Here is a 72,089-nt window from a genome sequence, read left to right on the forward strand (position 1 = left end):
GGTCCTGAACTGCATCGCATGCGCAAAAGAACAATACTATGTCACGCGCAGCACGCGGTAATACAGGAATTAACGTGCAGACTACAGAGCGGGTGTTGTGGACTTCATACGGAGCTGCGCAGACCGGCCAGTCGACGCGTTTTATCTCCGTAGTTCCGTGGGAGCGAACAATACAAGCCGAGACAGTCTGCTCCCGGGTCACATGCAGGTCCGTCATCTGGACAACGCTTCAGGAAAGTCAAACACACTTACAGTATTTGCGTGTTTGGGGCTTTCATGTATAAGGCGATGTGCAACAGAAGCTTAATATTTAATGTTTTGAATGTTTTTAATTAGTTTTGCAAACATGCCGTTGGTGCATATTTCCACAATTGTGACGCACATCAATCTAGAATGACGTAAAAGTCGCATGAATTCCGATACGACTGTTCAGACTGAGGTCGCATTGCAAAACATCCGACCTGTATCTGATTTAGAACCACATATGGAAGTGGCTCAAATCAGAATTGAAAAGATCAGATTCCATGTGGGTTGTGCTGTTCACACGGTCATACAAAGAGACAGACATGGGTCACATATGAGCAGAAAAGCAGTGTGAACTTAGAGTATTCAGTACGTCCACCTTAAGAGGGCGGTTTCCAAAAAAGTAGAAGTAATGTTGTGCCGTTTTTTGTTTACAAGAAGTTTCTCAATAAAGTCACAATGTGGTTATAAGTACAGCTCTGTCTTCGTGCTTATATGATTGCTGAAGAGCTACAATATGAACAATTGATGCGCACAAAGCCTGCACTTGTATGAGCTTCACATCACACTTCTTTCCGACATTCAAAGCGGCGTTACATCATGAAAGTGAAAACTTGTAGTAATGTTTAGGGTGTCATTTGGGACAGTATTTCTGAAATGTATACTGCACCCATACACACTATTTAGTATGCTATAGTAGGCTATACTATATAACATACTGTTACTGTAACAGTACACGATTTCGGATTTTTTTCGGGAAAAATATTAAAAAAATTCTAACACAAATATTTGGTTTCAGTATTTGGAAGTGAGAATAGAAAAATGATTCTGGTTGTAATTCCCAATTCAGTTTTTTTAATGCAAACTAAAGTGTATTGTGGGTATTTAGGTCAAACACTGTCGCCTGCTTTCTGCATCAATCTGTGTCATTATAGAGGAAATTAGTAGAGAGGGAAAGATACCGGCGAGAGAATGAATTGAACGTCATCAAAACAGGCTGGTGTTGTTGATGATGGATTCTCCCCTAATCGAAACAATTTGCTTAGTTTCCCAGCTGGCTTTCATGTGCTTTAGATTACTCTCTGCTATTTAGTTCCACAAAATTACATGCTGCTTAATGGGCTTTTAATGGTTATAGGTTTCTCTACTTTTTAATGAGGTTCACCAGTTGGTTGCTAATGCCCTATGGATATTTGGCGCATGTCCAGACCGAGAACTGATTTAGGCTTTATGTATAGTTTACAGCTCACTTTTCTTCGTGGTGTAAAACCTCAACAAGAACTGCAATATTTCTCGGGGCAGTAGATGCACTTTTCCAATCCGTTTTAATATAGCACCTAATCCAGGAATGTGAATTATTCCGTCATTAAATGTTTAATCACCGAGCTTCTGAATCTTTCCTCTCGTCTTACGCAAACAAGTGCACACACAAACTCGGTTATCGTCTGGGTTTTACGCCGGCCGTATCCTCTTTTTATGATGTGGCAAGTGTATTTTCACAGCCGTTCTGGATCTCTGGAGTCTTTTAACTTGAAGTTGAACATGAGAAGAGACACGGGCAGAAGAAACGAAACGGGACGAGGGGTGCACTGCCTTAGAAATAATAGGTCTTTTAATATAAACATAAATGGCATCTTTCTGTTACACTTAACTTTATGGGACATAATTAAGAGGAAAATGGCTTCTTTTCCCAGTCCCAGCAATGATCTTTGTAATACATGTACGTACTTGTAAGTTGCAACATATAAAGACCAGTTTGCAGCTCATTTTGGTCAGGAACCATCCACTTAGAAAAATATCTTTAAGCATGTGTCTCTAAGGGAGGCTATTGATTTTCTATAGCACGATTGGCTGTGATCATAAATATGAATGTTTAAAAATATAAAAGGGTCACAATCCAAGAAATTCACATAGGCAAATTCAATGTTGGATTCAAAGGCATTTGCATAATATAAAAAAGCTTTTATGTTTGCGTCTGCTTTTCTGTTATACTGCGGTTTTCATTTTTCCACTCATATTTTATGTGGCTCTTCAGAGCTCTGCGGCAGCTTTGAGATTTTGAACAAAGCTCTGCAGGCTTTGTTCGACTATAAAATTGGATGAAAGCTTAAAAGCTCTCAAAGGAAACAACAATGCCATTGCTTCTATACGGGAAACTAAAAAAGCCCGAGTTTGTGGCTGTTGGATAGATAGTGTAGTCAAACAGTTCTCCTTTCAAACCTGCACCCTATACTTCAATACCATCATAGTAACTAAGACTTTAAATAATTGATTGTACTTAATGTTTTCTTTCTTTGCAAATAAATTAAGGAAGATTAATCATTCTGTTTAATTTTATTCAAAGCAGGCAAATGAGCAGAAAAAAGCCCTCAAAGCAAAATTGTTTGCAGTTATGTCTCCGACCAGCACAATGCTTTCCTATATTTTTCCTATATTATGTCTTAAGTCATACGCTGGAAACGCACTTACTCGTAAAAGCGTGTCAGAATTTACTAGAAGCTAATTATTTTAATTTGTAAAGTTTTATATTTTTCCTACAAAATCCTATCGATTTCCCTTAGAATGCCTTCATTAACCTCCTGGAGCTGTGTAAATTACTTCTGTGAAGGATGGATGGACTTTTTGGGCTTTAAATCATATGCACTATTTACTACCATTATAAAGCTTGAAACAGCCAGAACATTTATTAATATAACTTTATCTGAAAAATATAATCATATACATCAAGGATGGCTTGAGGGTGAGCAAATCAATATGGTGAACTATCCTTTCAAGAACAAGTGTTTAAAGGTAATAAATCAGATAAAGGAAGAATAAGAAGATGCATTAAGAAAATCAAATCTTTCATGTTTAGTTTTAAACATACAGTGCGTTATCAATTATGGTTACTCTAATTAAAAATAAGTAAACTAAGTGATTGAAGAGCAGATATATAAATATTGAAAAAATGTTTAGCTGCACCCAAAGCTACTTATTACATCACAGGTTAAATGCGGTGTACCACAGGGACCAGTTCTAGGCCCCAAACACGTTATATATGCGACAATGTATACCAAGCTGTAAAATACAGATTAAACTTTTTTTTAAATAAAATTTCAACTAAGCCACCTTTGTGTCAAACCCTTTCACGTCTCCTTGATCTCACAAAGATGCAAAGCCAGAGAGATTTACACACAACCTCAAAAACATTTACACCAAAAGAAGCACATCTGAGTGTCTGTGTCATAGTCCAGATGAATTGGTGGTCAGGCTGTGGGTGCTGAAAGACTGAGTACCAAACTGCGCTTCAGAGGGAAGTTGCATGGTTGTGGTTTAGCAAAAGAGAGAAAGAGAGGCCTGAAGGCCAGACAAGCATGCCATAGTCTCTCTCTTTCTCTCTCTCTCTCTGTTTCCTGAACTGTTACTCACATGGGAGACTCTTCACTGCTGTAGGAAAAGAGGGTCAGATTATATTTCAGTCCCAGGCAGATGGAAAATTCTCTCTCTGCAGGTTTCTGTTGGAGGTTTCCTCTGGTGTCATTTATTTCTACACTGTGAGGTAGTTATGTCTTTTAGTAATACAGTTGCCCTAAGAAGTTGAAGTTAGAACTATCTGAAGTCATTACATTAGATACAAAATATCAAGGCACATGACATCTACAAACAAATAATGCTGGATTTTTAAATTGAAATTTACTTCACTTTTCAAGGTAATTATTATTGATTTTTAGTGGATTAAAAATCACGGCTCCTAAGGTGTTCTAGTAGTAGCCACAAGTGAAGTTCATCACATTAACCATATGGACATGTTACACAAAATAAGTATATTGTCAATATACATTTTTATTTTATTTTAAACCTAACTGTTTTATAAAGGTGTGCTTATGTATTTCTTTAAAATTATAATTTTTACAATATGAATAGAAACACAATTTTTAAGTGTGGCCAACGTGTCCTAAAACTTTGGTTGGGCGCACTGAGAGACCCACTCAGTAGGAAAATCGTGGCCAAGTTATTAATGTTGTGAGACCTCGCGGTTGAGAACATTCAGTGTGTATCTGTTTTTTCGTTGCCTTGGAGGAGCGTAAGGTAAACACACATTTCATCCCGCATGTTTGTCTTTGGGCATTTCTAGCCGCGCAGCATCTGAAGCTTTAATAAGTCTTTCATCCTCAGTGAAAATGAGTTACTGTGCAAATTTATGGTGCTTGTTAAAGATTTCTTTTTTGTTTTCCTGTGTGCTGAGCTAAAATTAGCTTGGTGATACCTGAGCTCTATTTGGCCTCAGTGTGCTTCGACTTATGACATATTTGGAATGTGGTTTATGTAGTTAAATATGAGAGAGTTGTTGTTGCTGCTGCTGTAGAGGGCAGTGTAAGACTTTGAGTTTCAGTGATAGGAAGGCTAAACACACACACACACACACACACACACACACACACACACACACATCCTTGTTTTTGTTACTTTGCGAGGCCCCATGACTGGGACATCACTTGTGGGATCCACCCTTTCTAGAAGAGGTACGCTTCTTAAAAAAATCATGCAAGGTCAGAACACATTCATCAACACATATCTCACATGATAATCTCAAATTTAAGAACTTTTGCACAAGACCTGACTGGGCCGTCACATGTGGGATCCCAAACTGGTTTTCCTTCCTTGTGGGTCCACCTACACACACTTCAGGTTTTACATACTTCGTGAGGCCATGCATTTACTATTCATTAGTTGTGGGGCCCTTTGCACATTGTCTTTCAGTTGAATAAAAATCTATATCCTTTACTTCACAGTATCACTTGAACAAAGTAAACAGCATTTGAGTTGATATTAAGATGCTTTTGGATATTTGCCTCTCATACATACATATTAATGTATATTTACAGGTTTATACACCCTATTTTGTGGGACATTTCTCTTTGATGTTTTATGCTTTGTTTCAAACCAGGCAAGACCAGAACACATTAAAACATATAAAAATTTAACAACACCACTTATCTTATTTTTAGTACTTTCCAGGACCCGATGACTGTGAAATCACAAGCAAGTATGTGTAGTTAATGTATAGAAGGTTTCATCGGACGCACGTGATAAACGTCTTGAAAACGTTCCGCTTTCGTTTTTTTAATGGTCTGACTAGTTGCTAAACTTATCTCTTGAACAAATGCCTCGTCGAAAATAACAAATGTTTTGGTTTCCTAGGTAATCCATGTGTTGTTTTTTTTGCTTGTTATATAAATAAACTACGTTTAAAGTACTTTGTGGTTATTTATTATTAGCGGAGTTTACCGGAAGTTACGTGCGGACCGCGAGAGCCGCTTGTTTTTGTTGTTACTGCTTAAACCGTCTATAACATTTCCATGTTAAAGCAAAAAGAGTTTTTGCTATTTGCTCCCCCTACAGGTTAGAAGCATAATTGTCCATTACCACTGTCGTAAATACTGCAGCAAAGCTGGCTCTTATTGGATTGTAGGTCTGCCCGTAAAGCAAGTTTTTGTAGTTTTCACTCGAACTACAGGACTGCGATCCCGATGGTTGGAAACTTCTTTAGGGCGGTTTTGGCCGATAGAGGGCTGCAAAGCGAATGTGAAAGTGCCGTTCACCCTGTTTCGAGTGGATGAATGACAAACTTTTTGTAAACATTATTTTAAGGTAAAAAAATCTTTGGTGTTGCTTTAAGACAATTAAACATTAAACCAGTTTTTCATGAGATAATACATTAGACAAAAAAACGTTGCTGTAACCTTTCGTTTTATTTAATCATATGTAACGATGTAACACTGTCGCTCATAACGACATAAATGGACAGAAAAAACACTTGTCTATAACTGTAGACGGCAAAAGAACAAGCTGGAACTGAAGAATTAGTTTACCTTTAGAACTAAAAAGGCTGATTTTAAAACCACATTTTGCCCAGATGTTGAAAACATTCAATTTGGAAAAACATTTAAAATTCCCTAAAATCTGACCATATAACATTTAGCCATTTACAAATGATACTTGCAGCTCAGGAGCATATGTTTCTTTTTAGAGCAGATATCCGGTTTTTGATGTAAAATTTAATAGCCAGCCAGTCCCTCTGTTTTAGGGCTTCCGGCTCAGATTTGAGGCACAAATCGCAGGCAGCCTTTCCTGGAACACGACAGGATTCAATGAAGTGCATCATGTGTTTTTCAACTGCATCAACCTCCACCTTCTGCCAATTCTTCTTCTTGACTGGTTTGCGACCTAAATGAGAATGAAATTACTAAACTTGAAAGCAGGACAAATTTTTAAAGTTTTAATAGTATTCTCACAACCCTATAACCAAACTTATAAACCCATAAACAAAACAAATCACTTGCTAAAAACACTTCCTTTAAATTAAACTGAGTTCTTCACTACAACAGTGGTGTCAAAAGTATTCATATTCATTACTCAAGTAGAAGTATAGATACTAGGTTTTAAAAAGACTTTTGTAGAAGTTGAAGTATCAACTCAAGCTTTTTACTCAAGTAAAAGTGAAAAAGTACTGGTTTCAAACCTACTTGAAGTATAAAAGTAAAAGTAATGTAAGGAAAAACAATTTCATTACGGAAAAAGCCTAGGCCACGCCACAGGGGCCTATTGTGCACTACCCTATCTCATCTAAAAAAACAAACATTTCTAAAGGCCATAATAACTATAGTGTTGTTAAAATGTTAATGTTAAAAAATGTGGGATGCACTAGGGCCAGGGGTAGGCAACGTCCTCCTGGAGTGCCGATGTTCTACAGATTTTAGCTCCAACCCTTATAAAACCTTGGCTACCTGTAGTTTCAGGTGACTTTTTAGACCTTGATTAGTTTGTTCAGGTCTGCTTGATTAAACCTGGAGCTAAATACTGCAGGACATCAGCACTCCAGGGCCAACGTTGCCTACCCCTGCACTAGGCTATCTGTTTCAACCACATACGGTATATGCCCATTAAAAATGAACGCATTTTAGTACAATGCAAACAAATACATTAAAGCAGTGGTTCTCAAACTGGGGGCCGCGAGATGGTGCCAGGGGCCCCAATTGTATAATATTTTATGAAAAACATTACTTTATTATAAATTCTGTGTAATTAAACCTCAGAAAAATAAGGTAACTAAACAAAAGCAATACATTGATTAATTTAATATGTTTTGTTTAATTCAAATTTAAAGTTTTATAATGTTTATGTCATACATTTTCTTTGGGGGGCCGCGAAGGAATCCACCGTGCACAAGGGAGGCCGAAAAAAAAAGGTTTGATAACCACTGCATTAAAAGAACCATGTGTGTACTACTGAGCATTAACATGTGTTCCATAGAGAGAAAGATATAATGACTAGTTGCCTATAAATATTTTAATAGTGTAAAAAGTCAAACTTCAGAGCAGGGCCGCTGCTGGCCAAACTTTTACAGTGGTGACCTCTTTAGTTAAAAAACAACAAAATCACACACAACTATAGTATGTGTGAGAATAGAAATATGCTATTGTTATCATTTATAATTGTATTTTGACAGCAACACAAACTACAATTATACAAATATGCAATTATATTATAGCCTATATTTCTGCATCTGTACTTGTGTTAGCTAATGGAGTTTAGCTTAATCTAATGTGACAAAACTGATCTTACATGTCAGTATAAATCCAAGCAATTTTGGAGAATTATGTCTTTCTTGTAAGTAAATTAAGTCAGGTTTAAGGAAACAGCTGATGTCTATTAACAAAAGCAAAAGTTGGAATGTATGGTTATGTGTTTCATTGATTTAACACTCAAGCATTTAGCTAAGTAGGTTTTGTTAATGCAAATAAAATTTAGGGCAGTTATGTAAGGAATAATTGACGACGGGCCATTGAATTATAAGAAAATAATGCACACCAAGGTGGCAATGCGGCACGACGCGAAGCGGAGTGCCGTTACACCGCAGGTGTGCATTATTTTCAAATAATTCAAAGGACCGGAGTCAATTATTCCGCTTATACCACGGTTACCACAAACATTGCTCTGGTGCCTATTTTTAAGACATTTGACAAGTTAGGTGTGCGGTTTACATTTTAGAACATTTCTCAGCCAATCAGAATGCAGCATTCAACAGACCCGTGGTATAATACAAAACAACAGATGTCTTTGGCATAGATATCTTTGCCATGCTTCAAAACGCAACGCAGCACAATGTCATTTAAGTTGAACAACTGAAGTTATAAATTGGTACATTGTTATGCTATTTAAATCACACAGATGGGTTGGTGTCAGCAGACAGCTATATATTTACACAGGCTTGTCAATGTGAACTGACCTGAAAGTGATGCGCGAGTTTTATTTCGTACTTTTCCATTTGAAGACAGAATGCCACGTTCTGTTACTGTACAAACTTATGGTGGATGATATCAAAGCATCGCGAGAGCAAACTGCTCCGCATGCTTTCTAATCGCTCTCGCGGTTCTTTTATGTTTTTCTGTGCAGCGCTATCGAACAAACTTTTGATCATCTGCAGTCAGCTGGGGGGGCGGGGATTGCGTACGGCGGGAATTGCGTACAAACCAATAGGGTTTCGGAATGGTGTATGTTTATACTTCTCATCCAACCACAATCGCATTCATCCGGATGATGCAATTTATCAAGATAGGTTTTTTTAACGATGACGAACCAGAATGTAAAAAAAAAACAAGCCGAAATTAATAGAAGTAACGAGGCAATTTTTAAAATGTAAGAAGTAGAAAGTACAGATAATTGCGTGAAAATGTAAGGAGTAGAAGTAAAAAGTCGTCTGAAAAATAATTACTAAAGTAGATATTTTGGGTATCTATACTTTACTTAAGTAAGGTAACGAAGTATTTGTTCTTCGTTACTTGACACCTCTGCACTACAAATACTGTTGGAGAACAGTAGCACTGTGTTTCAGTTAATCAGATCATTCACACAAGTCACTCACCCTTTTTTGGAGATGATAATTGCATAGCTTGAGAGTTTTTCTTTGTGTAATTTCGCATCCGACTGCCTGAAGCACATGGTGACTCAGTTGTGTCCTCAACACAATCCTTGTTCCTTGGATGCTGATTTTCATTTTGAGATGTCACATTGGACAATCGTGTGCTCACCACAGAATCTGTTTAATTAAAAAAAGAACAAATACTGCACATGAGCCTATTGTGATTAGTATAGTCTTCATAAGTATACAGTGCCTATAGAAAATCATCATACTCTGTGGAAATCCTCATCTTTTGTCACATTACACCCTGGAAATTAATATATATATATAAAAATGATTTGCCATGTCTATGTACATATAACCCATGACATCAAAGCAAAAACAACATTTAAGAAAAACTTAGAATAATTCTTAAATTTACTTAACAAAACCGGATATTTAATCAATTAATTAAGTCAGGGGTGTCCAAACCCTTCCATGGTGGGCCTAGAGTATGCAGGTTTTCACTTTTACCTAATGGAGTAACTCACTAAAAACATGTTTAATGGGTTTTGATTTAAGGCTGTAAGACCAAAACAACTATTTCAAAGGGGTATGATGATTTTTTTTATAGGCACTGTACATTCTTTTACTGCGTCACTTTAGATAATGATGACACTACTGACTCCACAAGTAGTATATTGTCGCTACAAGCTACTGTTTACATGTACATACTTTATATATATTTATATATTATGCTTAATTCTTTGGCCACCTTCTTACAATATGGTAATTGATAGAGATTGTGCCCATATTCTTTTGCACACCCCTACATTGTATTCTTTGTTATTACTGCATTGTTGGAGTTGGGAACAATATTTGAAGAGTTTGGTTTCAAAACGCGATAAACGCCATTTTTGAAAAAAAAATTACTGCCCAAATCAGTATTATATCAGGTCAGTATTTAAAAGTAAATTCTTAATTTAATGCAAAATCCAATATCCGCCGTGTTTTAGACCATTTACGCAAAAAACGGAAATACGTCAAAGTGTAAACGCAATTCCGGTATAAGCAGGGATAGTAGTAGGGGTTTAAGCTTTTGCTTCAGCCTACACCTTTTGGTCAATAAAAGTGTAATGGAAGGGAAGGTTTTTTTTTCTTTTGAATGATTTTGTATGTGTATATGCAAAACTGTATGTATGTACTTATAAGTTTTTATGTTTTCATGTGCAAAATGATGCAAATGGAATTTTTTGTTGACCAAAACATCTAATAAAAAAATAAGCTTCGTTGTTGGTGGAGAAATGGCAGCTAGAGTGTTTTCAACTTTCCTAACTTGTCTACCAAAGTTCACCAGCGCCGATGTGGTGAAGAGTGTGGGTATACATTCGTCCACTAAAGGGAACAAACTGGATAAGGGATACAAATTCTTCCACGCGGAGTTTATCCACATTTATCAAGGTAAGCTTTAGCTACAAAACCGGCTATAACTCCGTTTACGTTAATTGTAAATCTAGTTGTTGTGAATTTGTAATATAAGATTTAACACATTGCAGTGAATATGTCGTGTGTAAGTTATGTTTAGGTGAAATGGCATGACATTAACATAACCAGTAATTTGGTGTAGCTGCTGTACTAGGTAAACGTTACTTGCAGTCTGCTGTAAAGTAGTGTATTTCTATATGAGAGATAACACGCAATGTTTTCTTGTTACATGCAGTTAAAGTATCAAATATACTACAGGGACAGGTAGTAGTGAGAGGTAGATGCTTCAGATCAATGAGAGAGACAGGAGCCTCACAAACTGGAGGTTTTAATACAGACAGAATGCCGGTTGGCAAAAGTTTCCCGTTCTTGCACTCTTCACACTTCTTGCTGCGGCACTTTCTTCACTTACTATTACTATTATATACTATTATAAACTATTATAAAGGTAGGGCTGTTTCTGGTTGGAAGACGAACAGCCTTGAACACCACAGAAATGTGACTCTTTGACTTTGCTATTTTTCGTATCTGCCACTACGATAACAGGAAGTTGTAATACACTTTGTTGACGTATTCCAGTCGAAACATGCGGAAGTGCGTAAAAGGTCTATTCTGTCATCTTTTATCCCTTTTTCCCAAAACACAATAAACACCACTCCTACTTTACTGAATGCAATAAATCCACTCCACAAATACCAGCGCATCATTCAACACAACGTAAACAAACAATGTCCTCATCTACTTTGTACTTCATGATCAACAAACAAACAAAACAAAATACTTTGATGTGATTGATAAACCTGTGATGGCTTTCTGTGACGGGAAAGAAACGTAAGCCATCAACATCTAATAATTTACGTGAGAGGCACTCAGGAGACGGGTGCTTGTTTGCCCGGGCCAACAGCATTAAGTTTCTGTCATGATAACACATTGACTAGGGCCCTATAATTTCCGCGATCACGGAATCGCGGAATTGGCTAATTAACACGGAATGTAGCGTTAACGCGGAATTTCGATGAATTTTGCATATTTTGAATAAAATTCTTTCTTTGTGTGGGAGAACAACGTATGTCTGTGGGAAATGCAGACCGGGGGAAGCAAATCTGGGCGACACATCCCCTCCCGTCATTTCAGACCCCCTCCAAAACACTGAAACGATGGCGAAGCGGCTCTCCACGACTCTACGCTAAGCCCTCAGTTGCAAGCAGTTCTCACGTGACTTATGTGACCGGAGAACTTTTTTTTGTAAGCTTTGTCAACATTCCATTGTATTGACTGGGAGCGCGAAGATACATGCACTCTCTCATCCATGTCTCTCTCGCTGCACATCTCTCACGTGCACGTGCTATCATATCTGTCTGAAGTCCGAACACAAATCCTCACGTGTAGAGAGCTGCGCGTTCATGCTGTCTGAAGTCAGATCAGTAAGTAATAATCCTGTGTATGTTTGTAAAGTTACATGCATTTCAAGCAACTGTGTTTAAAATATGGATCGCGTTGCGCTGGACCAATGTGTTTAAGGCACTTCTTAAGGCACCACTGCTTTGACATGCGTAGCCTTGTGCAACACTAAACAATGCATTGAATTGAGTAAAATGTTTATGTGTGTGTGCGCGTTTCAAACAGGGGATGTAAAAAAATTTTACCTCAATAAATTTAAGGTCATTCCTATTGTATTTGTGTTCATTTTAATCATTAACATTAAAGGCACACTCTTTTTATGACTAAAATAACAGGAAAGGGTCAAAAAATAATTGCTAAATATTAAAACAGACAAAACGGAATTTGCAAAAATTAAAACGGACAAAACAGAATTTGGGGAAAAAATAAAACGGAATGATCGCTGTAAAAAATGTTAGATGATGACGTCAAGTATAACCGCAGCAATGACAGTGTTATTAATATGACAAAGTAAGTGTTTTGATTAATGCCATTAAAGAAAATTTTTTAATCAATGTGTACAACTGTTCAACTAAATTAATATAAAATGGCAAAGATGAATGCACATTTATACATTGATTGAATAGATGTATAGCATTTTGAAAAAAAACTGTCATGGATTTATTGCATTTTGTGGAAAAAATAACTCGTTTTTATGAAATCCATAACCTAAAGATGCTATGTGAAAGTTTGTAACAGAAAATAGTGGTTTTCATCTTGTCACTTTCTTGGTATAGACCAGTTCAAATGATGTAAACAACACTGGTCCAGAAACACTTCCTGTTACAGTTTGTGACAGTTATTTTTTTATTTTACATATATTATTATCTTTAAGATGTTTGTTTAACTTCAGTTAATTCAGGTTTATATGTTCTGTTGGTTTATTTTATCCCAACGTTTATCTAGTGTTAAAAAACGGAAACAGGAAGTGCTTCTGGACCAGTGTTGTTTACATCTCTTGAACTGGTCTATAGAAAACACATTTTTACTGAAATTTGTCAAAATGGATTTATTGCGTTTTGGAACCAAACTCTTCATTTTCAATTTTAATTTTGACTAGTCAGTTGGTTGAGAGGTTAGATTAATTTCTGTTTACAAAAACAAATTAGCTTTTTTGGATTTGGCTTCGTAAAGAAAGAGAACATTACAAATTGTGTTAAAGAGCCACGGACTTCCCTGGCATTCTCACAGATTGGTTACTCAACTGCTTTTTCCTATTTTCAAACCATTGTCGCTTCGGTTTAGGGTTAGATTTGGTGTTTGCGTTAGTTTGTCACTGTAAGTATTGGTTTATACAATTTCTTCTGATGTATTCTTTTATATTTTCTAAACTTTAATCAATTGTCGCCTGGAGTTGGGGTTAGAGTTGGGTTTGGGTAGGGATTAGGGGTGGCACGGTTCACAAAACCCTCGGTTCGGTTCGTATCACGGTTCTATGGTTGTTACGGTTCTTGTTATTTTTTTAACACTCCAGAAATGTATTATCTTATTAATGTATTAATTATGCATAATTTAGGATACAGTATTAAAAAAGTTATATCATGTAATCATGCACAAACTGAATTTGACTTTAAGCACATTATTGGGAACATCCCTGAGGAAAGCCAGGCGAGCTGTTGACACAGCGAGAGGGAAGACATTGATGATTTCAATAGGGCTGGGCGATATGGAGCAAAAATTATATCTCGATATATTTTTCTATATCTCGATAGCCGATATATATCTCGATTGCTTTGCATGGAAAATACCCTCCCCAAAAAAACTACTGCAAAACAAATATGTAAAAATCCACAAGGGCTTTTTTATTGAAGTGCAAAGAGGTAGTTCACGTAGAAACAAAGTGCTTCTGCAACATTTAAAAAAATATATACAAAAATTATACTTTAACTATAAAATAAGAAAATACATAGTCTTTTTATTCAAAAATAAAACAACTTAACTTCAGATATTACGTTTTTGGTAGACGTTGAAAATTCTTAGTATTTTTTCTGAAAACCCTCAGGAGATAAGGATATTTATCCTGGAATAACATAGGTTTTAGGCGTTTTAGGAGTAAATGGGTTAAATGAGAGAAAACACTGTTTTTGTTACACAGAAAACTACAGAACATGTGCGCTTGCACACCGCATCATAGGGAGAGAAAAAGCTCTCACATCAAGAAAACGTGTCTGTGTGTGTGTGAAGCACTACTGCTAACGTTTGTTTAGTCATGATAATAGTGATGGGTCGTTCGCGAAGAGCTGATTCTTTGTAGCAAACGAGCAGAGCCGAATCTTCAGACGCAGGCAGGGGTGGGACCGTAAGAGCCGGTGTTGTGTCGAAGTCTGTTCCCCCTATGTTCCCCCTATTTTTCCCTTCAGTGTAGTGTTTTTATGGCGTTTTTATCACGTTATAGGTTTTATTATTTATATATTTAAAGTTTTAATGGCTACTGAGATGTATATGTGTGCATTTCTGTAATGTATCTGTATTGTTCTTAATGGTAAGTCAATTATTTTTACAGTATGAATCATATTATATGTATAATATTTATTTAATTATGTATGCAAAGATTACATTTTTAAAACAACCAGTAAAGGAAAAAAAAAGAAAAAGACAGGCTATATTTTAAAAGAAATACTCTAATAGGAAACTATCAAATGTATGAAATATTTAATAAATTGTATTATAAAATACATGATATTATGCCTTTTTAGTATAACCAATTCAAATCTTTAATCTTTCTAAATGTAACGTGATAAAACCGCTATAAAAGCACTACACTAAAGGGAAACATAGGGGGAACTGAGTTCGACACAACACCGGCTCTTCTAAGGGAGCCGAGCCAGAAGAGCCGAATCTATGAAAAGAGCCGATCTGCCATCACTAAAATGTAGAGCCGGAGCTTGAGCCGAATCAATGGAAAGAGCCGGACTGCCCATCACTACATGATAAACTAGATCAGTTGTCTTCTTTGTCAGTAACATCCGTGACTGATGACATTTACGTGAAAAAGAAAGTATACGGAGAAACGGACATTAAAGCACTGCCACCTTTTCACTGTCACCAGAGAGAGACGCGCGTGGTCGAACTTCGAAGCGATTCACGCAACGAGAGAGAGAGAGAGACAGGGGCGCGCTGAGTGCTCCCAACAATGAATTTAAGCAGTTTTAAACAGTAAAATATACATGTAAACGGGAATCATGGAAGATCTATTCGTGGTGATTCCGCGACGGGCGCCGCCATGTTAAATGAGACAACACACGAGGGGAGGGGGAACAAAAGCAAGGAGGCGGGGGCGAGCACAGCACACAGAGAAGGCAAAGTGGCGAAATCAGAATTTAATAAACATTATATCGATATATACGATATGTCAAAATCCATTTCGAGTTTAAAAAATATATCGATATAGTTTGAATATCGAGATATCGCCCACCCCTAGATTTCAACATGCTTTTCATTTATTTGGCAAAAAATAGTGTGTATTGCCATCTACATGAACTTTGTGTGCATTTTTAGCACACAAAGATAACTTGCATTTATCAAAATGCCAACTTCAGTGTAGCTTTAAGATTTATCACTGAGAGGCTGCTTAAATACTGCAGAGAGAATATGTGAACGAGAGAGAAACACAACGTTTACACCTGTAATATTTAAATCTGTCTCTTTTGTCCACTTTTGACCACTTCTGTCCTGATTACTTTGAGCGGCAGTTTATGAAATAAGATCGCGCAACTTTCACACGCTAGCAAAATGAAACTACGCGGAAATCAGCCGCTTTCGTTTTATCAACGAAAGGCTAAAAATAGCGCTGAATACGAAAAGACGTAAAAGAGTGTTCATTACCTCAGATTAGATAAATGGTCGGAGAGAAGGCTGTCGCGTGTGGCTGTATCTATTATTTTATTTCCGCTGTCATCATAGGTAACATGAAATAAAAAATGTTTCCACACACCAAACTTATACGACGCTGGCGCATCCTCCAACTGCGGGCAGACTTCTTTTTCTCTCCCTCTTGCCATTTCTACACGTAACATGACCGGCAGCACTCACTCTCCACACCAGTCACCTCTTCTTTCGCGCTATTTGCGAAAGGGGAACACGCTATCTGAGGTCACATACAGGGCACGAGGCTACATACATTGCCGCATGCCATGAACCGTACGACACACACGCGCTCCGAACGGTTCGGATTTTTTTCATGAACCGTGCCACCCCTAGTAGGGATGTAATTTTATGTAAATCTAACCCTAAACCGAAGCGACAATGGTAAGAAAATAGGACAAAACAGTTGAGTAACCAATCCGTGAGAATGCCATGGAAGGAAATATGCGGAGATCCGTGAGAATGCCACGGAAAAATTAGCAAAAAATTCTGTGACTATGCCACAGAAATTCGTGAGATCAGGTTGGCTAATCTGTATGTTGTGATTGGCCTGAATACCTCTGAAGTCCGCCGGAAACTGCCATGTTTGAAAGATTCGGTCACAATGCAATGCTAACAGGAGCTAACTTACAGGCTTTGAGTCAAAGCAGGAGGAATTATGATAATGTCTGTCTCTATTGCATCATAAGTCCCAGGAAGTAAACTGTTGCCTACAATCGGATTGTTTTTGTAGTCCTAGAACGTTGGAGACAATAACTTGCACCATCGTTTACTTTGAGGTATGTACTATGTGAATATCGTTAACATGTACTAATACACACTCAAAACCATACTGAAAATCAGATCATATCTTTCTGGAAGCAAATACCTCAGACAGGAAAAACTGATGCATCTACAAGTACAGCAAGTATTGAAATGAATACCTGGCATGTTCTCCTCCAGCCTGGTCTCCTCCAGCCTGGTCTCCTCCAGCCTGGTCTCTTGGATTTCTTTGTCACACAGGATTGTCTCTGAAATAAAAAGGCAGGTTACAAAACCATCACAGCGCAATTCGGAGTGTACTAGAAAAACAATATCTGCATTTTCTTATAGTTGTCTAATAAAAAGGCATTGGTACCATTCGGGGAGATGTTGATATCATCTAGGGTCTTTCCTTTAAACTCCGATAAACGCCCCTGCTCAAGGGCCATGAGAATCTTACTGATCTTTGCAAGCTGGAGAGTGCCCTCAGGTAAGCGATAGAACTGGCGATGGACTCTGATATCATGTCCAAGGAAATCTGCTAGTTGATCAAGCTCCGTGTCATTGAGATTGAGTACTTTTGAGAGTGTAGCAACATGCTTTCTGAGCTTTGTAGAGGTGAGTGAGAGGGGGTTCTTGGCTCCACAAGCTTTCACAAAGTCACGAATGCAATCTGACCCTCTGTAGTGGGACATTGCATATGGCCGTGCAAAAATGTATGAGTTGTTATCAGCCACTCCACATTCTTTTCTCTTCTCCACAAGCAAATTAAGGGAATCTACCATCGCAGGAGTTAAGAGCACAGGCACCTTCCGTCCTCTCTTACCTCTTATTTCAAGTCTCACAAAATGCTTGCAGAGACTTTTCTCTAGCTCAGAGAGAGCTACATTGACATCTTCATGAGGATCTGATTTGTCTCTTAGGATGAATGTTGAAACAAGCATTTTGGATACTTCTCCTTCTCTACGCCTATTGAATAAAATAACTTGTGCAAGAGTTACTTTGGTCAAGTTAGCCCAATTGCAAGATGAGCATTCTGATGTCAAGTCACTGTAGAACTGGCGCTGCTTGTCATCCAGGTAGCAATGCAGAGTTCTTACATCTTCTGTAAAAGGTAACAGCTGTGGGGAATTCCACTTGGACTCTGTGAGACCCTGTAAGGCTTTGGCTGATATAAGCTCATTCCACCTGGCATCATAAACCTGACGAAAGCAACGAGCCGCTTTTGCACCATCATGATCACCTTTCATCATTGCATCGGTTTCAAGGAGCATGGACACATTTTTCAGTCCATGTCCAAGCTTTAGAGCAAGTGTTGCGGTTTTGTATTTGCTAGTTTCCTCGTTGAAACCCGCTGTGTGTTTTACTGCAGTAACTGCTAACATGAAGTTTTCTGGTGTGACATAATCTTTGATAGTTTGCAGTGGTGTAACCTCTTTACCATGTAAACGCAGCCGACCAAGCTCCCTCAACTTTTGACGAATGTATTCATGCTTGCTGACATCAGCTCCAAGCCTGTTATATAGATGTTTTCCAAACTCCATGATGCACTGATCATTTTTTACTTCAAAAGAGATATCATCTTGTGTCATGTTGCTCACCAGCTTCCAAACACTTTCACTAACCGCAGAGGGTGCCGGTTCAGCAAACGCACAGAGGGATTGGACTCTAGTTTTTCCAGGTTTAGATTTAACACTACTAGGTTTGAATTTACAGCTCTGCACGTGTCTCCAAAGCACTCTTTTCAGAAACAACCCTTGACAGTACACACAGTGAATGAAGTCTTGACCCTCACACTTTTCTTTTGGTTGTTTGAAGGGAACAAGAATTCCAGACCCTGTTTTTATAACTTCGGCATTATGTGCAAAGTTTCCTTTGTTTCTCAAAAATTCAAGCTGCAATTTCCTTTGACGGGATCCCTTTGGAAAACTCAATGCTCTTGAAACCTCAGTCTCGTTTAGGTGAGCACGCTCCAAGTGCCTAGACATTTTTTGGACCGCTGAACTACAATATAAGCAGTACTGTCGCTTGTTGTACATTCGAGATCCATTACTCTTTCTGACGACAGCAGGAACAAGTACTGATACATCTCCAACTGTTGCTTTACTTGATGTGTTGCTGTCAGGAACATTATGTTGGATGTGTGTAATAGCAGCAATTCTGTCATTGTCCTGGAATTTAGCAAGAGGTGTCTTGAATTTGCGCTTGCATGGAAGTGAACGACCTACTGTAGCATCAGCTTGACTTTTTAATGATAGTTCTTGGCTCATGCTACTATCTGTACTATCCCCGCTTGTGGATGGAACATATTCTTCTCCACTGTCCAGGCTTGATTCACTTAGTTTTTCAGTTCCAACAGAAATCTTCTGATTAACCTATACAAATATAACAACAAATAAGCTACACAACACACAACTAGGTTTTTCCAATAGGAGTAATTTAATTATAGCTACACAGATGACTACAGTGATAATGTATAAAATCTAAATATTGTTGGTTACAATAGTTTTTCTATTTTCATGGCTAAAGCCTGTTGTTGTTCACAACAAAGTCACAGGATGCAAATATAATTATGTAAGAATACCTTAGATTATCATGTGCATTCTCGTCTCAAATGTCTATTTTTTAAGTCTACATTTCTTAATAATTTTGTACATAAAATGCTTCTAGAGTAAAACTTGTTCGCTTTTGATATATCCGTCTTGAAAGTAATAAAAATCACGTGGGTCATAAAATGTGCCTTTAGGAGAGAACAACTGTAGACCATCGAGCTGCTTCATCTGTAGCCTGGTAAGAAAGCTCAGTGTGTATGTAAAAGTGCATTTATGTGGATATTTAATCCTACCCATTCCTGCCAAGATGCGCACAAATGACATGCAGTGTGATTATCGAGCAATAGATACACCAAATTCAGCTTTTGAGTAATGCTAAATAATTATTCTTCTAAATATCAATAAGCGTCATTAATAATAAAAATAATACAAATATTACAAATTGTCATGCAATTTTTAATGTTTTTTTATGCATTTTATGACCCACGTGATTATTATTACTTTCAAGACGGATATATCAAAAGCGAACAAGTTTTACTCTAGAAGCATTTTATGTACAAAATTATTAAGAAATGTAGACTTAAAAAAATAGACATTTGAGACGAGAATGCACATGTAATTGTAATAGACAGACCTTGAGCCCTATTTTAACGATCCAAGTGCACAGCTTTGCACAGTACACATTTGGGCGTGCCCAAATCCACTTTTGCTAGTTTAATGGCAAAAAAAAGTGTCTGTGCATAGTCTAAAAGGGTTGTACTCCGTTGCATAAATAATAATTAGGTGTGGTTTGGCCGTAACATGCAATAACCCAATCAGAGTGTCATCTCCCATTCCCTTTAAGAGCAGGGCGCATTTGTACCATGGCACATTGCTATTATGATGGTGAATTTGCTAAGCAGTGAGGAAAGATTTGGATGACCCAATGGCCCTCATTTATCATTCTTGCGTAAAAATGGGCGTATTTGTTGGCGTAAGATTATGCTTACACTCCTCTCACCGCCTGATTTATGAAGTTGAGCGCACCTTTGAAATTCAAGTGTAAGCAATACCTGCCCTTCATAAATGCCGCGGCTGAAAATGATCGTAATTAGAAAAACATGCCCATATAAATTCAAGTCTACGCTTCCCCCACGCCCTCATTTTGCGCTATTGACACACGGAAGACGGCAAAGAAGAGAAAACAGGGAAGTGGGATTAAAGACACATTAAAAATTGCATGACAATTTGTAATATTTGTTTTTTGATATTTAGAAGAATAATTATTTAGCATTACTCAAAAGCTGAATTTGGTGTATCTATTGCACGATAATCACACTGCATGTCATTTGTGCGCATCTTGGCAGGAATGGGTAGGATTAAATATCCACATAAATGCACTTTTACATACACACTGAGCTTTCTTACCAGGCTACAGATGAAGCAGCTCGATGGTCTACAGTTGTATTCTCCTAAAGGCACATTTTATGGTGTTCTGTTAAAATAATACTAGAATGCACGCTATTGACTTTAGACCAGGTTTTTGTGGGTCATTGGCACGGTCACTTTCAGATGTATTAAGATCGCAATACACCAAGAATTATCCTGGACACACCTCCCAATAAGACCAGCACGCCCATGAGCTCAAAAATGTGGGCAGGGCGATTTGCTATTTTAACGACATGAGCGCTTGATGGAAAATTGGCAGCTGCATTGGTCTTATACTATTAAACACAACTTGCGTTGAGCTTTGTGTTGCACTGCGCCGGTTGCAGGATAGAGCCCCTTGTTTCAAGCACCGAGTATTTTACTTGCCATTTAAGGATTTACTGGCAAAAATACTTAACCTACTCCTTAATGCAATATGTCGTACTGATCATGGGTAATGCATATTATAAAACATTTTCATAGTAACAGTAGATTTTCAGAAACAACACTACTTATCAAGGAACATACATTCTTACACATCACGCCTTGAACTATGGGTGCTTACCAAAATGCTTCTTGACTTCATATGTCTTGGCACAGTTTTATGTACCACGTTATCTTCATCCTCATCTGTACTTGAGTCAAAACTTCTTCTTGTCCGCTTCAATCGTGGCACAACTGCTTGAATATTTTCTTCATCTGGACTGTCAAAAAGCTCTTCAGACCAATGAAGAGTCTCCTCCATCTTAAAAAACAATGAATGAAATTTTAACATTTCACAGATTCTGAGGAATAATTGTGCTATTTTCTTACAAAACACTACAATGTGCCAGAGGCTGATAAATAAAACTGTTTGGTGAAATCATGAATCATTTACAAATAAAAATATAAAGCTAGATCAGGGGTTCTTAAACTCTTTCCTACAGGGCCTTTATGCTTTCTATGCTTAGTTTCTATGCTTAGTAAGACCTTAATTAACTGCTTCAGGTGTGTTTGATTAGGGTTGGAGCTAAACTCTGCAGAACACCAGCCCTCCAGGAATGAGTTTGAGAACCCCTGAGCTAGTAGGCGGCTGCATATATGAAAAAAACACCTAACCCTAAAAAAATTCTAACAAAAGGTTTCTCAGCTGTTTTTTGTAGTATTAGGTGTCCCTAATAACATACTAAAAGTTTATCAAAGTTTGACCACTAGAAAGGTGTAATTTTCAAGATGGCATCCAAGACAGACAGAAAGCCATTAAAAAATCCTAACTCCATTATTTGAGCTAGCCAAGTAATATGCGTGTGTAACCCCATGATTTACGGGTCTTTGAATCCATTGGACTTGTCTTAATTTCACTGACATGATTATATACTTATGGAATACATCATTTTGTAAGTTTAGTGTAAGGTTTTATCTTTGTTTGGGGTGAACCAGAGATGTAAACGATGTAGCCTATGCCATGTAGATCCTACTCAATACGTGTCTTTAGACACATACCCTTTTCTTGCTAAAACACAGAATTGACATTCAATGTAAAATGTATTGCCCCCCCAAAAAAAATTTAATTGGAGTTGTGTAACTTTGATCATAAACAACTCTGAATTAGCCTGAACAGAGGTCTTTGTGTGAGCCCTCTAAAATGGTTATTCATTTCAATTTGGATATGGTATTACATCTGTAATGCATCCTCTATAGATGTTTTTGAGTATAGAAGTGGCATTATACTAAACTTAACAAAACTAAATTCACAATTGTTAGCAATTAAGAAGATGGAAGAGAATACTGACATTTGATATTGGAGCAAAGTGTATTCCATTTTGTTCAAACAAAATACATCCTTGACTACTTAAACCACACACCCCCACCCAGATTTGGGGATGGAAACTGGTGGACAACCAGGATGAAGCTTTTCAGCTCACTTTTGGGGGCTTTTACTGGGTACAGTATGTAGTAAACAATACTTTTTTAGTACAACCTCAGTTGAGGTTCCAAGCAAGCTGAGCTGATGCTAAACATGATGTGAAAGCACTGTAGATAACAGAGAATCATCATTACCAGCATCATCGCTAAATGCAAGATTAATTTTACCATAGGAGCCGATAGATCCTATACCCACCCATCTCCTTCAGGCCATTCCTCCATTAATTATCCCTGCTCTCACCCACATGACCAATTTATCTTTTTCCACTGGTACATTCCCCACAGCTTTTAAAGAGGCCCGGATAACACCACTGCTGTAGAAACCCAAAATTAATCCTGCAATGTTAGAAAAGTACAGACCGCTATCTCTCCTTGCCTTTATTGCCAAGACTCTTGAGCATGTGGTTTTAGACCAGCTCTCCTCCTCCTTCACACAAAATAACCTCCTAGACAGCAACCAGTCTGGTTTCAAGAGCGGTCACTACACTGAAACTGTGCTCAGTCATGGAAGCTTTAAGGCAGACAAGGGCAAATAATCTGTACTGACTTTACTGGATCTATCTGCCACTATTGACATTGTCAATCCCCACAACCTCCTGTTGACCATCAAGACTATGGTTGTCTCTGGCACGGCACTACTATGGTTCAGGTCTTACCTCTCAGGGAGGTCATTTAGAGTATCCTGGAGAGGTGACGTCTCTGAACCCCAACGTCTCAATACCGGGGTACCTCAAGGCCAACCTGAACTCACGAATTTCCGTGGCATAATCACGGAATTTTGTGCTCATTTTTCCGTGGCATTCTCACGGATCTCCGCATTTTTCTGTGGCCCTGCTACGGATTGGTTACTCAACTGTTTTGCCCTATTTTCTTCCCATTTTCGCTTCAGTTTAGGGTTGGATTTACATGAAATGACATCCCTACCAAAACCCAACTCTAACCCCAACTCCAGGCGACAATTGTTTAAAGTTTAGAAAATATAAAAGAATAAATCAGAAAAAAAATAGTATAAACCAATAGTTAAAGTGACATACTAACGCAAACACCAAATCTAACCCTAAACCGAAGTGAAAATGGTTTGAAAATAGGAAAAAGCAGTTGAGTAACCAATCCATGAGAATGCCACGGAAAAAGACAAAAAAATGAGCACAAAATTCCGTGACTATCCCACGGAACTTTGTGAGATCATGTTGCTCAGTGCTTGGACCACTGCTCTTTTCTATGACATTGACATGACATTCCTGGGTTCTATCATTCAAGAAACATGGCTTTTCCTACCTCTGCTATGCCACTCTGGATAAAGGATTATCATATCCAGCTGAACTTCGCAAAGACAAAACTGCTTGTCATATCATCTGGCCCGAAGATTCATCACAATCTTTTCATTCAACTTGGTTCTTTGACCATTACGCCTTTCAGGACAGCCAGAAACCTGGGTTTGGTGCATGATGGTCAGCTTAGTTTCACAGAGCATGTTGCCAGCACCGCCCGCTCTGATAGATTCATTCTCTACAACGTAAAAATAGACCTTTTCTGTTTGAGCATGCTACACAAGTTCTAGTCCCAGGCTCTTGTCCTGTCCAGACTGGACTACTGCAATGTACTTCCAGCCAGCACAACCAAACCACTCTGAAGTGGTACTAACCAAGCCAAAGTAAAGTGAGCTTACACGACCCGACCTGTGGGGTCTATGCAATGGAAAGACTGCTGCTCCAGAAAGCCTCCTGCAGATGATCCACTGTAATTGCACAACTGTCTGCCGAACACAACAGTGCAGTTGCAGGGCATATGGACTACTTGTGGACCATGTCAAGTTGGAAATTGTGAGAATCACTATAATCAACCTCTATGGGAGAAAGAATGTGCAGACTAATGGTAAATCTAGTGAAGGTCACAGCGCAAAAAAGTATACAAAATAAACTAGAATAAGAGGAAACAACTGAAGAAAATAAAAAATATGTATAAATAAGAAAAGTATTAAAAAAAGCAAAAAAAATTCTAAAATTTTAAAAATAAATAAATAAAAGCAGTTAACGGTACTGAGCCTTCACATAGCAGCCCTCTTTTGACTAATTTTACAGTACCACACAGTTCTAATGAATTTATTTTTTATTGGAATCAAAAGAATGGTTATGAACTACAGAAACCACCAACACTATATGGGAAAGGAGAAATATGCAATTTCTTGTACTTGTTTTTCGCATAAATATGCTTGTAACCAATTTCTTTAATATTTAATTGTACTTGTAATCACTCATCTATTATTCAAATATGCTTATTAAAATATTACATGGTCAAAACATGTATTCGCCACCAGTATTCCTGGTTTAGGGGGAATACAATGGAGTAATGGTCATTTTAAGGACCTGACGGGGGCCATTTTGAAAATTGAGCCTTTCTTGGAGTCAAACTTTGGTAAACTTTTAGTATGTTTTTAAATACATCTGATACTACTGTAAACCACAGAGAAACCTTTTGTTAGAATTGTTTAGGGTCAAACCATATATTTGCAGCTGACTATAGAGCATGTACATGTTTAAAATGTACATGATACACCAAAGCTGTCAAAGAGGCAGGGGTTGTAACTGGCATGTTCACACAGTGTCACCACATAAAAACATTGGACTTGACTAATGGAGAAAAATTCTAAATAGGGACCAAACATGCAATAGGTGCCTATAAATACAACAACTATCTGTAAAAATGCTGCTTGTCTTACCGGAATGCCTTTAATCCTTCTAAGCTTTGGCCTTCTAAGCTCATGTTCTCCTTCCACAGTACTTTTGCTACTGAGTTGCTATAAAGGAGAAACAAATTATAAACAGGATGGCATCTACTGAAAGTGCAGTTTTGTAATGAAAACAATAGATAAATGAAACAGTTAATGCAAATCAGAAAGAACCAACCTGTATACTGCTACATGGTAAATCTGAAACCGTATCAGGTTGTGGAGAAGAAAAATCTGGTCCAGAGCTGACTTCAGAGTCTGTGTACTGAACTAAGGAATTCATTGGTTTCTTTGTAACCTGTATGAATATAGAATTGCAATAACAAATGTTTTACGAAAAAAAGAACTTGTAAAATGGTATTAAATCTACACATTGATGATTATTCTAATGCTCAAATAAAAATGTGATTATGACTGAAAAACAGACATAATCATAGCTGGAAAAAAAAACCCCACAAAAACAATATAATCACCATGACGTCTTAAAGCTCACGTAACACACCCCGTTTCTGCATTTCTGATGTCAATCTGGAGTACCTATAGAGTAGTATTACAACCTTTACATCACCGGAGAGTCTTTAGTTTAATCAGATTTATGAAAGAAAGATTAGCTTTACCGAATCTTTCCGATAACGTACGAAAAAATGGAGGAGTTATACCGCGGGAAGAGCGAGTACGAGTCATGCAACACTTATAACTTATGATTCACTACATGTTCGTGTCATTTATATAATATGCACGCACCTATTTCCAACATAAGACAGAAGTCTTACCGCGTGCAACTCATGACCCAGGTGGGGAAAATTCAGCTCACCAAACACACACGCAAAACTCCGCTGCTACCCCGGATAATAAACTATATCCATTGTTTTCATAAGGCTGACTTTCTTCTCCTTACATCCAAAAACACACTTTATCTTTGGTGCTCTCTCGCGTGATATGATGTTTGAAAGTTCTAGCGTCTCCCGCTGATTGACGGTGTGCGGGGTTTTCCGGGGGAAGTGCCCATATAAAGAAGTGATACGTATAGAAAACCCCCGAAATGTCAGTTGGAACTGTAATCGAAAAAAACTTTCCGAAACTTGTACGAACCCTGGCGAAGTGCATTCGGCACAGAAATATTCTGTAACATGCACAACTGCTTTTTTGACACTTTGCCTACGTTTAGCATGAGGAAACAACTCTATAACTGTGTTAATAAGTCAGAATGCTTAAAATACCATTGAACCACCCCTTTAATAGAAAATCCCCTATGCTGTCAGTAACAACCAGCAATGACATTCATGGAATTTGAAGTTAGGTCATAGGCACGCAGTGAAAACATTTGTGATACCAAATCATCGTGTTTTGAGCCAGTAATTAAAAAAAGTTAGTAGCTCAAGTAACACCAGTGGAAAAGGTTTGTGTAGAGCCCTGACACTCACCTTCAGAATCGAAGGGGAAACCTCATTGCCGTCTTGTATCCTTGTATTGGAACTTTCCACCAGTTCCTGGTTGTTTTGTTCAAAGCCCACATTGGTAGAATGTGCTCCATCAACCTGTAACATGAATTACATTTAATAATTGTGAATTTAAACCCTAAAGCACTAAACCCATGAACAACAACAACATGTTTGTACGCATTATAACACATATGATTCATCATAACACCAATTCATTTGCAAGCTCTTTTGTTCAATCATCAAGGCATTAACACTACATGATATACATTGTTGATTTTGAACTGAAGGAAGTCTTTTATCAGCAATATTGATATTTGGACCCCACAAGGGTAGACCAGTCTATGCGTGTATAAACATGTACTTCTATAGACTTACAAATGACCAAGTGATGGATGAAATCTATTTGTCATTACCAAAAGAAACTCCAATTAAAAGCAATGTTTCTTGTTACAATGACAAAATGAATAGGAAATCAGAAATGTAGAAGATATTGATATTTGGACCCCACAAGGGTAGACCAGTAGACATAATAAGTTACATAAACTTGGAATATGATTGCTGCTTCCCACTTGAATGGTAAAAGTATATTAGCATGTTCACCAAACAAGACGACTCACCTTCAGAATCGAAGGGGAAACCTCATTGCCGTCTTGTATCCTTGTATTGGAACTTTCCACCAGTTCCTGGTTGTTTTGTTCAAAGCCCACATTGGTAGAATGTGCACCATCAACCTGTAACATGAATTACATTTAATAATTGTGAATTTAAACCCTAAAGCACTAAACCCATGAACAACAACAACATGTTTGTACGCATTATAACACATATGATTCATCATAACACCAATTCATTTGCAAGCTCTTTTGTTCAATCATCAAGGCATTAACACTACATGATATACATTGTTGATTTTGAACTGCAGGAAGTCTTTTATCAGCAATATTGATATTTGGACCCCACAAGGGTAGACCAGTCTATGCGTGTATAAACATGTACTTCTATAGACTTACAAATGACCAAGTGATGGATGAAATCTATTTGTCATTACCAAAAGAAACTCCAATTAAAAGCAATGTTTCTTGTTACAATGACAAAATGAATAGGAAATCAGAAATTTATAAGACTTTTATCAGTCATATTGATATTTGGACCCCACAAGGGTAGACCAGTCTATGCGTGTATAAACATGTACTTCTATAGACTTACAAATGACCAAGTGATGGATGAAATCTATTTGTCATTACCAAAAGAAACTCCAATTAAAAGCAATGTTTCTTGTTACAATGACAAAATGAATAGGAAATCAGAAATGTAGAAGATATTGATATTTGGACCCCACAAGGGTAGAACAGTGGACAAAATAAGTTACATAAACTTGGAATATGATTGCTGCTTTCCACTAGAATGGTAAAAGTATATTAGCATGTTCACCAAACAAGAAGACTCACCTTCAGAATCGAAGGGGAAACCTCATTGCCGTCTTGTATCCTTGTATTGGAACTTTCCACCAGTTCCTGGTTGTTTTGTTCAAAGCCCACATTGGTAGAATGTGCTCCATCAACCTGTAACATGAATTACATTTAATAATTGTTAATTTAAACCCTAAAGCAGTAAACCCATGAACAACAACAACATGTTTGTACGCTTTATAACACATATGATTCATCATAACACCAATTCATTTGCAAGCTCTTTTGTTCAATCATCAAGGCATTAACACTACATGATATACATTGTTGATTTTGAACTGCAGGAAGTCTTTTATCAGCAATATTGATATTTGGACCCCACAAGGGTAGACCAGTCTATGCGTGTATAAACATGTACTTCTATAGACTTACAAATGACCAAGTGATGGATGAAATCTATTTGTCATTACCAAAAGAAACTCCAATTAAAAGCAATGTTTCTTGTTACAATGACAAAATGAATAGGAAATCAGAAATGTAGAAGATATTGATATTTGGACCCCACAAGGGTAGAACAGTGGACAAAATAAGTTACATAAACTTGGAATATGATTGCTGCTTTCCACTAGAATGGTAAAAGTATATTAGCATGTTCACCAAACAAGAAGACTCACCTTCAGAATCGAAGGGGAAACCTCATTGCCGTCTTGTATCCTTGTATTGGAACTTTCCACCAGTTCCTGGTTGTTTTGTTCAAAGCCCACATTGGTAGAATGTGCACCATCAACCTGTAACATGAATTACATTTAATAATTGTGAATTTAAACCCTAAAGCACTAAACCCATGAACAACAACAACATGTTTGTACGCATTATAACACATATGATTCATCATAACACCAATTCATTTGCAAGCTCTTTTGTTCAATCATCAAGGCATTAACACTACATGATATACATTGTTGATTTTGAACTGCAGGAAGTCTTTTATCAGCAATATTGATATTTGGACCCCACAAGGGTAGACCAGTCTATGCGTGTATAAACATGTACTTCTATAGACTTACAAATGACCAAGTGATGGATGAAATCTATTTGTCATTACCAAAAGAAACTCCAATTAAAAGCAATGTTTCTTGTTACAATGACAAAATGAATAGGAAATCAGAAATTTATAAGACTTTTATCAGTCATATTGATATTTGGACCCCACAAGGGTAGACCAGTCTATGCGTGTATAAACATGTACTTCTATAGACTTACAAATGACCAAGTGATGGATGAAATCTATTTGTCATTACCAAAAGAAACTCCAATTAAAAGCAATGTTTCTTGTTACAATGACAAAATGAATAGGAAATCAGAAATGTAGAAGATATTGATATTTGGACCCCACAAGGGTAGAACAGTGGACAAAATAAGTTACATAAACTTGGAATATGATTGCTGCTTTCCACTAGAATGGTAAAAGTATATTAGCATGTTCACCAAACAAGAAGACTCACCTTCAGAATCGAAGGGGAAACCTCATTGCCGTCTTGTATCCTTGTATTGGAACTTTCCACCAGTTCCTGGTTGTTTTGTTCAAAGCCCACATTGGTAGAATGTGCTCCATCAACCTGTAACATGAATTACATTTAATAATTGTTAATTTAAACCCTAAAGCAGTAAACCCATGAACAACAACAACATGTTTGTACGCTTTATAACACATATGATTCATCATAACACCAATTCATTTGCAAGCTCTTTTGTTCAATCATCAAGGCATTAACACTACATGATATACATTGTTGATTTTGAACTGAAGGAAGTCTTTTATCAGCAATATTGATATTTGGACCCCACAAGGGTAGACCAGTCTATGTGTGTATAAAAATGTACTTCTATAGACTTACAAATGACCATTAAAAGCAATGCTTCTTGTTACAATGACAAAATGAATAGGAAATCAGAAATTTATAAGACTTTTATCAGCCATATTGATATTTGGACCCCACAAGGGTAGAACAGTAGACATAATAAGTTACATAAACTTGGAATATGATTGCTGCTTTCCACTAGAATGGTAAAAGTATATTAGCATGTTCACCAAACAAGAAGACTCACCTTCAGAATCGAAGCGGAAACCTCATTGCCGTCTTGTATCCTTGTATTGGAACTTTCCACCAGTTCCTGGTTGTTTTGTTCAAAGCCCACATTGGTAGAATGTGCACCATCAACCTGTAACATGAATTACATTTAATAATTGTCAATTTAAACCCTAAAGCAGTAAACCCACGAACAACAACATGTTTGTACGCATTATAACACATATGATTCATCATAACACCAATTCATTTGCAAGCTCTTTTGTTCAATCAAAGGCATTAACACTACATGATATACATTGTTGATTTTGAACTGAAAGAAGTCTTTTATCAGCAATATTGATATTTGGACCCCACAAGGGTAGACCAGTCTATGCGTGTATAAAAATGTACTTCTATAGACTTACAAATGACCAAGTGATGGATGAAATCTATTTGTCATTACCAAAAGAAACTCCAATTAAAAGCAATGTTTCTTGTTACAATGACAAAATGAATAGGAAATCAGAAATTTATAAGACTTTTATCAGTCATATTGATATTTGGACCCCACAAGGGTAGACCAGTCTATGCGTGTATAAACATGTACTTCTATAGACTTACAAATGACCAAGTGATGGATGAAATCTATTTGTCATTACCAAAAGAAACTCCAATTAAAAGCAATGTTTCTTGTTACAATGACAAAATGAATAGGAAATCAGAAATGTAGAAGATATTGATATTTGGACCCCACAAGGGTAGAACAGTGGACAAAATAAGTTACATAAACTTGGAATATGATTGCTGCTTTCCACTAGAAAGGTAAAAGTATATTAGCATGTTCACCAAACACGAAGACTCACCTTCAGAATCGAAGGGAAAACCTCATTGCCGTCTTGGGTCCTTGTGTTGGAACTTTCCACCAGTTCCTGGTTTTTTTCATTAACCTAAAACATGGATTACAGTCAATTCTTCAATCATTGCTCAAGCAACCAATAGTTGTACAATTCTGCTAGGAAAGTTAGTACCTCTTGTAACATTACGATGGAAAAGATGACAACAAAATTGTAAGTAACTTTTTTTAACCCACACTTTGTAATATAATGTAACTTACCCTCCAAGGCCAATCACTTCCACCATAATCATATGTGATCTCGTCTCCTCTCTCTATGTTTTGTAAAGCAAACAGGACTAGATGTGGCTTTCCGTCTGCAACAATTTTTTTTATCCGGCAGTTAGGATTAACATGGTCATCATTGACCAGTCTCCCCAATGATCCATTTTCCACAGCAGCATCAATGCTAAAAGAAGGCAAAATGATAAATACAAATCATTTACAGGACCTGAAAGAATATAAAGGCCTTTCTATTGCTCAACATAATAAAAAGAACAATTTCTTAACAAGAAGTTTTTTAAGTGCAATTTTACAGAGCATCGGTAAATACAGAACACACCAGTGTCTTAAAAATAAATTAAAGTACAAAACGAATGCAATACAGAAGGCAAAGAATATTTATGGCATTTTCCATAGTATATTAGTAGATAAATTAATCTGTATCTATTAAGTATGAAAACTAATATTTTGGCTAATGAATAATTTGGCTAAATTCATCTGGATAGATCATTTTTGGTCAGACTGATTTGTCATCATTTCGATCAAGCTTAAATGCTATTTATAACAACTTACATTATATCCCGAGTGTTTCTTGGTAGAAAAATGTAGAAATATAGCCTATGCGAGAACAAATTACAGAATAACAATGTTTAGCTCACGTGGACCGAGCGAAAAGCCGTTAATTAAGCGGACTCTCTGTAAAATAGAGAACGCGCGGAAGCAATTGAGTCGGCAGATGATAATCAATGTTTATAATGTTTCACGCAGATACTGTTGATGAAAAACTTTAAAATCTAAATATCCAGGTAAGAGTCAAGTGTTCAGTCAGTTAATAATAAAGCAACCAGCGTTATTGGCTGCAGTTTCCTTGTCCACGGAGCGGACGCTGTAGATACACAAAGAAAAAAAACTATAAAGGTTGTTATAAAGTGGTTTTAATGCTGGTAAGCAATCAGTTATATTATGGCGCTTTGTATTTATGTTGATCAGTTAAATTAAAGTAATTTTAATCTTTAAAACTGCATCTAGATGCAGGCGACGCAGTTATTCTGTCATAGTTTCACTTCGTTCACACATTCACTGTATGATTTAACGAAATATGAATAGCATAGTATTACATTTTGAATTGAAATTTACGAAAAACAAGTTACTCTCTTAACTCTTTCAGTCTATTTGGCCTTTATTATACATGTATGATGTGAAAAACAAGAAGGGCATAGCTATATATGAATTTAACGTGAAAAGCGCGGTTGTTGCACTTTATTTGTCCTCCATGCGGTTAAGCTTCTCAGCAGCACGGTAATACAGGATCGCGGTTACCGCGACAGCCCTAGTCTATATTAGAGGAAAAAATTTTGCACTATAATGTTTTCCCAGGTAGAGCTGTCGTGCACGCGACAACTGTGCATATGTGCATGAAGCCCGCAAGCTGGCTTTTTTCCATCTTTAGCATACAAGTCAGAAAGTTAGCTATAAGCCACGCGACAAACATTTATCACATAAAATAAATATAAACAGTGTGTCTAATATTCTGTCAGAGGGCTACAGATGAAAAATAACCTTTGGGCTAATTCTGGCACGTTTACAATCATGTTCATTAATGTGCATTGTCCCTGTTAAACAAATAAACTAAACTAAACAAAAGCCATTGAACCACCAAGGTTGTGTTATCTCAGAGAATTTTCACACATTTACTCATTATTTCACAAAAGTTCTATCTTAGCCAATTGGACAGAACACAGTCCATGTCTCCAGCTGATGTAGCAATCCTAATAGCTCAGCCCTCATCTCCCTTGGTAAGAGAGCTGCTTGATAAGTGACAGAGTGAGTGACAGTCAAATTATGACTTAGTGACTTTGGACCATAGACATAGAATTTTTGTTGGATATCCCCTTTAACACTGTTTATATATTTTTTTTTCAGATTGGGACATAATATGGTTGATAACAAGTTCACCTTTTCCCCAGAGTTTTGAAAAAGTGAACTTGTTATTGAAGGATACATGTATGCTATTCAAAAAGTAAACTGTTTGAATGCTGACTAGATTCTTACCACCATTGTTTGTCATGCCAGTAGAAGTCAAACATAAAAACTGCCTGTGATGGATGATACTTATTCCTTCTAGCTTGAGCTTCAGCAGAGTCTATCATTTCTCCTCTGTACTCCACAACAAAATCCCCTTTTTGAAATGGGGACAGTGCAAACACACCACGACCTATCAACATAAAATGCATAAAGATATAACATCTGATGTGGCAAGAATGCAAGTGCACCATGTAACCACTTTTTATTGACAGTAAAGGCTATCAAAATTCACTGTACAAAAATATACATAAATAATCCAGAATTGTGGTAAATCAAATTTGTAAAACATTTCATGTTAAACTTGCCTTTTATTTGATTTATGTGTCGTGCCTCCAAAAAACATGTGCTGTCTGTGGCACTACGGACATGTTGCAGTGCTACAGCTTCTGGTTTTAGCCGCTTCCTCTTCCTAGTGACTTCTTCCTGTGCCAAATAATTTAATTGCACTATTTAGGCTACAACTAATTGTTAACACAATTTCATGTGATACACCACAAAACAAAATTTATACACATTTTATTATATTAGGAACATGACCGACAATAACTCCAAATTAGATATTCCAGGAACTTTATGCAACTCCATTGTGTATGCATACAAGTTTGAGATATATTCTCACGGCGAGTTGCCCATTTCACAACAATAAAAATACTTTTTCAGCAAAGTTACTCAAAAGAATTCAATAAGACAGTATACTGTATTTTGTCATTCAACTACTCAATATGGCTACTACTTAAACTGTACTTACCTTGTGTATCTGCATTGCCAGGGCAATTACTTTAAAACCTGTTGACAAAAAAAAACTTGTTAAATATGATTTTTGCGCAGTTGGACCATTTAATCTGATATGACTCACAAAATGATCATCCTCAAATCACCCAACTGTTTTTCTAAAAATATATTTTTTTTGTACCACTGTTTAAAGACCTCTGCAATAATCTGAATCATCAGGGATTGACATTAATGCTTGTCCACTTGTCTGTAACAAGTATAAAAAAAACATTTAGAATGGTGTATTATCTGGAAAGTGACTGGTTGTACCCAAGCAATTTCATATTGGTTACTCTAAGGGGCTGATCACTTATCCAAACCAGGTATTTTCACTAATCAAATTGAAATAATTGTTCTGAATTTTTGTAAATGCCATTTTATTTTGATGCGTAGATTTTAATGTGTAAATACAGCTGGCAAAATGTAGGTTTAATTTATTTCAATTTTCAGGGTGTACATTATGACAAAAGGTATCGATTTTGACAGGGTATGATGATTTTCTACTTTAGAAAATTTTGTCAAACATATTGGCACAACCATTTCACTGACTTGCAGATTATGTCAAGTGCCATGTTGTATGCGATTTCACTTCACGTTAAATTTAATTGGTGCTTAATTTAAAAGAAGCTACAATTTCATGTAATGCAACAGTTCTTAAATTTGAGCTTATCAAGTGAGATATGCGTTTATGAATGTTTTCTGATCTTGCGTGATTTTTTTAAGGCGCATACCTCTTTTAGAAAGGGTGAATCCCACAAGTGATGTCCCAGTCATGGGGCCTCGCAAATTATCAAAAACAAGGATGTGTGCATGTTTGTTTTTTTTTGGCTTGTGACATAAAATTGAGTTGGCTATTTTTTTCTAGATGGATAAATAATTATCAAAAGTATTATCAAACCAAACTGAGGATAGCTCACCCCTCCCCCTCCCTTCCGTGCTTCATGTAAAGTCATAAGGGTGCCCAACCCCCACTCCTAAATCCATCTTGTCTTGGAGCCTGGGCTGTCTACAGAGACCGCATTTTTTACAGTGTGTTAAGGGGACAGGCAGCTAGCAGATAGTGAGGATATGTTTGCTGTATATAAAAAAATATGTTTTAGTCCTAAACGTGTTACTTTAAAAAATGTACTTGAGTAAAAGTAAAAAAGTATGCAATGAAAAAAAAAACAAGTAGCAAGTTACTACTTACTCTTGGAAAAAATATTCGTACAGTAAAGACATATTTCTCTGTTTTCTGTGGAGACCAGAAAATGGTCAGATAAATATCAAAATAACAGAATGTCACATTTTATTGGTTATCATGGTTACCATGGGTCTGATGCCCATTTTGACTAAACCAGTAAATATTAATGATTTAATTTGAAATACAATTTTAGGCAGATATTTGATAAAATGATAAAGTTATAAGTAAAAACATGTGAATACAACATTTTCGGTCACACAGCTTCGATAGACATCAATATATAACTTTTTCCAATGATTTCTAATATTAAAAATATCATACCTTTGAGATTTTTGAAAATTTTGTCATACCTACATTCTGTACTTTTGTCTCATTCACCTTTTAATGTTATACATTTCTTGACTCCATAGCAGAAAATGTTTGCCTGTATTTTCCCAATACTTAAGAAGGGCACACAGTATGTAACGGTACGTGTAAAATTGCAGCATACACAAACAGTGCAAGTTAAATAATACTTTACACAAACACATAATAGATAAGCATTTCTATAAAAATTAACTCTGGAGGTATTTCCGGAGGTTGCGCGTGTATCTGACAATGAACAGGTCGCGCGTATATAATGGCGGGTACACGTGTAAAGTTCTGCTTTTAGTAAATAAATATAGTAGATTCATTCATATTCAAGTCATTCAACACTGTATGTTATGTGTGTTTGTGGATGAATCCGCATCGAGATTCAGTTTTTCAGGCGATCTGAACAATTCATTCGAACTGATTCGCAAAACAATTCAAAACGTTTGGCGCACTTTGCAAAAAAAACGACTCAAACGATTCATTTATTTTCAATACATTGTAAGGAACCGACTCAATCGAGTCATTAGTCCCAGAAACACGAGACAGCAATTTTAAAATAAAATACACATTTCGTAATGAATTAAAATACAGTAACGAAGGAACGCCGCACAGTGTAACGAAGTAAAAGTACAAATTTACTCAATTTACCCAGGAACACGCGTGGCGGAGCCTCCCGCGGGACGCGGTTTAATCTTCAGGCCCCCTCGACCCTCTCGGCCGCCGATGCCCGGCGTTCGCCTTCCCCCGCGGAGGTCCTGCAAAGAGGTGCCTGACCTCCACTGCCCAGAAACTAGGGACTTTTGGTGGTTCAAATGTTAATTAGTGTCCACTAAGATAATAACGCTAGCTGAGCTAAGTTAGTAAGGTCTTAACGGAAGGCTGACTGCTGGCGCTAACGTTGCTAATGCTAGCATTTAACGTTAGCCCTATCTACTTTCTGTAACAAAGTTATTTAACGTAATCTAGGTTATTGATTTCTTCATTATTCATAGCATAGGTATCACAAACGTGTAATTCGGTACATTACCTTATGATGAATATTCCAAATGATTATTCCAGCGAAGATATATTTCCATCGTGGACCTTCTGACCTCGTGTAATCATCAAGATGTCCTCAACCGTCTTCATTACGACACTTCAGGTGACTTCACGTCAATTACTGACCCACGTGACAAACAAGCATGCCGTTCATTGGCTGCGAGTGTGCGAGTGTGTGAGAGTGCACTACCATTAAGCGAAATAAGGGGGCAGTAGTGAGCAAAATCTTAGCACACTTAAACACATATTTTTTTTTTTTCATCACTTGTGGGCCAAACTCAGATTTCTACACTAGACATCAGCAAAGTGTTTTCTATTCATTCCAATGATAATCCTTGTGGGGTCCAGCAAAATGGCCCCACAAAGTTTTTCGGGCCCCACAACGTGAGTGTGCTGTCAGGTTGCGGTCCCCACAAAGTGATAAAAACAAACACACACACACACACACACACACACACACACACACACACACGGAAGCTGTGCCAACAGAGGGGTAATACGACACCCGTGACTGTGGCTGTAGAGACGAGTAGGGATTATGAATGGAATGATAATGCTTTAGGGTATTGTGAACCCACACAAATGGGTGAGATTTTTGCCTCTGTGTTGTATCCATTCCATTGCGATGTTAACTTTTTTTACATTATGTTCCAGCCCTACACAATAAATCAGCAGACCAACAAGCCGACGTTGGACATGAAATGTGATCTCTGGCAGTTTGTGCCCACTCAGGTGTCCTGACAGTATGACCACAATGAAGGAGCAAGTGAGTGGGAATATCATTTAGAGTAGTTATATGCCACTTTAAACGGATGTATAATTTAAGCGATATATGCACACAGGGTATAAAAGTAGCACTTGCCCAAAATATGAGGTAAACAATGTCACTCACCAGGGCCTGTTAAAAATATAAATATAAAGTATTGCAAAATAACACATTAGGCTCATCAATAGCTATAATTAAATTATATTAGTTAATAACAGAATTAGTATTAACAAAAATAATTAAATTATTGTAATTATATGTATAAAACTGATCATAATGAATTTGTCACTATTTAAATAAGTATTAACAAAACATACAGCAGATGTATAAACAATACAGGCCTGCTTCGATGATGTAAGTATTTAACTCTTTTAGGTGGGTATTCAAAAAGGAAAATCCTATATTTAGTATTGAGATTAATAGCCAGTACAGTATGTCGCCAGACAGCAGTCTGGCTTTGGTCAAGCATAAAGATGTAAAAAGAAGAGTGACTGTAATGTTTTAGAGATCTGGAGCTTTACATGTTTTCAGTCCTAATTATTTATTCTTTTTATGACCTATCAGGAACACAAGATGTCCTATGATTGGCTGCCAAACAGCTTATCATTGCAGACAGATTGTGCCTACTATTTAATGGTGCTCACATTCTGACCCTGTAGTAAGTATAGGGTGACCCAATAACTATAAGTGAGTCATAAACTTCTGCGTCGTCAGCCAGCGGGATATGAACCTGTTAAACATCTCAATTTAAAATTCTGGGCCATTAACTGCCCCCAAAATAAAGTGCTTGCATGTTAACCTGAGCAGAGTGCCCAAATTTTGCCCCAGCTTGGCAGATGGCCTTGCCAAATGCTCTCTCTCTCTCTCTCTGCTTTTCTCTAGACTGCATAGCCTATGTGTATGTTTGATGCATTTATAGGAAAAAATGGCAAATGCTCCAGTGTTGGGTCCACAAGAGACAGACTCAGCCTGATGGGTTGTATTTGAACCTATGCTGTGTTGTTTTAAGCCATTGCTGGGTCAAATTTTTGATTCAATGCTGGGTTGAAAATAGTCTAGCATTTTATAAAGTGTAATATCTCAGTTCTAGCTCACCCTTAGACAGCAATGAGATTATGGCCCAGTCCCATTTCTCCATCTTACCCCTTCCCCTTACCCCTAACCCTTAGTTTTGCACGTTCACTTGAGAGTAAGGGCTATCCCAATTGGCCCTTACCCTCACGTGAACGTGCAAAACTAAGGGGTAGGGGTAAGCGGAAGGCGTAAGACAGAGAAATGGGATTGGGCCTAAATGTAGAAGAAATTACCCAGAATACAGATGACTTCTGCTGAGTTGTCTGCTGACTTTGGCGTGGATCCGGCCTGGAGTTGTCTGCTGTCTGGGCACGATTTGATTAAAGAAATCTCACTGAATTAGAGGAGAAACATCTGAGACAAAGTTGATGTTTTAAAGAAACAAATATGGACTCTATAAGGTCTAAAGAGTTGTAAAAAGCAAACTCTTAACAAAAAACCTACATATTTTCATTTATTTTTCCATGAAAAAGTCAGATGTATTATTATGAACCAGTTTCCCCATATTATCCGAACCTGCATTTCAACAATTGTATTTTAGAAGAAAAATCTGAAAAAGTTAAAACTCCTGTAGCTCGTAGCAAGTCCTCAGAGCAACCTTTTGGCAACATTTACATTTTTAGGACAAAATTTCCATCTGATCTTGTGCCTGTGAATTGAACCATTCCAGTTTCAACCTTTCACAGAACAGGTACAACGTAGAGGTGAGCTATTTGACTAGGATGTAAATGTCTCTGCAGTTTAAGCAGAGGTCAGAGGAGTGGATATCCCAGGGCTGTATTAGGTGCACAGGAAACATCATCCCACATGCACATTATTTTAAACCCCTGCCATCAAATTGTGCTTGCCAACAATGCAGCCTTTATTCCAGTCAAGACTAAAAAAATGAAAATCGAAGCACAGTACTCAACCTGAGATTTAAAAACCCAAAGAATATGACACCATGAGTCTAAATTCAGCATATGTGCTAAGCTCAATTGGATGTAGGCCATACAACATTATCAGCATAAAGTCCGGTACATCTTCTAACAAACAAGAACTTACCCAGCAGGCAATAAAATGATAGCTTACTATAGACCCAATATAGCCTGGCTATGAGTAACCCACTTCTACCCTAAATAACCTTGAATTTGGTTATATTTGCTTGCTGGGTAGACAGAATAGGTCAGTCTGATGGACATGAAAAGAGATCTATTACAGTTTCATTTGTTTTGCGAGGCATTCAGCCCATCGACAGATTCAGAATCTATATATAACTCCATACAGGTTTGCAATTTTTCAGTTTATTCATTTTATGTTGCATTAAAGTTCTCACAAGCTTTTAACCCACACTGGTTTAGACTTCACTGTGGAAATTGTGTTGTTTTGGGGAGGGCCATCATATCAAGAATCATAATTATTGCAATACATTTTGTGCACCCTGACTCACATAGCTGCAGCCAATCAAATTGCAGCTTTTGATGCAAGCAGTAGTATTTACTATATAATTGTGCATTCAAGTCACATCGGATATATTGTATTTATGAGATGCTACCAGTAATTGTGATGCCACCACAAAGCCATAAAAGCAAGTGGGGACTCAAGATTTTCTTGAAGTTTATGAGCTGGAGGTGTGTCAGTGAGGAACATGGCAGAATCGATAAATGTCTGTTGTTGAAGGTTATCAGGTTGTTTTTTATTTACAACAAAATAAGCGGTCTACACAAAATATGATAGCATTACGGACAAAAGTGACTTGAAAGTATGTTATGTCGTAAACGGGATTTACCGGCTCATACGAATAACCCAGGGCTTCTTGAACGCACCGTAAGGCTGATACTCAAGGGTTCAGGTGCTAAGGTCAAGATTTTCAAGGTTTCTAGAAAATAATAGATTCAAATATACTTTTTAGGGCTGTTATGTTTCATTGCTTTTTGTTTATGTCTTTAGAGCTATGTTTTACAATGATATAATAGCAGTTGAACCATTTTTGTGGGTTTGGGCTTCATGAGAACTCAAAAATTTTATTGTTTTAATCAGCAATTAGATTAGATTTTTGTTTTGACCCTATTTCAGTTTGCCTGAATGGTAGAAACCCCCGGTCTCCTCCCAATTTATCACCCTGCAAAAAATAAAGCTGAATCAGGTTCAGAAAAGCGGCATGGAATGAAATTATGTCCTATTTATTCATGATCAGATATTTCACATAATGCATATAAATAAAAGAAAGTGAATTAGAGGAAATACAGCACATTAGATATGAGGAGATGCCACAGTTGCCATCTGATTAAATAAAGGAGCCGAGCTCCTCCCATCTTTGATTATATATCCTGTTGTTTAATTTGATAACCTACCTGGCTAATTTCAAACTTTGCTCTAATCAAATTCCTCTAACCTTGTTATGTGCATTTGTAGATGTGGAAGGAAATCTGGACTCAAACCTCTACAGTAAAATACTGTAATTTGAATACAGTAGAGTCAGGCTAATTGCACTTTACCACTACACATTTTGTTACACAGTGTGTAGTTTTGACCTCATCATGAAATAAAGCTTTTACGGAAGGAAATATTTGATGGTGCACATAGGAGTTGATCTCCTTCCGTGGCAAGTTTAAAGGCGAATCGGATGAATTACGTCTCTGTGTGTTTCTTGCTTCTGTCAGATCCTCGGCTCACCTCTGGTGACCCTGCAGCTCTTCAAAGCCCCGCTTCACCAGGTCCCTGCCCTTACCCGTAATTATATGCTCGGAGGCCTGCTTGTCTGCGCTTCACTTCAAAAAGGACTAATATTCAGAGCTATTAAATCACAACAATACAGAGCTGCTCGGGTCTGCCCTCTAATCTTACATCCGTCGGCACATCTGACCATAGCACCATGCGTTCAGTGGATGGGTTGTGATACTCTAAGCGTCCACCGAGGGCTGGACTACGGTACCTACTGTAGTTATGTCCAGACAGCTGAGATGATGCAGATGAGAAACAAAAGACTAGGGGGACGGGTAAAGATCAGAACAAGCATTTAATTTAAGTGTGAATGTAAACACTTATCTTACTGTAAAATTTCCTTTGTTTTTAAATACTGAAATAATACATGACATAACAAGAGGAAAAGCAAGAGAAAAAAGTTTGTGTAAATGCTAAGCGAACACTCTTTGTTCACTGTGAATTCATCTAGAAGTTCAGGTTGTGGGTTCGTCCGTGAGCACCTTTTACACCACGTCCGTTGCATTGCTGAAGATGAATGAGGTTTGCGCTTGCAGTAATATTGTGACTTTACAGTGTCAGAAGTGTTTTAGTCAGGGGCCGGCGGCTCTGCGTGCCGCTCTGGTCAGCCTCTGGCCAGGCCTTTCTACAGTCCTGATGGATGAGGTGGGAGCTCTGCTGAACCGTGCTGGCACCGGTTTCTCTCCAAACACACAGATGAGATTTGCCTGACATGGTGTTTTCTTAGAAGGTGCGGCATGATGGGGCGTATCGATGAGGCTGCGGACGTGGCTGCCCGTGCTTGAGTTTCATGAAGTAAATATAGGTCGAAATCAAAATGCCTCTTTAGAGTATCAGTTGTGCTTTTTGAACACAGCTCTCTTTGTGATCTTAATAGTTAGCTACTAGTAATATCTCTAAACAATAATTTCTTCCAAAAAATTCTCCTCCAAATTGTAGATCGTAAATTGTTGTTACTTTTAACATACTGAGCTTTAAATCTCTTTTTTATGGTAATGGTTGCATCAGTAACTAGTAGCCTAACAATGGCATTTAGGCATAAACTATGTAAAACATTTAGTTTGTAAAGTTATCCCCTATCCCAAATTTTACTTTGCAAACTAAAATTGTTGAATCGTTTTAGTTTATATAAACTGTCTAAACTAACCGACTGGCCTTTTTCAAGTACTAGAAGGAACAATTAAGACAGCAAACTGCTTAAAATGAGGTTTAATCGAACACTAATAAATGGGGAAAACAACGCAATTCGGGTTGTATGAACAAGTGTCGTATTTACACCGTCATATTTGCTGTCATGGCTGTGTTAGCTCATATTATAAAAACAGGGTCTTACAGTGTCAGAGAAAACTTACAAGATCCATGGATTAATTCATTCAGTTATTGTTTCAATGCGTTGCATTAAACAGCGGTGTTGGGTGTGATGGTCAGTAAGCAGGAGCATTTTATAGGTATATACTTTGGCAGCAGTACTGTATCCTTAAAGACATGTGCCGGTAGGTTATTTAAATTATAAGCAATAATATCATCAGCTCCTTTTCAGCCCAGAGAAACACGTGCTAATGCAGGGTGTCGAGATATCCCAGCATGCGTCGAGGTTTTAAAAATAGCCCCTTCACAGCTGCGTGGTTGGAGAGAGTTACGACCATGCCTATGGACTACATACAGTACACAAATATTATAAGACAACATTATTCTCTACAAAACAGTGCTTTTTCATTTCTACCATGCAGTAAATGTTTATGTCTCTTTCAATGTTAAAATTCCTTGTTGCAATTACATTTTTAAGTTTAATCAACTTGAATTTACATTTCATTTCAACTTTCTTGACTATAAGTGAGGAGTTGCTATAAATTATTTTAAAAAGTTATAATATCTTAAGCTAATTCAAAAGTCATTTTTAGAATTTATATTTTTTGACATGCATTGTCAGTACTGTGGAGAGAAATAAAATAAAATGTGCCGAACAAACTTATCATTTACAACAAAACAACATCACTATAAGCGCTTAAACCATTTTATTAACAAATATTTATGTAGTTAAAGTTCTGTGAACTGTGAATCAGTTTTTTTCTGTGAAAAAGCAGAAAATAATCGAAATATTCAGACGCAAAGGATTATGGGTATTCAATTATTAAATTCAGTTTACTTAAATGTTTTAATTTAATTGATTTTGTATGCTGAAAAGTTAAACGAACAAACATTTTTAAGCATTGGTCCAAAACACAAAATATTAAGTGATGCTTACTCCATTGTTTAAGTAAAGACAATATCTGGATTATCAGTGAATGAATTATCAAATTAAGTTGATTAAATTTAAAGATTTAAGTGCAACAGGGTTTTTTTAATAATGTATATGTACTAATATATGGAAGAGAGTATTAAATCACAATGTTTAATTAAAAGTCATCATAGTTTTCTCTTTGCACTTTGTTTTACAGTACATGCACTTCCAGTGTACTTAGCCTAATAAACAAAACACAAAATAATATAAGATTACTACATGGGTTAGGTTTAGGGCTGGTAGCTAGTAATTACACAGTTACAGTAAGTACATAATACTTACATGTAGAACAGGACCTAAATAAAGTGCTACTTGTTTTCTTTCATCACTGTTAAAGGGATAGTGCACCCAAAAATGAAAATTCTGTCATCATTTTTTCATCCATATGTTGTTTTAAACCTGTTTAAAAAAAATTCTGATGAACACACAAAAAAGATATTTTAATAAATGATGGTAAGCACACAGCTGATTGTGATCATTGACTTCCATAGTAGGAATTACAATGTAATTCAAAATGTATCTTCTTTATCCTTTATCACAATACTTCCATAATATTTGTTTTCCTACTATGGAAGTCAATGATTACAATCAGCTGTGCGCTTACCATCATTTATCAAAATATCTTCTTTTGTGTTCATATAAAATAATTTGAGGATGAGAAAATGATGACAGAATTTTCATTTTTGGGTGAACTATCCCTTTAATTGTAACCTATAGGAGTTTAAATATTTTCATTAATTATTATTTGTTCTATTAATCAAGAAATTAATTCCTTTAAAAATCCTTTCTTTCCTTTCAGTTTATTGTAATATTATTTTAAGTATAGCTAATAAATCTGTGTTATTCACACTGCAAACATTACATGCTGCTTTAATAATATTGCTACAATAATATCAATGTTTCTATTTAAATATCTTGAACTTCACACTCAAAGTGAAATGGCTAACTTTGCCTGTTTATCATTCAGTTTACTTACCACTGTATAAATAACCAAGTTAAAAATAATTGTAAAGATCTGATATAAGCATGCTTATAAAGGTCTGGTTTGACCCAATATTTAGGAGGAACTGCAGAAAAGGAATATGACCCTTCTGATGTTGCCACTTATTTGCTGAAATGATTGATGTGTTTGGTTTCATATGTCTTCTGTATTTCTGAACCTCCACATGGAGGCGCCGTTATCTGTGCGTTGAACTGCTGCAACATTTTATTGTGACATACCAGCCAACTGAGTACCGTGACAGTAAAAATATGAATGCACTTTTTTAATAAAAAAGCATTTTTTGTTAAAACATCTAATGTCCCCAAGATCTTTTCACAGTACCATATGAAGTTACTGTAGTCTCTCATAGTCAGACATTTAGACTGATGGTGAGGTGGCTCAAGAGACCATCTGACTGACATGTAAAGCAATCAATAGTGACCACAGTTTGGCTTTATTTCCAGGTGAATACACACAAGTCTACTGGAAATCCTATAGAATTTAACCAATCACACTTCAGAACTGCAAAACTGGGGACGGTTGCTTTTAAAAGACCATTTTGATATAGATATATTCCTTTGAGATACCAGTATGCTCCCCGTAAAAGATACCAATGTGTACCTTTGAGGTACCAATATACACCTTTTAAGTACAAAAGTGTACTTTTTGCAAAGGTACTGTCCCAGTGACAACTATTGTACTTTTATTTTCTGAGAGTCTAAATAACCCAGATTTTTTATAATTTTTACATACACTTAGTTGGCCCTACAAGTTTTTTGATACTTTGTTGACATTGACAACTAACAAAACAACTGGATCTAGATAGCTTTTTGACTTTTTCTATTTTGCATTTCCATTATTGTATTATTTTAAATATAAATGTGCAACCTTTCTTGAAAATAAATGCCATCCATGCCACACTAACTTTAATAACATTATTTTTAGTGCTGTGAAATGATTAATCGCGATTAATCGCATACAAAATAAAAGTTTATTTTTGCATAAAATGTGTGTGTGCTGTGTGTAATTATTATGTATATTTAAACACACTCACATACATATATATTTTTTTATTTATATACAATATAGAATATATAAAAATATAAATAAATATATATACACATGTAAATGTTTCTTAAATGCATACATAAATGTGTGTGTATTTATATATACATAATAATTACACACAGCACACACTTGTATATTATGCTAAAATCACTTTTATTTTGTATGCGATTGATCACGATTAATCTTTTCGCAGCACTAATTATGTTTACTTCCTAACCTGAATCAACTATAAACAATCCTTTTACAGAGTATATTAATTTCTTAGTGTTAATTTATCCACTAACTAAAATTTATCCAGTACATTTTGAAAAAAAAGTTGTATCTGATAATGCATAAAACAATTATGCTTACAATCAACAATTATGCGTACAATGCATATAAATTACAAATAACAGTTTTTTATACTAACATTTCCATTTATTAATAACATTGAAGATCAATAAAGCTGATATAAATGTAAAAATATATTTTCCAGTGTTAGTTTGTTAGCTAATGCATATAATGTTGAACTATCCCTTCAACATATAATGTGTATCAAACTAAGAAATGAATATACTCTGTAAAAGTATTGTTTATGGTTGATTCATGTTAGGAAGTAAAAATAATGTTATTAAAGTTCAACATATAATTTAAAGGGATAGTTCACCAAAAAATGAAAATTTGAAGGAAGATATTTTGAGAAATGTTTGTAACTAAACCGTTCATGAGCCCTGTTGACTTCCATAGTAGGAAAAAAGAATACTATGGAAGTGATGTGGCTCATGATCATTTTAGTTACAAACATTACTTAAAATACCTTCCTTCGTTCATATAATATACTATATCTTTAAAGTGTTAAATTTTCCTTAATTTAATACAATTGCTTTCATATTTAATTTTTTACATATATTTTTTATCATATTTTTACATGTCATATGCATTGTTTTTGTTCATGTTAATGTTCGGTTTAAATCATTATTCAGAACATAAAGGATTGATGTCATTCATAACAGATAAAGCATATTTTGTGTGTTTGAACTGTTTGTTCTTTAAATAAAGTGATCAGAGGAAAGATTTAGAGAACTAAAATGTTATACCTTGATAAATGTGACCCACTTCCTCTCTTTCCAGAATCAATCCCGCCGGTCCAGACTTGTGGCTTTAATCATTTCCGTATCGCTGCATCATTCTGTCCATTCACTGCGGGTTAAAACTCTGGGTTACCTTACAGTTTCCATACAGATGTGGAATAATTTAGTGTTTCGCTTCAACAAAGACGACATTTTGTTTAAATTCCCAAAAAATTACAATGGAGTAATTAAAATAAATCTTCACGTGCACTTCCATTAACCCCGGCTGGTTTTGCGTTTCACTGCCGGAGACCCAGCGGATTTGGCCTTTGCTAGATTTATGTTGTCTTCCTCTAGAAATCAGAGAGAGAAAGACACCCAAAAATGTATTTCTTTTTTTTTTGGTAGGGGTGGGGGGGCAAAGATAAAGTCTTCATATGTTTTTTGCTCTAAGGAAAAATAATACATTTTCCACATCTATTAGAGCATGCAATAAATCTCACACACCTAGCAAAAGCCTTCAAGGGAATACAAAGGGGACAAAAGAAGAAATGTTCAGAGTTTCTGCTGTATATGGAAATATATTTATGTAATGTCAACATACAGAGTGGTGTTTTTTTAGATGTTGAGATAAAGGAGTTATAGCTCTGGGTCATTGTACAGCCTGTTGAAGACATGTTAGGAAGTTAAAGTAAAACATAACCTAGACTTTCGAGCCAACATCCATTTTAATCATCTAATATTTATAATCTTTGAAACAACATTTACACAAAGAAAGTGTACATGCTCATCATGGATCAATGATGTTTTTATGTCTGGATCTGATTATTTATTTAGATCGGTTATTATTGTTACTAGTTAGTTAGTTACCTTAACATTACATCTATTTGGCAGATGCTTTCATCCAAAGTGACTCAAAATAAATGCAATGTGTTTGTTGGGGATAATTGCTAACGCAATGCTATACCAATTAAACTTATTAACTAGAACTAACCATGAATACAGTTTAAGCACATGTTATAAAGTAGCTCTTTAAATCCTTGTTTGACATTGGCCTACAAACATCAGCAGGAGTCAAACCCATTGACACTCATACACTACAGGCCTTTGGCAAAACAAACCTGAAAAACCGTAAGCTTTACACTTACAGACAGACAGGCAGACGGACAGACATCGACAGACGTTCCTTAAACAGAGTGAGATTTTGTCACTGGAGATTGACATGCTCAATGGATCTGTTTACTGTCTGCTGCTGTGGAGACATCAACCAATACTGACAACAGCACAACCCTCAATTCAAGATTCACAGTTTAAGAGATCCATTGACAAAGAGATTTAACCATAAAACAATGCGAAATATTCCTTTAAACCCTTCACACCCTGGTTTATTCAGACAGATCTCTGGGTAAACATGTTCTTTAGCACTTTCGTGGCTGATTGAAACAGGTCAGATAACAAGAGGAAATGAGATCATTTGTGCTAGCGGCTATTGACTGAGCTACATTATAAGAAAGTGGGCATGTGTGTGTGTGTGTGTGTGTGTGATTGCTGAGACGCACATTCTTTGTGAGAAATAAGAAACCTACAGTGCTCACTTCAACAGGTCAGTACATGGAAAAGTGCATGGGCCTGTCTCGCTCATGGCCAAAACTCACCAGATTTGCATTAAATCACATGACAACATTTCTGGGATGTTATAGGAAAAGTGCACTGTTTTACCTGGGATTGATCCTGTAATTGTCTTAAGTTTGTAGACATTTTTTATTGTGTACCTTGATCTGCATTTAAAACCCCTGGTCAAATTGTTAATGATAATTGTGATGTTGACACACCCTTTATGGCATTTTATTTATACAGAGTTAGTTCAAGGACTGATCCCAGCAGTGATACAATGTTACCACTAAGGCCACCACACACTAGTTTGGAGCTGTCCAAACTGAAAACAACTTGCACTGACATATCTTAAAATAAATCTGTGTGCTTTGTTTTGCCTCAAAATTCACACACGTAATGTTTTTAGTAAGGCATTTTTGTTAAAACTAGTTATATTTCCTAATTTAACTAAGGCCTAGTCCTGGCTTAAGCTATAATCCCTGTTCGGGAAACCACTCCTAAAAGATAATTGGGCAGAATTTGGGCAGATTTTCCCCCTTGCAACAATTTTATGTAAAGACTTGATCGTCTTAACTCATTCCCCACCACTGATCTATATAAATGACTGGATTGCGCATAGAACGCTTGACGTAACTGCGTGAGGTGAAGCCAGCGCAGAGTTCGAGCCGCCATCTTGGTATACCCAACCGGCAGAGGGCGTCATTGACTTCCATTCAAAATCATGATCAGAATTTACCCCCTTTACAGCGTATCAGCTACACAAGGTTAATTTTTAAGATATATGTACGTTAATTATTGGTTAATTCTGGTGTTATTTGCAATGTTTATGTTTTAATCGGGCAGGATAATGGATTTATAAAAAACCGTTAAGGGGAGTGTGTCTGTGGCATTTGTTAATGACACGGGTATAAATAAAGTTTTTTTTTACATTCAGCTACACTGTGACGGTCAGCGTTATTTCTCTAAATAAGTTTAGGTAACTTGTAAGTTTAGATAAGATAATTACAAAACTAGCAAATTATTGCAAGCACATGCGGTACAAAGCATGATTATTTATTTAGATTTCAGAATGAGCACGTTTATTGTCATTAATACTAAATATGCTGCGGTATGTCTGCTGATCTGATACTGTAATAAAGATGAATGTATAATAACTGATTAAAACGCAAAATGTACAACTTTCAGTAAATAACTATTTACATGCTTAGGACGTTTGTGTTGTAATAATGTACAGGGTAACTTCACATATAAAAACGAAGACGAGTAAAGTGATGTTTTATCATTAAAATCTGATAACGTCCATTGATTTAATAGAACGTTTGGGTATACCAACATGGCGGCGCGGTGGCTTCACAAGTGTGACGTCATGCGCAATCCAGTCATTTATATAGATCAGTGACTACGTTTACATGCTGTAAATATTCGGGTTATGATCAGGTTAAGGTCGGGTTTCGGGTTTCTGAAACATTCGGAATAATCCGTTTACATGCGTGAGCAGAGAGAGTTACCCCTGTATACATGGAATTGGCAATATCCCGATGTAAACTGTGATTAAAAGGTAAATGCGGTGATTTTGCGTGGCTCACTATTGCGCAATGCGGTTTTACCGCCTTCATTTACTAAAATAAAATTATTATTTAAATCCAGAACAAGCTGCACCGATGTAGAAGCAGGGTAGGCTAAGTTACATGTCTTTCCTTTTATGAGAAAAAGATTAACAAGCTATACTAGGCTTCAGCTAAATATACTTTTGAAAAAAAAAATTAATTGAAGAACGATTTTCTAACAAGAAGGTTTTTTAAGTGCATATTTACAGAGCATCGGTAAATACAGAACACAACAGTGTCTTAAAGAAATTAAAATTAGACAGTATTCATGCAACTATAAATGTACAAAACGAATGCAATAGCTTACAGAAGGCAATTAATATTTATTTATGGCATTTTCAATAATATATTAGTAGATAAATTAACATCTATAAAGTATGAAAACGAATAAATCATTATTTTGGCTAAATTAAGCTGGATGGATAATTTTTATAATTGTCATCCTTTCAGAACAAGCTTATATGCTATCTATAATAACTTACATTATATTCTGAGTGTTACTTGGCCGAAAATATGTAGAAATACATGCAAGTAAAAAAGTACAGAACAAAAATGTTTACCTCACGCGGATAGAACGAAAAGCCGTTAATTAAGCGGACTGAGAACGTGCAGAAACAGTCGAGTCGGCAGATGATCACCAATGTTCATAATGTTTCACGCAGGTACTGTTGATGATAAACTTTCATATCTAAATGTCAGGTATATTCAGTCAGTTAATAATAAAGCCGCCGGCGTTATTGCAACATCCTTATCCACGGAGCGGACGCTGTGTACAAAGAAAAAACCTAAGGTTTTTATTTTAGGTTTTAATGCTGGTAAGCAATCAGTTATATTATGCCACTTTGTATTTGTGTTGATCAGTTAAATTAAAGTAATTTTAATCTTAGAAACTGCATCAAGATGCAGACGACGCTACAGTTATTCTGTCATCTTTAACTTTTTCACACATTCACTGTATTTAACGAAATATGAATAGCATAGTATTACATTTTGAATTCAAATTCACGCAAAAAAAAAAAAACAAGTTACTCTCATAACTATTGCCAATCTATTTGGCCTTATTATACATGTATGCTTTGAAAAACAAGAATAGCTATATAATAATTTAACGTGAAAAACGCGGTTGTTGCAATTGGTTTCCTCCTCGCTCTAAAAGTGTGGCGCATCTCTCTCGCCATGCTTACCTCTACTCCCTGCGGGTTTTTTTGGCGCATACAAGAAGTTTCTCTACTCAAAAGACCAAGATTCCTTGCGAATAGAACATGCGCAGTACACAAATCAATGTTCCTTTTGATGGGAATATCCCGATGCGCGTTTACATGACCAAAATGTCGGGTTAGAAAAGAGGTAACCCAGGGGTAATATTCGGGATTTTAAAAACAGGAATATGAGCATATTCGGGTTTTTGCCGGTGTTTACATGGACGTCCGCGACCGGGTTATTGCTAATATTCCGGATTTGAACGGGTTATTGGCTGCATGTAAACGCAGTCAGTGTTCCCCATCAGCATTTTTTTGTGATTTTCACAAAAGTTTAACAAAATGCCTTCCACGGAAATTTTCTTCTAAAAATATCTAAACATACATATATATCAAATGAAAGAACAGACGCTGTGCTTTCAAACAAACAATAAACAAACAAACAAAACGGGGAAAAAAAGTTTAATTCTATCTATATTTTTTCTCTGCGTATAAACTCTTAAATATGGGTATTTTACTTTAAAGATACAATTCTAGCAAAAAGCTGAAATAACTGTGTAAGTGATTATCTAGTGGATAATCGCAGTATTGCAGATTAACATAAAAAAATAATCAAATAAAAAATAATAAAATTGGGGCTTTTTAGACCTGGTCACTTCATGTGTTTTCTCTGATCGGATAGCTATCCTCCGAAACGTTTCCTTGACGGATTTAAATCCGATCGCTTAAACCACTTTAGGATGCATTTCAGACGAAACTAGAGAAGTGTAAATACATCTGGTGGATGAAACCGCATATGTCCACGCTTGACTCATCCCAAACGTAAGCACGTCACTCGCAAGTTACTCGGAAGAGAGCCACAAACAAAAACAACACATTCTTTGCTTTATGAAGCGGCGACAGTGGGTAAAAAAGCTTTGTAGACCCAATAAAATAGTCCAATGACTAACGTGATTATATTACACAAAGAAATAAAACTTCGAGAGAGTGTTTTGTGAAGTGCTTTTCCCCGTCATGGTCATGTCAGTTATCAGGCTGGCTTACTCTCCTGCTGCTCTGTACTGCGCGCTCCAGTGCTGAGCAACATACAGTACAACATACAGTAAGTGCTGCCTTTTGTTGCATAAACGTCGTCTAAATTTTTTTTTTGATGGAGTAATGAATTTTGTCATGACATATATTTGAGTAAAACGGCTTGAAACAGTGGCAGACGGTGACTTTTTTTGAGGGCGCACGAATGCGAAGTTCATCAAAACTTGCAAAACTTGTATTTTGTGTGGCTCGTCATGTCAAAATATGTGTTCGGTGCATCATGTCAACTTTTGTGCATCACGCGTCATGTCAAAATACGTGCCTGCTGCAGATGTTTCGAAGGGGTTTATGATAAAAAAGACACTTCATCTCGTGTAATCAGAGTTTAGTGTTAAAGAGACACTCCACTTTTTTTGAAAATAAAATCCAGTAAAAATAAAAAAACAGTATAATGCAACCAAACATCTGATAGTATTATACTGTGCAGCTCCCTTTTTTTTTACAGTACCGTCCCGTAATATTTGTACAGTAAAAAACGGTTGTTGTAAATTACAGTAGGCAATCTGTAAAATTACAACTTTATGTTGGCAAATCTAGCTGCCAGTATATTACTGTAATTTAACAGTGAATTTTTTTAAAGTGATTAACTGTTACTGTATTTCTTGTACCTTGACATAACTGGTTGTATGGAAAAAAGCACAAAAATGCTTCAAAATTCTCATTTTGGTTTTATGGGAAAACTAGCAGCATACGGGGTTGGAACAATGTGTGGGTGAGTCACTAATATTGACATATTACATTTTTGGGGGGTGAAAAATAATCATGCTATATTCATGCTGTTCATAGGTCCAACTTGTCCTCTATAATATCACTTCTTTCACTTATAAAACAGTGATTTCATACAAAAAGCATCTCTGTCAGTCAGTTACGTACTGGCACTGTCTCATCAGAGTACAGAGAGATTCCAGGCATTTTCAATGGATTATACGTTACACAAAGCGAAGATGAGTTGCATACCCAAACAAAATGCTCCACAGTGTGCCGGGTGAGCTTTAGTCGGTCTGATGCTCAGATTACACATTCCCCCACTGATCAGAAAACAGGGAGAATTTATCTCTCTTTCATGCGCTTATGAATGAACAATCAGCGCAGGTCTTCCTCTCTGACTCTTTGTACTGAGAAATCAGATACACCTCAGACAAATAAGAGGAGCCCCCTTGGTCCTCTCTGTGTGCCCGATATCCACCCTCTCGCCCCACAGTCACTCCATTCTTCTGCAGGCCCGTGTAAAGCGCGGCCCTGCCGCTGGCTTCAATGGGCGGCAGTGATGGGACTGAAGCTCTGCACTTTAATAACGTCTGTCTGTCAGCGCTGGATTCCAGCGGTCAGATAACCCCGCCCTAATCCTGCCAGTCATCTCTCGACCGCTTTCTCTCTCTTCATCAGGACTGCCGGCGCCTCTTATTTCTCAAAAACATATCTGTTGTTTATTATTTGATCTGGTCAGTATAACAGATAAAACCATGAAGGCACAAGACCAATGTTGCTTCTTACCACACCTGCCAATGATGGGTGCATTGAGAATGGCCATGAAATGTTACACTTTTTTTGAGTAACAAAAAAGGTGCACCCCTCACATTCAAGTAACATCTTGCAAAAACTGATTTCATTTGGAGGAACAATCTGGCACCATTGGTCATTGCAAGTCCAAGCAGAAGAATTACAAATGTATACATCATCTGCAATCATCTCGTCACACAATACAAAAACAAAAGGAGCGCCTGGATTCCCGAGGCTCTGAAGCAGATATGTTTGTAGTTTCCTGAATTTCATACAGTCACTTGATCCAGCTGGCTTTTGTGCGGGTATGTAGGACCTGTTGACTCACTACCTGTGTGATATGCATTATTTCACATTGTGTGTCTGAGCCTGTGTACTGTAAGAGTAACACAGGTGTGTGTCAGGTGCTCTCGCCCCTACAGCTTTGGATACAGCACTCCTGTGGCTAACCACAGGAAACATGTGCTAACTTGGCATAGATAAACTAAAAGTTTTGACTCAGCCCGTGAAAAATGCAAATATAGGAATGAATCATCGCCCTTCATTCTTCCCTTGTATTTGTTACCTTGCAGCCAGGCATTCAACTGGAGCAAACGGGGAGGGGCACCATGAAGATGTGACCCGAATGTGGCACAAATACACATTGTGACTTGTGGCAGCTTCACCAGCTTTGCTCACTATAGAAGTCTTGCTTTTCAAGATAGTCAAGAAGCCTGTTGGGGACACCAGAACTCCATGTTAGAAACGTCAACCCTAACTCAACACATGCTGGTGATCAGCCAGGCTTACATTTTCTGCAAGAAAGCTGAGCTGCTAGGAGAAGTCTCGGAACCCTCGTGCCCCAGACGAAGGCCCCCCAACCCCTCTAGACTTCCCCAACCTTTATTCCACCCCTGCATTGCAAGGACACCACCCCCCCTACTGAAATCTCCCATTAACCCCTATTTAACATGTTACGTTAAACTTGAAAATAAATGACCCCTTCGAAGCCTTCAGCAGTTCTCCTCTAGTGTTTCACGTTGGTGGTTTGCAGTGCAGAACGGTGCGAACAGAATTTGGGGGTGGGTAAATCTGGACCCATAATATGGTGCAGCCATGCCATTTCAGCTCGCAAATAAGTCCTACCCGTAGGGAAGGATATATAACAAAGCACATTCTCGTCACCCAGAGTATTCCCGGCACCCAGAGTAATTGTAATGCGAGGAAGGCTCGGTGGTTAATTAATGGCATTCATTAGGGTTGTTTCTAACTGTTACCATTAACCTTCACAAACAGAGGTAAAGCACAGCTCCCATAATTCCCCACATTCCTAGAGTCATCCATACACATGCTTTCCCTTGGAAATGCAGTCCACCCCCTAAAATAGTTCCACTCCAGATGGACTTTCACTCAGCTAAATGCCACCGAATCACCCGCTTAAAGGTTTGAGGTTAATTTACACCATTGCATATCTTATCAGAGCTTTTAATATGATTTACACACCTCAATGCGCTTAAACATTCATTATTTTTAATGCAGGGAAAACACGGGATGAGGGAAAATTTATTCGGGCCTCGGCACACACTTAGTGTTCATTTATCACCCCTGCCTCCTCGCTTGCTGTCACGCATGCATTTAGTGTTGGAATTTACCTCTGCAGTTTTGCATGCAGAGTATATTTGTCACGCTCATTAGCACTCCGCATTCATCTCCCAGTGGTCAGTTTAATGTACGGTGTGGTTGTGGCAACGCGTCATTTGGCCTGCGTTAGTTATCGCCATCAGCCCGAAGCCCCGTTCCTCACCACATCCACTAGCACGAGCCAGTGCATCAATCTCTCGTTGCACATTTTCCTGGTCAGACTAAAGAAACATTGAGCGGGAATTTGAATATTATGATGTCACCTCATCGATCCACACACATGCCCGTATTAAGCACCATTTATAATGAGAGCGGCATTGAATTTTTGGTTTATGCGAGTACTGCAAGCCACTTGATAGAAAGATCAATGAAAAGCAATGGTAGTAACATAAATGGACACCGACTGTCATGGTGCATGTGAAAAGTTCAATCAAGCCTGTTATTTTCAACACACGTAGACTTGATTTGTTGAGTTATGTGTATGTGTTTGATTTTGGCATGCCAAATTTGAGGTGTTGTCTCTTCTTTGCATACTCTCAACCTTTTAACACCATCTCAGTAGCGTCAACAGCTGGCATGCACTGCAGAACTATGACATGCCTGTGTGTGTGGATGTGAACATGAAGACTCCACATGTGCCAAAGCCTTTGATTATGCTGTTCCACATGGTTTGATCTCCTGTCTCTGTCAGGAAGCTGTGTTGATTTTAACAAGTCACACTTGTAAATCACCCTTGAGATATGGGGGCTCTTGCTCGCTCTCTCACTCTCTCTGTCACTTTCTTTGGATTGGTAATGTAATGGCTGCAGCAAGTATAGGCATGAAAACTCATTCCAGTGAGAGAAAATATACTGTAGGAGAAAGATGATAGTAATAAGCTCTGTTTTAAAACGCAGTGAGTGTCCTAGATAGGCAGCTGTCTAACGGGCGATTAATACAAGACACGCTCTTGCGTTTTAAAACACTGAGATGGAGCGCAACCAATTGGAACAGAATGCAGGGGTTTTGACTTGTTTGTCAAAGTTCAATTGTAAATAGTGAAATGAAAATAACACAGAGTGCATTCTGTGTAAATCACACTAAAATAGAAGCAATGGAACAATCTATCTATTCAGCAATTAAAAAAATCACTTTTTATTTTGGCTGACTTTGCTGCCACTCAATAAATGTAGCCAATTATTGTCACGACGCGGGAGTGGAGGGAGGACACAAACGCAGAGTTCGGAAAATAAATAACATTTAATGATAAAACTGGAAATAATAACACGAGGAGTAACAGGTAGCAAAACACAGGAACATCAAAATGTGACACAGGAACAGACAAGGTGGTAATGACAATCATCCAGCACAGGCTGACGGAACAAAGGCATATAAATACAAACACAATCAAACATACAACAGGTGTGGTGTGTTGGCGTAATTAGTCCATGAGTGTCCAGGTGAAACGGATGAGTGCAAAACACAAAACATGTCACGGACTAGCCGTGACATAACCCCTCCCTCTACGAGTGGCTACCAGACACTCACATAAAAACAAAACAAAAACAAAGTCTGGTAGCGAGAGTCCAAGGGAGGGGTGGAGGGCTTGGGGACCCTGGCGAAGCCGGCAGTCGCCGGGACGAAACCAACAGGACGGTGGGCCGGACTGCGCCAGGAGAACCGGAGCGATCGATCCGAGAACCGAGGCAGACGAATTACCCCCCTTCTGGGAATCGTCGACGATGAGGTGCCCCCCGGAAGTCATCTCCCGTCCCCTCGTGGAAATGGAGACCCTCACTCGGTAGCCACCCCGGGGAAATGATCGGGCGTGGTCCGTTCCGGATCCCCCTACGAGCGGGACGGTGGTCCTCCGAGGGACCGTCAACGACGACTCAACCGCTGGGGGACCGCCTGGGCCGATCCTCCTCCCGCAGGAGCGAGCGATCACTCACGGTGGTCCCCAAGAGACATCGGGGATGATGGAATACGAACCCCGATGTCACTACTCCCCTCGACGAAATTCTTGGGGGAGCCGCACTCCGCGAACTTGCTGCGTCCAATGCTGGCCGGATGATTCTGTCACGACGCGGGAGTGGAGGGAGGACACAAACGCAGAGTTCGGAAAATAAATAACATTTAATGATAAAACTGGAAATAATAACACGAGGAGTAACAGGTAGCAAAACACAGGAACATCAAAATGTGACACAGGAACAGACAAGGTGGTAATGACAATCATCCGGCACAGGCTGACGGAACAAAGGCATATAAATACAAACACAATCAAACATACAACAGGTGTGGTGTGTTGGCGTAATTAGTCCATGAGTGTCCAGGTGAAACGGATGAGTGCAAAACACAAAACATGTCACGGACTAGCCGTGACAATTATTTTAAAGTGGAGGGGCAGTGAGATGCCTGTGATGTCATAAGCATCAGTTTTTCAGATTGGACCGTTTTCTGGCTGACATTTCTAAAAGAGGAATTTCTATGAGACTGAGATGTTTAGCATGTCTAGCACTTTTTGTATGTTCGTGAATGCCGGTAGACTACCATTATTCAACAAAGACAAGGTAAAAAAGATTTTTCATTCTCTGTCCCCTTTTAAAAAAGCTGAAGGCGGCATGTGCGAACATTAAACTTCCTTAAAACAGTGTCTTGTAGATTTGAAAATTCCACCTCGACCTCTAATCTCCTAGTTTGAGCCAATCGGTGTTTGCATGAAGTCAGATGAAGCAGGCGGTGCTGGTTCGTTCTAAATGTTCTAATATCCATATTTTACACAATCCATAAAATGCCGCAAAAAACACGTTGCTATAATCAAGTCACAATAATATGCTAAAGACGTAATGACGCACAAGACGCCGCAATTTAACCAATCAGAGAAACTGGTCTATTTTAATTTAAAAAGCATATATCAACTATATTTTCCTCATTTGATTACATTAAAAGACATGAAACATTCAATGTTTAATTTATTTTAATTATTCTTGATATATGTATTTAATTAATAAAAACTGTGTAGGGGGCACACCAACCTCTTTGGGGGGGGAACGGCCCATGAATGCCCCCCCTTGACGCCAGCCCTGCCCTTAAATAAGACCTAGTAGCTTTGACATAGTTCAACTCTATCACTGCAACATATGACTTTCTTACTGTGGGTTCACACCAGATGCGAGTCTAACAATGTGCGCGAGTAGATTACATACAAAGTCAATGCAAAGATGCGATCAGATATGGGCGGGGCGTGTGCCGAGAAAACGCGCTATTTGCCTCAATTGCTCTTTCGCCCAAGTTGAAAATATTCAGCAAAAAATTTGCATGACACGAAGTTAAATCCCACGAGTAATCTAGAGAGAGTAACGTGATGCCCCGCGTTTGGTTTGTATGTAGCATTAGTATTTTTGTCTTGTTTGTGCTTAAAACAACAACAACAACAACAACAACAAAAATCTGCCAATGGAGTAAACAAACAAAAAAAATTTAAACACTTAATTAAAAACATTCTCAATACTCAGAAGAGCTTAACTAGAAAGTCTTTTCTGTGACACTGTGCTTTGGAGATATACCTGGATTACTTTTAATTTGGAGAATCATTTGTCAGCAGTTGCAACCGTCACAGTTAAAGTTACAAACAACTTGAGAGCTGGTGTAAGATCAGGGGCACTGGGGTAGAGTTGTGTTTAAAGTGCACCTATTGCCTGATTCACGATTAAACACTTTTTCTTTAGTGTGTAAGTGTGTATTAGTACATGTTAAAAATATGCAAAAGGTACAAACCCCAGTAAGTAAACTAGGGCGCGAGTTATCGTGTCCAACGTAAATCTTTTTCCTTGGACTACAACTAACACACGGATTGTAGGCAAAAGTTTACTTCCTGGGCCTGTTGACATGGATAATTCTTCCCGCTTGGACGCAGAGCCTGTAAGTTAACTCCTGTCAGCATTGCATTGTGACCGAATCTTTCAAACATGGTAAGGAGCGTCACATTTCCGGCTGACGTCAGAGGTATTCAGACCAATCACAACGTACAGATTAGCTGGCCAATCAAGGACAAGGTGCTTTTCAAACCGATGAGTTTTGTATGAGGAAGACAGTATATCTGGAGCTACAAAAATGTACGGTATGTGGAAAATAATGTGTTTTTTAACCATAAACCACACAAACACATTGTATTATAACAAATACACAAAATAGCGTTGTTTTTTAGCATTTAAATAGGTGCTCTTTAAAAAACAACAACTGTGCAAGATCTACAATAGAACCATGCTTAATCACATCTTTAGCAGGTTTTAATGCATTTCTGAACGACAGCAATTGCATGTCAAAGTCTGGTGGTGTCAAGTCATCAGTGTACTGAAGCGGTAGGGCGTTTGCGGTTTCAAACCGGACATTGTCAGAAAAGTGCAGCAGAGGACCAGGGCCAAGTTATGATCTAAAGAATATTAAGCGACATAATCATACTACATTTATAACTATGGTATATCTACAATTGCAGATGCCAACCTGCTCCCGAATGTTTGCACAACAGCTTCAACCGTTTCAATATGGTGGATGACTTATCTGGGATATGGGATGTATAGAAACAGCCACTTATGAGGCATCTACGTATATATAAAGATCTATAAATAGGACACCGCAGCCATTGGAAGACTGCAACCTTACATAAAGTGTGTCATGAGGAACAGGATCAAATGCATCCTACATATTTGCAACAAAGTGTGTATTAAAGCAACAAACAACTTAAATATAATTAATTTATATTTCTGTGGCCAAACTCACTTCTTGTTTAAATGAATTCTTATTGGTCTGAAACACAATTAAACATGAAAAAATCATGTAAAAATTATTCATGTATCTCTCGCTGTTAGAAGTAAAACTCACAGTTGCGTGTCACTGAAAGCTAAAGTGTACATGCCATCTACCTTTTAGAACGGCTTTCACAGAATGCCTCTAAACGCTATGTAGTATATGAAAGCGTTTACAGATATATCTGCTCCGGCCTTGAGAGTGGCGTGTTTTCAAGACAGGTGTAGAAAGCCAGTGCGGAGCGGGCAGCTGCCGAGTGTGCGAAGCAGGTCACGTCTGAACCGCTGCCATAACATGAATGTCGGTCATAAATCTCATTGCTGCCGTTCTCATTTCACACCACGGCCACTCGCATCACTTTTTCTCATGCTTTCCTATGCAACCCAGGGCTGTTTATTTTCAGCCTGCTGCATACTCCAAAGGCCAGTGAAGTAATTATTTCATAAAGTTACACCTCTGCCGTGGCAGATGACTGATCTTGGCGTGCACTTTAAAGGGTGACTGTGGCCGGCAGGTGGCCAAGTCAGAATAGCGCACCTACATCAAATCGGATGAATGTTCGGCACGGCCAAGTGAAGGGGAAACCAGCCAGCCCCTGACACTGAGATATTCTGCCTCTTAGCCAAGATTAATTCATCAGTTATCGTACAGAAAGGCAACCACCTATTTTAGCGCCTTTGTTCGAGACACAAATTAGATCTGTATGTAAAGATGTGAAGAATTTAGGGCTGCACTGAACCGGAATGGGTGTGGGTGTGATTAAAGCTGGGAACTTGCAAAATGCTCAGGGTTTCTACTCTAAAGGCCAGAACGCAATGCTGCCACTTCCTTTTTAGTTCACCGATCTGCCGCATGGGTTGCATCTGAGGCTAACCAGCAGATAGCAGCAGCTGCTGCACATTTGAGCTTCAATTCCAGGCAGGTGCTTCTCTCTATGCTCTGGTGCAATGCTGGATGTGGGATGTTCCAATTATACTGTATATATATCCCACTTCCGATCATAAAGCCTTTGCAATGTTTGATGCTTGGAAGATGCTGATAAAAAACAGCTGTTATAACCATTGCTTGATTACGCCAGCCAAGCTGATCTTCAGCTGTTCAGTTAAGGTTGTTTCAGGCTGGTCTAAACTGGGTTTTTGAGTAGGTTTATAAAACGAAATGGTAGGGCCATGACCATAGGCAGGGAGTGAAAATTAGTGAGGTCCTGGTTGGGGTGTTAAGAGTTAGGAAATGCTATAGCAGGTGAAAAAAGGGCACTACAGTTTTTTAAGTAAGGGATAATGTAGAGGCAGCCGGTAGTTATTGGGAAATAAGCCCCGACAGTGTGATCAGGACCCGACGCGAAGCGGAGGGTCTTGTATCACACTGAAGGGGCTTATTTCCCAATAACTACCGGCTGCCTCTACATTATCCCGCTTATTACACGGCTACTTGCCACATAAGAAAAAAAACTGGACATGAATATGAATTTGAAACATTTTATTGGCATATTTGTTTTAAATTAACATTTTTATCCTTCCGCGAAACTTTGCACAGATGCATTAAATGATCGTAATACCTTATTAAGATCCTCTGCTTCATACTTGTCTCCATTTTTTCTCTTTTAGCCAGTCTTTGAGAAGTTTTAATGCCCATTCTGTATTTTTTTGTGTGTTGGCTTCGGGCTGTCAGGCTCTATTTTGTCAAGTTCAGTCTCAGTAAGCTCTCTGTGTCTTGTCGTGGTTGTCGAGTGTTTGTCACAAGATGGCGCCAAACAGACAGTAATCTTTATTGGTCTTTATTGGCGCGGAGCGATTTTACTCGTGCAAGTAGTCCGGCTATGCGTTATTATTTTGGAGCGGTTATTATTTGAAAAGAACGAACCTGCAAATGTCTCAACTGACCAATCAGAATCAAGCATTCCAGAGAGCCGTGTAATAAGAACTTTTAGTAAATGTACTATTTTCATGCACTAATATTGTAGTTAATATACCAGTAAACTTTAACATTAAAAATTAAAATTAACTTAAGAACATCTACTATTTACTATTACTATTTTACTATTTTGATTTGATTCATATCATTTTTTTCAATGCACTTAAAAATCTATTTAAATATTACTGGTATTTAGCATACTTTTTAGAACTTTACTTTTAATTAGTATGTTTGTAGACTTGTCTTTTAGAAATAAATCAGAGAAATCGCTAACACTAACCTACCTAACCTAATCATCACTTTATAAATATCCCAAAGAGTCTCAATAATTGCTAAAACACTACGTCTAAAGTATTACATTTTTTAAATAATGGGATCTGGCAACACTGCGAATTCTGCAGTCAATCTTCATAATTTTACACTAAATGATATAGTTAACTGTGCAAACTTAATTATATATCATTCAAGGAATTTCAAATTTTATTTTTTAATATGAAAAATGTACAGAAGTCTGGACCTCTGTGACCTCATAGCTGGTTACAGCCATTGGCAGAGCTGCCAACTTTTGAGTTCAGCTTGGAGTGAGATTTTTTTTGGAGGGGGGGGGGATTGTGGTAATAATTTTTTATATAAGTCCTAACCATTTGCCAATTGATTATAATGTGGATTTTAGCTATTTCTGTGTTAAATAGTTGGAAAAGACTGCGTAAAAATGGTTTACAATACAAATCGAATCATATTTTAGAAATTAAATTGAAATAAAAGCTTTTACTGAGTTTAAATGCCTGAGATGAGAGTCTTTATTATTATTTTATACACTTCTATTATGCTTTCCTTCTGATAAAAGTGCCAAAAAAGTTCTTAAAATCTAATGAATAGGCTACTGGTCTCTGTAAAATGTATAACTGCAGATGACAGCAGCTTTGATTCAGTTTAACCACTGAGAAAGAGAAGCGTAAAGTGATGATTTGTGATTGATTGGTGATAGGGGGACTGTCACAATCAAGTAAACCAAATGAGTAGTTTATATTAAACTAAAGCAACAGATAATGTGTCAAGACCATATAATTATATTTCGTATATTATTGTTTATAGATGTCAAATACCAATTTACTTTTTTCTCTATTATTAAAAACTGAAAATTGCGGAAGAAACCAATTATTATTACTAACAATAAAGAGGATGTTTTTCTGGGCTGTACAAAACAGATTGCTCCATAAATATATCACAATAACCTTTTATTTTACTATGACCTTCCAAAAATAAAAATTATCTCATGATTTCACCACCCACATGTATATGACTTTCTTTAGTTGAACACAATTAAATAATGTTATTTTAAAATGCCGTCATGTTATCTTATATGTGCTTAAAATAGTACATCTCTGAAAATCACATACTGTACATTCATTAAAGTAGTCCAAATAATAAATGTCTTCTGAATGAACTGAAATGTGTGGAAAAAATATGTACCTGTAAAACGTAACTGTAACATCAATAGTAGAACTTCAGCCTAAATGCTAACATGTAGAATTAAATGGCATATAGCGCTAACTCAACAGTCACAACTTTGTTTGTAGCATTGTAACAACACTGTAATTAATTTAATGTGTAATTTTGGGGGCGTACATGTCGACAGTAACATCACAAATCTCATTGGTTGTTATGACTAGTTGTTATAGGCTACGTGTTTCTTCACAAGACACACAAGAACCAATTAAGTTATCAATGTACCACCATATTTGATTTTAGCCTGACATACTGTATTATTTGCTTAATATGCTCAAAATATAAATCATTTTCTCTCACAAACATATTTTTTTGCTTCAGAAGACATTTATTAACGCACTGGGTCAACCCAGTCTCACCCCATTTCGTCAATATTTGACGACACTTGACCATTCGTCATATGTTGACGTGAAGGGTATACCTTTCGCGTCATTTTTTGACGAACTGGGGACTTCAATACTATTACGTCCGTTGCATTCTCTTTCCTATTTTATTACCATTTGCGCGTCGGTTTAGGGTTAGATTTACATAATGACATCCCTACCCAAACCTAACTCTAACCCCAACGCCAGGTGACAACTGTTTCTAACCCCAACGCCAGGTGACAACTGTTTAATTTCGCGTACACTGTTTAATTTCGCGTACACTGTTTAATTTTGCGTAATCTAACCCTAAACCGACGCGCAAATGGTAATAAAATAGGAAAGAGAATGCAACGGACGTAATAGTATTGAAGTCCCCAGTTCGTCAAAAAATGACGCGAAAGGTATACCCTTCACGTCAACATATGACGAATGGTCAAGTGTCGTCAAATATTGACGAAATGGGGTGAGACTGTGTTACCTGGGTAGACATCCCTGGATATCCTCTTGATGTCTTACAGCCACATCTTGTTGAAATCTGAGTTTCTGAGTTTGTAACTGGCATTCTATTTGACGTTTTCCAGTAGGAAGTTAAAGATTATTTGTGACTTGGAACGCAGCATAAGCATAATTTATATAAAGCTGAGCTTAGCTTAAAATTACACAACAGCATAAAACACCATTCTGGGGGGATTACATCCAACCTCTACAGCATTGTGTGTCTGTGATCCCAAGACACGCAAAATTATGAACGTTTCCCATTGGGACCACATCCCATTTTCTATATGGGAATCTTATGCTTATGATACCATTCCGATGGGACTTTTTGAGTCGGTCACACTCTGGCTCAAATTAGATACGCATGCTCAATTTGATCCTTGAGGAAACATGTCCACTGTTGCTACGTCAGCTCGTCACGCACAAGTGCACATAACTTACATTATTTTCCCAATGATTTTTGATGACAGGACTTTATTTGACAAAAATCGGTCAGTTAGGCTCGACTAAATTTTTTTTTTTTTAATAAACATGACATTACACTTACTGGTTCTATACCAAAACCTAGAGAGCTAGCTACTACACTGTCTATTGTCCTAAGCCTGATTTGCAACCCATTCTTACTCCCCAGGCGTCAAAATCTGAAGCATGTTCAAACGCCTTCAGTGTCAGTATAAAGATGCGAAGGGTGCCCCTATGCGTCACTATATCGACGAAATGGGAACTCTGTTGCTTTCATGCCAATCCTTCAGCGTTGGATATAGACGAAAGGGCATCCCGGAAAGTGATGCCGTCACGTTATGCGACATCAACGTATGCGACGATCTGCAGGATCATGCTGCTTCTGGACGTTAACTACTCAATTTTTGTTCCAAATTTTTTACCCTTGTCGCTTGGGGTTGGGGTTAAAACGACTTTCTGTTACATAAAATTACATCCTAACCCAAACCCAACTCTAACCCCAAGCGACAATGGTTTAAAAATCAGAAGACAAAAAGAATAAACTGACATCCAAACCCGAACTCTAACCCCAACCCAAAGCAACAATGGTTTAAAAATAGGAAAAAATTGAGTAGTTACCGTGCAGAAGCAGCATGATCCTGCCGATCGTTGCATACATTGACGTCGCATAACGTGACGGCATCACCTTCCAGGATGCCCTTTTGTCTATATCAGATGCTGAGGGATTAGCATGAAAGCAACAGAGTTCCCATTTTGTTGATACAGGGGTACATGGGGCTCCCTTCGCGTCTTCATACTGACTCTGAAGGTGTTTGAACATGCTTCAGATTTTGACGCCTTTGGGAGTGATAATGTGTTGTGATTTATATATTATTTTAAGATATGTTTTTGTGCCATTTTTATCTTTATTAGATAGAAAGTATGCGAGAAAAGGAAAGTATAGGGTGGAGAAAGAGTTACAGGATCAAAGGACCTCGAACCGGGATTCGAACTTGGGTCGCCGAAAGTGGGTCTGCACCATGTTCGAGCACTCCCCACTACACCATCGCTCTGACGTGATTTATATGTAGCCACCGTAGGTAAACATAGCCTGTTTACCTGTTATCGGTTATCCTGCATTTTGTTCTTTGTCTGCCTGTTTTTTGACCCGTGCCTGTTCTTTTGGATATTGTTTGTTTTGCTGCCTGCCCTGACCTATTGGCTGTTACTGGATTACGTTTTGGATTGCCCCTTATTGGATGTGTTTGCCTGCCTTTTCGGGATTTACTTTAATAAACCTCTTTTGCACATGGATTCATCTCTCCTTCGCTTTCTTCAAGCACCCCAGGTTACAATTTTTTGACAATTCTAGCAGACCAATCACAGCATTTACGTAGAATTGACGTATTGTTACATTTTTGGAGAGGTATGCGTCAGATAAGGTCCGACGCAGTACTATAAATCAGGCTTTAGGCTGCTGCTTTGTGGGTTGCATTGCATTCTGGGATTGCATACATAAATGATACATAAAACTTTATCTAAGAAGGCAGCATTGTCATGCCACTTAACATGTGGAACAGCCTTCATATCAAGAGTGCTTCTATAAGCTGTCTAAGTAGTCAGCTTATTTGAATTTGGCAACTGTGTGCTTGTAGGTCACAAACATATCAGTGTATTAACCGTGACCTTATATTGTAAAATGCCCCTCAGCCTCTCTTAGAATACACTGACATGTGAGAACATGAGTTTTTTTCTGCAAGGTTAACATCTGAAGGTGCGGGTTTGGTGCTGTCTAAAAGTCCGGCTGTTGTACAGCTTGAATGATTTACCGTTTCTCAGATAAAAGACAGTCACAGGCTCGGTGTGTCCTAAATCAAATTTGTACTCTCTCTCTTTCTCATTACAGTTAGAGCTCACACATGTTCACAGAGAGAGCTCGAGAGGAGCGGGGCCGCTATGCACACAGATCATAAAAAACCAAAGATGTGCAGGCACACTAAGAGCTGTCATAGGTTTTTTGGGTTATAAATAGACAAAAGCTAATAAACATTTATGGTGCGCTCATAAATCCTCTCCAGTATAAATGGTTGACAATAAGTTCCGTTATCTTCCGCAATGTCATTTCAATGCCCTGCGGAACTTAACCCATTACTCATACGGCTGCCACGCGGTCACGCCCCATGGCAGTCATGCCCTTTCATTTCCACCAATCAGCTGACTGAAGTGGGATGGGTTATGACCCTGTGTGTCCTCTCTATAACGTTCTAAACAGGTCCATTCATTTCTATCATGTTCTCAAAGCGCTTCAAAAAGGGGGCGGGAAAATGTTATTTATGTGATTACACGACATTCTTGAAGAAATCTGCAGTCAAATATTTCTGGATAGTGTCCAAGAAACTGTACACCCTTCAAAAATTAAGGTGGTACACAATGCCCATTTTTGTTGTATGGTTCCATAAAGAACCTTTAAAAGATTATTTCACTTTCATTAAAAAAATCTTGATAATTTACTTACTCCCATGTCATCCAAGATGTTTCTGTCTTTCTTTGCTCAGTTGAGAAGAAATTAAGTTTTTTTTTTGAGGAAACATTTCAGGATTTTTCTCCATATCGTGGACTTTAGTGGAACAACAGTTTACAGTTTCAGTGCAGCTTCGAAGGACTCTAAATGATCCCAACCGAGGCATAAGGGTCTTATCTAGCGAAATGATCATCATTTTTTAAAAATAAACATTACTTTTTAAATCACAACTTCTCGTCTTGCATAGCCGTGTGATGGGCCAGCTTTACCGTATATTAGGTAATCATGTCGAAAGATCAGGGATGATGTAAGCAAAACTTCAGCTTTCATGGAACAAACGTAACTTCCGTTAAACTTTCGCAAAGAGTCCTTTAGAGTATTTTATTTCTGATAACAAGCAAAATAAACAAGTAGATTACCTTAGTTTAACTTATAGCTAAAGCAAATCAAAAACTACACAAAAGTAATGTTACTTTGTAAAATGTGGCAGCCGGTGACTTCTCTTCTGAGTTGCAAATATTCAAAATGTGTTCGGAGTGTCGTGTGTGGCTCGTCATGTCAAAATATGTGTTCGGTGGGTCATGTGAACCTGTGTGCATCATGCGTCATGTCAAAATACGTGCCTGCTGCACAGTCGTTGAAAGCGGGTTTATGATAATAGACACACTCACATTTACAAAATACTTCACTTCTTTACTTCACTAAACTCAGATTATACATAAGGAATAATTGACGACAGGCTGTTGAATTATTAAAAAATAATGCACACCCGTGGTTACACCTTGGTTGTGCATTATTTTCTTATAATTCAACAGCCGTCATCAATTATTCCTTACATAATTCAAAGGACTGGAGTCAATTATTCCGCTTATACCACAGTTACCGCAAACATTGCTCTGGTGCCCATTTTAAGACATTAAAAGGTTTGTTGTCCGGTTTACAGAAAAAAAATCAACACCCATGGAAAATTTCTCAACCAATCAGAATGAGGCATTCAACAGGCCTGTGGTATAAATGAGATTAAGCGAGTACCTGGCAATGGTCTTATATCATAAACACATTTAAAGCGTCTGCAACAGACACGTATTTTGACATGACGAGCAACAAACATGAGGGGCTAAATACATGTTTTGACAAATTTTGCATCGTGCATCCTTGAAAAAGAAGTGTGGTACTATACAATCTATACAATTTTAACTACTGATTGGCTGCCAAACCTCCCTTCACATAGCAGTGATCTATGATCACCACCTTCCCTCGTCTTTAAGAAACCAAAACATTTATTTTCAACGAGGTATTTGTTCAAGAGTTCAGTTTAGCCACTAGCCAGACCATTAAATAAACAGAGACCGGAAGTAAAGGTCTAGACGTCTAAATGCGTCAATGCACGTGCGTCTGATCAAACTGTCTATATGCTCTCTCTCTCTCTCTCTCTCTCTCTCTCTCTCTCTCTCTCCTTAATAATCTGAGCTGAAATCAATATTTAATCTCCATTTATTAGTTAAACTTTAAATCAGAGAATCAGTGAATGCTATAGAAAATATTCTCAACATGCTTGTTGTAGTTATTGTGATTGTTGGTTACTTCTTCAATTTGATGTCTGCTGACTCACTTCAGCCAAAACCAGTCTAGAGAGAGAGAGAGTTTAGATTAGATTAGACTGGATTGCAAAGAGTCAGCATTTAGCATTACAGTCGTGCTGTGGATTCTGATGGACGTAATGGAAGAGGCTAGTTGCAGCGTACAGAGAGTCGTAACGATTTTTACATCTACTCTAAATGAGTTGGATTTCTTAATGTATCAGGATTGTTCGGGAGAGAAAGCGTATACCATATACAGTCTATATTTTGTGCCCGCATATGCGATTGTGTTTGTGGGTGTGTTGGTGTGTGTCGCCGTAACAATCACAAGCAGTGATGGATTGTGTTATGTTTATAAAGCTCATTAGTGTCTGGGCAAGTATCTGGACTCATTAATCTTCTGCCCAGTAAATAACCAAAATTGACAAAATAACTGAGTTTGGCTAATGATGGTGGATGTTGCCTTTGTTTCTAATGATGGTCATTAACCTCTCAATGGCTAAATAATAGCATCTTAATTAATTTGTTTCAAAGGGAAAGTTTTTAGTGCAATTTAATTATATTAATGGGCAGCCACAAGAGGCGTCACAACTCCTGCTCCCCCCCACACACACGCACACATGAACGCTTGCATGCACTTGCCCAGTTGTTCTTGCAGCTGATGCACCTGTCGCCTGCCAAACGGCATTACAGCTCGTCGACGAGCACCCTTTACACATTCATGAAACACACAATAAAAGCCATTTTTGGCCTACGGCTGTAAACTCTATACAATATAACCCTCTAGATAAATTTATTTAGGGTGGCACTGTTACCTCACAGCAAGAAGAGCTTGAGCCTCAGCTGGTTTTGGAGGCCTTTCTAAGTGGAGTTTACCTTGTACGCTTCACCATCTATTTAAGAAAATTCGAATTAGGGCAACTTTACTAGCATTCAGTTGTGCTGCTGTGACACAGTCGTCCTTGAAATGCAGCCTTCGAATAGGGACGCAGCTAATCTAAAACGTTGTCAGAGCAAGCATTTACATCCCTATTTGCATGTGCATTAAATACAAAGTCTGGACACGAGTGCTAAAAACACAAATTTTGATATGTAAAACGAATCCTGGATCAGCACAGAGGAGTCTCAACGTGCCCCTAAATAAAAGCCAGAATGTGACTGCTAAGTGCAATGAAAGTGCAGATTCAGCATTTTCATAGCACCGGGTCTCTGTAATGGCTTCCTCTCTCTGGTCTCGCTCTTAACCGGATAAAAACACAGTAATGAAGTAAATCCTGAAGCAATCAGGCCGAGGCCCAATGCCGCACTGACTCATTCATCCGTCTCTCTCCGGATGTGAGCGTGGATTTATCATTCTGACCCGTGGAGTTAAAGGAAGGGGACTTTGATTTTGTAATGCAATTACACTGGGAGAGGAGAAGGCCCCGGTTCTGCTGTACGAGTCAATAAGGGAGATGAGTCTGAACTTATAACTCCAAACAGAAGTACAAAATCAATCAGCTGATTGAATAATGGTATTACAGGCCATAAATTTGGCTGTTTTTATGTCAAGACATGAAGGGTACGCTCTCCCCACGCCGAGTCGTCAATCCTGCTTGTCACGAATAACCGGTGTCTGACATACAGCTCAGTATATCAGCGGTGTTTTCTATTAAATCACCGACCACAGGACGGCCAATGAGAATCACTGTGTATGTGCTAAACACATTTTACATTTTCCCTATTTGGTTAAGGCAATTGAGTTTGAAGCGATTTTCGACAGACTTTGGAGATATCTAATTATTCAGACTGTGGGTGTTTTTCTCAAATCTGTAAAGGAATGTACTACTTATTTTACAGTCTGCATGAAAACAAAACCCACTTTTTGGACATGTTGGCAGATGCTTCTATCCAAAGTGACCTATGGTGCACATACCGTTTCCCCATTTGTGTGCTACACAGACTGGTAAGCCACCTTGAATTAAATTAAAGGGATTTTTTCACCCAAAAATGACCCATCATTTTCTCAACCTCATGTCGTTTTAAATCTGTATGAGTTTCTTTCACCAACACAGTTGGTTGATGGTACCTATTTACTTCCGTAATACTGTATTTATTTTTCCTATCTATGAAAGTTAATGGGTACTGTCAACTGCACAGCAAAAAATGCCTTTCTTACTTATTGTCTTGTTTTCAGTACAAATATCTTAAAAATCTTAAATTATGATGTATTGTCTTGATGAGCAAGGAAAATAAGTCTAGATTTTAGACAAAAAATATACAAATTAAGTGAATTTGTAATTAAAACAAGCCAAAAAATCTGCCTATGGGATAACAAAATTGTTCTTGAAATTTTTTGAATAAAGTGTGAATAAAATCATTTAAATTATGTAAATAAAGAGCTCTTCAGTGCGCTTGCGCCCTTGTGCAGGCTATCAGGCTATTAAGATTTTTTTCTTACCTCATTCACTGCAAAAAATGATTTTCAAGAAAAACATTTCTTAGTATTTTTGCTTGTCTTCAGTAAAAATATCTAAAAATTCTTAAATTAAGATGCTTTTCTTGATGAGCAAAACGCCCCAAGAAAATAAGTCTAGTTTTTAGACCAAAAATATCAAATTTAAGTGATTTTGTGCATAAAACAAGCAAAAATATCTGCCAATGGTGTAAGCAAATTTTTCTTGAATTTTTCTGGAATTTAGTGTTTAAAAAAAAATTCAAGATTTTTTTGCATACCCCATTGATATTTTTACTGAAAACAAGACAAAAATAAAAAAATTTTTTCTTGAAAATAATTTTTAGAAGTGTTGGTAGATTTATTTAGTATATTTTTTTGCTTGTTTTAAGCACAAATTCCTAAGCAGAAATTAAATAAAGTTTAGTTTCGCGTGCGCATGTGAAACTATCGCATGCGCACGTGATACCTTCGCGTGCACATGCGATAGTTTCAGGTGCGCACGCAAAACTAAACTTTAAAAAAAATTCTGCACATGAAACTAAAGTTTAGATTTTTTTACTTTAACTTTAGAAATTTTCAAGATTTTTTTGCATACCCCATTGGCAATTTTTTTGATATTTTTACTAAAAACAAGACAAAAATACTAAAAAAAAATTCTTGAAACTAATTTTTAGCAGTGTTGCTAGATTTATTTAGTATATTTTTTTGCTTGTTTTAAGCACAAATTATGGAGCCCTTAAGGGGACATGGAGCAGAAATTAAATAAAGTT

At 37.5% G+C, this 72,089-nt stretch overlaps 1 protein-coding gene across 4 annotated transcripts; it reads right to left on the reverse strand.

The window, feature by feature from the left end:
• Positions 1 to 4,647: 4,647 nt before the first annotated feature.
• On the reverse strand, positions 4,648 to 37,172 carry LOC135732719 (uncharacterized). Of its 4 annotated transcripts, none has more exons than XM_073812877.1 (19): positions 35,329 to 37,170; positions 34,117 to 34,154; positions 33,674 to 33,791; positions 33,336 to 33,498; positions 31,284 to 31,470; positions 31,033 to 31,116; positions 30,207 to 30,320; positions 29,603 to 29,716; positions 28,772 to 28,885; positions 28,137 to 28,250; positions 27,306 to 27,419; positions 26,671 to 26,784; positions 25,425 to 25,544; positions 25,238 to 25,315; positions 21,179 to 21,358; positions 17,031 to 19,029; positions 16,837 to 16,923; positions 9,149 to 9,322; positions 4,650 to 6,450 (listed from the first exon to the last, which is right to left on the reverse strand). In XM_073812877.1, exons 2-19 carry the CDS (start codon positions 34,129 to 34,131, stop codon positions 6,230 to 6,232), a joined length of 4,110 nt encoding a protein of 1,369 aa, XP_073668978.1. In that variant the 5' UTR covers positions 34,132 to 34,154; positions 35,329 to 37,170; the 3' UTR covers positions 4,650 to 6,229. The 4 variants fall into 4 exon arrangements, with proteins under 4 accessions (XP_073668980.1, XP_073668978.1, XP_065107060.1 ...); XM_065250988.2 differs by having other exon boundaries at positions 36,704 to 37,169; XM_073812878.1 differs by lacking the exon at positions 30,207 to 30,320 and having other exon boundaries at positions 36,704 to 37,170.
• Between the last annotated feature and the right edge of the window lie 34,917 nt (positions 37,173 to 72,089).

This window comes from Paramisgurnus dabryanus, chromosome 20, assembly GCF_030506205.2.
Source record: "Paramisgurnus dabryanus chromosome 20, PD_genome_1.1, whole genome shotgun sequence".
In the NCBI taxonomy this organism is placed as follows: Eukaryota; Metazoa; Chordata; class Actinopteri; order Cypriniformes; family Cobitidae; genus Paramisgurnus; species Paramisgurnus dabryanus.

What these genes read in the sequence shown, in the direction of transcription:
- LOC135732719 (XM_073812877.1), bottom strand. An exon ending in TTTCCCCTTCGATTCTGAAG is followed by an intron (nt 28,251 to 28,771) that starts GTGAGTCTTCTT and finishes TTCATGTTACAG; the next exon opens with GTTGATGGAGCACATTCTAC. An exon ending in TATCAACATCTCCCCGAATG is followed by an intron (nt 16,924 to 17,030) that starts GTACCAATGCCT and finishes TTTTTATTTCAG; the next exon opens with AGACAATCCTGTGTGACAAA.